Source organism: Drosophila gunungcola (assembly GCF_025200985.1).
Source record: "Drosophila gunungcola strain Sukarami chromosome 3L unlocalized genomic scaffold, Dgunungcola_SK_2 000009F, whole genome shotgun sequence".
NCBI lineage: Eukaryota > Metazoa > Arthropoda > Insecta > Diptera > Drosophilidae > Drosophila > Drosophila gunungcola.
In genome coordinates this window covers 25,998-97,628 of record NW_026453181.1, presented here as the reverse complement: position 1 = coordinate 97,628, position 71,631 = coordinate 25,998, and the positions used below count along the sequence as shown (strand labels likewise).

Sequence of the window (71,631 nt, the reverse complement as noted above, 5' to 3'; positions counted from 1 at the left end):
TAATAAAATTAAAAGCGTAATTCTGAACTATCAAATAATTAAATAATCAAAAAGAGTTTCTAAAAAAATTACAAAATAAAAAAGTTAAATTAAAAAAAAAATGTTTTAATATTTTTGTTGTTCTCTTGGGAGTTTTATGTTATTGTCGTCCAATTCGATGAAATTTAAACCGTAACTATATATTTAACCATTACTTTAAGTCGAAGAAATAAAAAAACAAAATAGAAAACAGCAAAGTTATAATTTTTTTAATTTATTTTTCCGATTGCTCCAATTGGAGCTATATGCTTTAGTCGTCCGATCCGGCTCGTTCCTACTTATATACTACCTGCAATAGAAAGACAACTTTTGGAAAGTTTCATGCAGATAGCTTAAAACTAATAGACTAGTTTGCATAGAAACTGACGGACAGACGGACATGGCTAGATCAACTTTCCTAGTGATGCTGATCAAGAATATATATACTTTATAGGGTCGGAAACGTCTCCTTCACTGCGTTGCAAACTTCTGACTGAAATTATAATAACCTCTGAAAGGGTAGAATAAGTGGAAACTAATTATATTTCGATGTTTTCTTAATATTATTTTCTTTGAGATTTATTAATGGTTAAATATTCGGAGCTACGATTTTAATATTATTAAAATCGGACGACTATCACTATGGACGACAGTACATGTGACGATGCGCAACGTGTGCATAGGAGACTACTATTATATAGTTGGTAAAATATTACACTGTTTAACACAGTTTAAATTTTGATCAAAAAACGCTTCGAATTACACCAAATTTGCTTGGATCTGATGATACGTTCATATATATATATATATATGAAAAGTTGTCCTCGTTGTTTTTCAGTTTCAAAAAATTTTAAAGAATTTTTAGAATTCTGGAATAATTTTCTTTCTGTTAAGCAGGCCGTTGCAAAAAAAGTTTGTTTTACGACTTGATATCATATACTTTGTATATTGAAGGTGCGATCGTCACGACTTTTTTACCTGGTTAAAGGATTTTTTTTTGACAACTTATTATTCAGAATTAGGGTTTAATTTTAATTTAATTGGATATTTACAAGAATAACACATTTTTTAAGCTGTTTAAGCGTCGCCCGTATTACCCGTATAACTGGTTTTGGTTTTTTTAAGGACACAAGTTCAGAACTATATATATCAAGAATATATATGAAAAATTACATGTGGTATTTGTTACACAAAGGCAGTGCTGTATTTCTATTCTAAAAGCAATGGGTACAACAACAACTATATTCAGTTACCCGGTATAAAAGTTAAGAACGTCCATATTATCTTTAATATACACATGTAGAAAAGTTAAATACAGAACGGTTTTATTTGCAGTGTTGGGGAGCAGAGTACTGCCATTAGCAGTTTCGGCATTGCGGATTTTGCGATGCAGTTCAGAGTGGTGTGGCTCACATGAGGGGCAACCAATAGAACATTTTCCGTTTCCGTTGCGTTGGCAGAAATGTTTCCCCCGAAAACTCGTTTCCTCCGCACGTGTGAAAACCCCAGCTCAGAGCCCCAGGCCCGGCTTCCGAATGCGGTGACCCCGAACCCGAACCCGTACCCGAACTCGGACCTCTGGGGTGTACCCCTCCAACGAGCTTAAATAAAAATACGATTTAATAGCCAAATTACGCAATCGCTTAGGGGAGGGCAGAGTGTGTATTTGGGTGTGTGTATTTCTGCTGCGTTGGGCAACATTTTGGTGCCCATCGACCTCAGAAGTTTGCAGCTTCTGGCTGATTGCATTGTTGCATCACCCACTCGATTGCTCTGAGGGCTGCTAAGGTGGTGCGAGGTGGTGCTAGGTGGTGCGAGGTGGTGCTAGGTGGTGCTAGGTGGTGCTAGGTGGTGTGGGATGGTGCCGCGATCCTGCACATGCAGCACAATTCGCAGCTCGGTCCGCCCCGCAGTCGGCTTAATTTTTTAATTGCATTAAATAAAAGCCAAATAATAATTGCATAATTGAATGAGCTGTGCATACGCCAGGACGTGTGTGGGCACATATTTCTGGTTTGTTTGATTTCACCCGTCCCAAATCATTGCAAACGGTGTTTTTTTAATGAGGCTGCATGCGTATGTTTAACTGTGAGCAGCTCAGAAAGGCAGCTATGATGTATCAATTATGTGATAAACTGAAGAGCGGAACGAAGATGTTACAGCTTAGTTATCGATGGAGAGTAGCACTTGAATGCTATCCTAATACCCCTTTTTACCCCCTTAATACATAACAAAATAAGAAAGGAAAATAGAGTGCAAAACATATTATATAGTCAGATAACACTTTACCTAATGCTGCTAAATTGATTGAGCCGCTTAACAACCAGCTCTTTTCTAACCGTATTTTTGAACGGTTTTGTCATCTTGCCTGGTTTAGTTTATGACTCCACTTCTCCTAACTTTTCCCATCCACTCTTCATTATCTGGTTCCCGACCCTGCAGCCACCCACTAAATTGCATTCGCTGCATGCTACCGTTATCGCTGCTCTGAATTTTTTCGAGCTGCTGCTGCGCCAGCCGAAAAACGTCGCTCGGAAAAACAGTTCGGAATGAAAAACAATCTGCAAAAACACTTATAAAAGTTGACAGGCGTGCAGCGGACAAGTTTTTCGACGAACTCAACTCGCTGGGGCCTCCACAGCTGCTGCTCCACCATCGAGCCATGGATCCATGGAGCCATGGAGTCACACGTTGGGCCAGCAAACATTTACAATTTATTGCGCATTTGCCTACAAAATATCACCCAATTCCGGGCCAAAAGGGAGCGCTTCTAATGGAGTTAGTGGCGAGGGCAGTCCGCAGATGTGGGGGCGGGTGGCTGGCAATGGATGGGCCGTGGGCGTGACATTACAGCATGTTTCATTGCACATTTGATGAATTTATTGCAGTTTAGAATTTTTTGCACACTCTGCAGCCGTTGCAGTATCCTCCCCAGCGTCCCCCATCTTCCATAAACGGGCAAGGAGCGTAAAAACTTTGACTGCGATGCGGACAGCGACCCGAGGCGGAACTGTACTTTTCGAGCAGATGAAGCTGTCAAAACGAATGTTTAGAAGCTTATTTATAGTTTGGCCCGTGATAAGCGTCCCATGAAATTAAGTTCGCTCTCATAGTTCGTTCCGTTGAATGGCAGACTCTGTCCGCTGGCAACTGCCAAACTGGCAACTGGCAACCAGCTCTGCTCAGTCATTAAATCAGGTTGCACAAATTAAGCAATTGCGAGGTGTCCTGCTCACCTTTCGCTCCTGCGCTTAATTACCCACTGATTACAGGTAGGGCCCAGCGAGGCCACTTGCTTTATAGCCCGGCTAAGTGGTATTTACGTTTTAATTTAACGCTTCTGTTTCAGCTCAGCCCTGGCGGGCTTCCTTCGTCCGAGCCGCCAGTCTGGCGAGCGTCCAATACGCTTTCGGTTTCAGTAAGTGCATCGCACAAAGGGTCGCATAAAAGCAGTGGCCAGAAGGAGCCAGGCCAAGGCGAACCGGAAGCCGGGTCGGTCTAAGAGTCTCAGGGACCTTAAGCCAAAATCGGAGTTGCAAGGGGTTGGGGCACATTAACGTCTGTAATTGCTGCGGCTGGCCCAGACTACCCCTAACGACAGGATAGGACAGGACGGGGTAGGACGAGGCAGGACGAGCAGGACAGGACAGGACACCCGGCGAGCGACTTGTGACGCCTGTTTCCGTCCTCGCGGATGCCCCTTCAAGTGGTTTTTGATGACAAAATGAAAGGTAATTTCAGCGAGATTTCGCCCCGATTTTCCTGCTCTAGAGCGTTAGTGTCCAAGACAAATGACAAGTTATGCCAGCGGCAGGACCCGCAACAGGGCTGCCCAGACGGGGCCCTTGAGTAGGCCTTTGTCTCGCCAGGCCGGGGATTTGCCATCAGAAGTGAGCAAAGCGCTGGCGAAAATGTTTTTCGGCCAACAGGAAATTGCGGCCGAATTAGGGATAAGTGGATGGCCTGGCAAGAAATCGTTACAAAGCCCTCAGACCCATTTCCCTTTGTGTGTTTTTAAGTAATTACTGCTGTTCGACTGTTTCCCATATCGGAGATTCACTGCGATTGCCGCTGCACCCCACTAGCTGATGCAATCCTGGCTTTAATCAGCGAGCCTGCGGCCAAGCGGAGTGCTCCCATTAAAAGCGAAACAAAACAGAGGCAAAACAGAGGGGATTGGAGCTGGAATTGGAGTTGGAGTTGGAGTTGGAGCACTCGCATCTATATCTCCGACTGTCTAACTGCTGGCTGGGCTGTGTGTGCGGGTCCATGGCGGTAAATCTTTATAAGCGCGAATAATTGGTTTCCTCATTTAATGCGAATGGCTGCCGCTGCTCGGGTGAAAGGGCAGATTCAGAGGCAGAGGAAGAGGCAGTGGCAGAGGCCCTGCAATCGCCATAGAAAATGCCTCACAATAAACATTTCTTTTGCCGTTTTTGCCCATTCCCAACTCAGCCGGCTGTCGGAACAAACAGCAGGAGTCATAATATTGCAACAGCATCGGATGGGTGCCACTGGACTGGGTGGCTCGGTGGCTCGGTGGCAGGAGACGAGCACGGACGAGGCGTCAGCTCTGAGAATCGTGCACTGGGGCTGGAAAAGAAATTGCTGGAAAAAATTAATTGCATTTTCATTATGTTGACTGGCAAAGTCAAAAGGGAGCGGGCGGGAGCGACTGGGGCAGACAGACAAATGACATGGATATAGGCGCTTATTTTTTATCCAGAAGGGGGGAACTGGGATATAGCATGGGCGAATACTAAACTGTCGTTAGCTTCAAGTTGGCTTGGGCCATTAAGCAAACGAAAGTGGACTTGGCTAAAAGAGATAGTAGTAGTTGAACTCCTTGCGTCTTGCATAATCAATCTACGCCAATGAAAGTTAAGAGCTCCGAACTCGGCGACTCCATATAGAAAACCCACAAAAGCATTTCAAAAAGTGCGGCATGAGTCGCGATTGCTTATCTAGAAAAGTAGCAACGGGCCCAAGTTGATTTCGCCAGCACAGGTTTCTATCGAGAGTCATGGCTAAATCAGTGATAAGCGGCCGACTATCACATGGTCTGCGAAGGGGTTATGTGGGCGGCAATGAGATCAGCATGAAAAAATAGGGTATTCATGGCTTCAATTCAATGGAAGGCAATGGTGGAATGATGAATCATCAGTGTGTGGTAGACTGATGGAACGAAAAGAGACGCAACCCACGGAAAGATAACACATTTACGATACGATACGATATAACTTACCTGGTAAAAACTCTCAACTGCTCTCGATTTCAGTTAGTTACCTTCAAATGGCACTCGAACTTATGCGATGTAAACGGGTCTTGTCGAAAGTAGAATAGAAGAATCTCACAGCGGATTGAACGAAACATGTGATAAGCCTGCTATTCTACTTGCCAAAGACACGCCGATCGAGGAAAATACCAGGGTATAACTCCCTTCGACACCTTAATCCACCAGGTCTATATAGAACCAAGCACTGCACATTCGATCACCTCCTGGTGATCACCGCAACCACGTTCAACCACGAGCACACTGCACACTGCACACTTCGGAGTTCAATAACGAAATAATGACATATATTCATAGATATTGCTTTTTATACGATACGTCTTATCTGGCGAGCGATTTTTATTTGCTCTACCCTTAGGTGCGAAAGTGTGAGTGTGAGTGTGAGTGCGGCAGATAACTGGATTTGGATTGGGACCTCTTATCGATTCCCCGGCGAGTGAGTGAGCAGTGGGAACCATCGCCCGATATGACGAGCTATAGCTATGACGAATGTGAATGTGTGCCGGACAAACACGTCTAATGCGCCCGGTGGATAGGGCAAACAGGTTGGGGCTCAATCCCTTGCCAGATCGGAAGGGGTAGGGCCAGCACCAGTATCAGAAGAAACAGATCCCTGGCAAGCGCCGATATCGCTCGCAAACCGGCTGATAAGCGAGGTCCGAAAACATGGCTCTGTGCTCGGAAGCGGGCAAACACGGAGACGAGCGATTGACAGCTCCGAGGCAATAGAAATTGTGTAAAAAGGTCGTCGATAAGAAAACGCCAAGCTCGGGCGACAAACGCTTGTTTGTAGATGTGTTGCCGATCGACCCAGTACCCAGTACATGCTTCCACTGAGGCACCTACCTACCACTACCAGGCATACCTTTCAGATAAGATAAAGACGGGCACCTTCGATACATGCCGATCGCATGAGCGCTGGCCGAGAACGAGATGGCAGCCGTCCGTCATATTCGGGCATCGAAAATTCGATTTCATGGGATAATCAAATATTGTAAATTTCCAATATGCCTTCGATAGTCGAGATCCTAATCGCTGGGAGTGGCATTACGACCGTTTTTTCCAAAGGTAAGATAACTGCCGTGGCATAACTCAGTTGTTTTTCGAGAGTTCGAGCTTACCTTCTTGCCCGCATAGCTATAGGTATTAACCCACATTTCTTGTCTTATCAATCGCCTGCCCGACTATTTCCGTCTTAGACTGTAACTATGTGGTTATATAAACCAACTTTGGCCACATGGCCATCACATACTAATTCCAGGTAAGCATGCGTCGAATTTCTTCTTTTACGATTTCGGTGCGCCCCGCTTTCGGGTGTACTAAAAGTATGCGCCATATCTTATCTCGATTCAAAGTGAAAAATATATATACACACATCGATAATGCCCCTTTCGCTCCCCGCCGAAGCTTCTCCGCTCCGATAAGCCGTGAGTAAACTTCTTGACTGGAACTAGAACCTGTCCGGGTCATAAGTCTCCCAAATAGAGGTTTCTGGTGCAGGAATAACCCTGCTTTGGAGACATTCTCACAGAGCTAAATTTAGAGGCTTCCTTCATGCCTTCCCTCATGCCTAGTACAGTCTGTATTTGACTTTGCTGGCGACATTGTTTTGGGGTATTTTCATTTTATGACATGCGCGACACAGTTTGGCAACTTTATAAGTGGTTCCCCATTGATAGCAAATCGATAGCTCGAGTATTGTGTTTGCCCTGTTACAGAAACGGGAGAGTCCAGCCACAAGTGCAGCTTACGAAAGATCTGTCTTCTTGGCTAACACATCCTGAATAGCCCCGATAATGTGAGAAAATAATGCAATTTTGCATGGCACCCCCCATTCGGCAGCATTCGCACGTAAAATTGATTAAAAACTACGTGTTCCGATTGCTGAATGCATTCAAACATTTCAGCTTAGTGGAAAGGGTATGCAGTAGGCTGAACAATGCAACCCCCTAAATGGTGAAAGGTGAAAATGTGGGCGGCAGAGACCTGTAAGGAAAACTCGTCCATAAAGAAATAATAATTTCCGCTCCAGGTGAGTTGATTTTCAATTTCCGGGCAAGTGGAGAGAAGCACAAAAATGTTTCGCCTCCCGCAACACAAATGCTATTCAAGAGATTAAAGGGCCAAAGGTCGTGGACCGCTAAAAAGTCACACACACAGCACGGACATTTTCACATTTCACATTTCACCTGCGGCAGCTTGCAATGAAAAATCGTTTAATGACACCATTCACACAGTCGGTTCAGTTCGGATCCGAAGGGTCCCTGGGGCTGGGACTGTGACTGTGACTGTGACTGGAGCTGGACTCCCATCCCGGCCCTTTTGACTAGACTGCCTTTGCGCAGTCATTTCGACAGTGTCAGTCTGTCAGCCGGCTAGAAAAAGGCCATAGGCAACAATTGCAGCGCGAAAATGGGAGCAACATTTGTGGCTGTGGGCTGCAAAGGGGGCGGAGGGGTGGAAACGGAAAGGGAAAGGGAAGGTGAAGGGGTAGGACATTCACCGGCAGGCAGCATCATTTGTCAGGCTCTGGCACGGCAATTAGATCTGCCGCGCTTCAGTTTCTATTGCAATCCAGTTGGGCACTCAGAAGAACAGAGTCTAAAGTCTAAAGACAGTGCCTTCTCAATCAATCAATTGAGATGCCTCCTGATCTATTAATGTGTCGTTGATAACTGCATTTGCGCCATATCCCAAGAAAGTCATCACTCAGAAAACTGGTCATATATTGAATTCCCAGAAGAAGGAGTCTTCTTCTCGCTGGAAAGGGTAACGGACGACACCTGTTGGCCAAAGTATACCTCTGAGGGGACTGTACTCGAGGTGCGCTGACTTGTTCATATACCATTCGAATTTATATTATATGCGATCGCCAGAAGGTTGTTTTAATTTAGAGCCGTCTATAGCCCCCGATAAGATATACAATGTTGTTGCCGCGTTCCACTTTTGAGGTAAGATTTCGATTTATGATTAGGCATTTGGACATAGGCAAACAAGCTGAGCACCCAGCGCAGAGATAGCGTCGATTTGAGCTTGGGGCTCTGGTAGAAGGCCGGGCCAAAGTTCGGAAGGGGTACACTTTCCTCCTCCTCCCCCTTGAGGCTGTGTCCTGCATATCACAGCCTCGCCCTTTCCAAACGATTGCTAATTGTCCATGCATCTCATGTGTCAATTTCGCATTTGGCCAGCAATTTTAATCAATACACAAAAACCGCACGAAAGTCAACCAATGTTCTCCCCCAAGGCTAATAGGCGTGGTCACGCCCACTACAGCCACTACGCCCACTACGCCCACTCACCTAAGTCCCAGCAGCCCAGCCACCGCCCATGCGATTGTCCGAGGAGGAGAGGCAGTCACTTTTGAATGCCGCAGCACGTAGAGCTCGTTAGACATTTTCTTAAGCTAATATTTTCACAGCGCACAGCGAACACGGACATCGACATCGACATCGACGGGATCGAGGACGGCAGAATGAGCAGTATGAGGAGAGCCAGCCAGGAGGAGATTATTCAAATGATTGGAAATTATCATGTGCTTGCATCCATTTTCGGGGCTGCCAGTTGCCAGTAGCCAGTTGCCAGGCTCTTGCTCGATGCTCGATGCTTCCTGGTCCAGGTTCGGTGTGCAAACAACAAATTGCATTTGTCATCTGCTGCATAAATAACGAGATAATACCGTAACATAATAACTGTCAATGGAAGGCCCTTCCACCAGCGATGCAATCGTGAATTGTGGCTTAGGGAATCGCTTTTGGCCAGAATTAAGGTAGTAGGATTCGGGTTACCGCTTGCTTAAGTTTGCAAATACTAAGGTATGAAAGCTATATTTGATAAACGCACATGCAAATAACACCAACTATGTTAACATTGTGTAGAGCAGCTCAACAAAATAGTAGTTTGTCAAAGGTCATTTCGTACAAAATTATTTGGTTATGGACTATTCAAATACACTTTTACAGCTGTTTCATACGTTTTGGCTCTACAAAGAACAGGAACAAATAGTTGTGCAATTTAATACACTTGCAAAGGTTGTTAGATATGAGCATTAAAGAAGTTTAAAACGCAGGAGACATATCCCACCCTATGAACCCTATGTATATACATATATTGTGGATCAGCAAACGAGTCGATCTAGCCAAGTTTGTCAGTCATTCCGTCCGACTGCCTTACTCAAGATAATCTGTCAGTTATAGTTATCTAGCTATCAAATTATTTGAATATTTCAAGGAATTTAGTAATGGTTTACTCTTTAAGAATCAAATAATTCATTGCAACAATAGAAACTAACGAAAAATTCATCGTAAAATCTTCAAAGAAGAACAATATTTAACTTGTTTCAATTGCTGCAATTTCTGAAGTTTGCTTTCGTTTCTTTGTTAGTTTCATTTTTGAACATTCAACTACGAAAAAAATAAAAAATAAAAGAATCTCATAATATCAATGAGTCATAGTTCATAATGTGTTATATTTTATATTATTTATTTTGTTATTTTAAGACTTTTAAATCCTTATCTATAAAGTAAACATAACGTAAACAACATTTTCTGCATTTTACTCATCATATAGCAAAAAGTTGATCCAGTGTAAGTAAAACCCATGTTTTGAAAACGGACAAAGTTGTCTACGCGTTTTAAAAAGTGATGGCCATTTTTACATAAAAAGCGATCACAAGATCACTCAAGAACCTGGTTTGTTTGATATAAATTATTTTCGATTAATTATTTAAATTAAGCCAACTATTAGCGACCATTTAAGTTCAGACAGCTGTCACAACACGATTTGGTTGACTTAACTAAAAATGTATGTTTATGAGCGAGAACGTTGAGCTTTGGCACAAACTGTTTCATAGCTCCAGGTATTATATACCTGCGTGTCACGTTCTCATCTCTGCGAAGGGCCAGGCAATAAGTTCGCCCTGCCCGGGGCCCTCGTCCTCCAGCAAGGTAATCTACTCGCACGTGAGCGGCTCTCAGTCTGTCAGTGGGCGACAAATGAGAATTTGTATCGTTGATTTGCATATTTAATCAAAATTAACATGACCGATAAAATCAATTACACTCACAGACACAGGCAGTGCTTACAAGGCTGCAACTGCATGTGCGCTGCGAGCTGCGAGTTGCGAGCTGAGAGCTGCAGACACAGCGCACGCACACAGGAGCGACAATTGCATTAGAACATTTCGTCCTGCGGCGCTCATCCCGCCCCATGTCGTGTTCGCTTTTCGGTTCGTTTGGCTCTCCAAATCCTTTTTGCCGGGGATATCTACGACCATGTCTCGCTGGCAAACTGTGTGTAAACTGCAGTGCAGCCCCCTTGCCAACCCCCTCCCCCCAACTGCCAGCTGCACCACTGCATTGTCACAGACACCTTGCCCCTCTAAGGACGCTTTCGAAAGGCTTATCCTGTCCAACATGCTTAAATTGTTTCTTCCTGTCACACTGATTTTACTCGATTTATTTCATTTCGACTTGGCTGCTGCTGCTGCTGCTGCTGCTGCTGCTCTGTCTGCTGCGGACTCTGAATTTATTTTTATGCCCTGCACTTACGGGCTTTAAAATCTGAATAAATATTCCAAGGGTCCTCGAGGTGAGCTGAGATGGCATTTAAATTTATTTAATTGCATTTCACATGCGACCACCCCTCCTGAACTATGATATTCTATTCCCCCAAAAAGAACTCTCCTAGACTGTTCAAAATCCTTTAACACGCATAAATATTCATTGGGCTACCATAAGCCCCCCACACTCCGCACCCGGTAATCCAGCCCAAAGCGAATTCCATGCATTTAATTAAGTTTTTCAGTGCCCTTATCCCGGTTCCTTCTCTAAGCAGGTCGCAGTTCAATTGAAATCCGAAAGGTAAAGTTGATTTTTCTGTTCAATAATTTCTCGGCAGACAAATTAACGCCAATTGCCAGGAAGCCCTTGGACTTTGGACCGGCTTGAATCGGATGCCTGTAGGTGGTAGGTCGGTTTGGGGGAGGTCTATGAGCTTTCATAAATTCGCATTGATTGCGTTCAATTAAAATTCAGTTATGCTCCGACGGCGCCTGGCAGTTACAAGGGAATATTTTAATTAATTTTCACGCGCTCAGCATAAAATTTTCGTTGCAAAACCAGAAGCAAATTCTGTGCGTATTGCGATGTTGCTGTCGTTTGAATCATTTGAACTTGCAAAATAAATTTCTGACATTTACTTATTTGGTATTTTTCAAATAAATGGGATGTCCTCAACATCCTTTTAATGTCAGATGTTTGTTAAATCGATTGCGAACCAAATAGTTTCATTTATCCCACAACCATTTATTTGGCTTTGTTATTTTTTCTGGTTTAGTTTGTATAACGTGAAGCTAAACAAAAAAGCTCGAAAAAAAATTAATACATATTTAAACAGTTTCAATTAGTTTTTTCCGACACATTTAAAGCCGGAAAATTGATTTATTCTCCTAAATGCAAAATTATTAAATTAACCTTGCTTAGAAACACAATAAATTGAACAAAAAAGGAAGCAAAATTCGACAAAACGAAGTTTGACGGACGGACAGACGGACATGGATAGATCGGCCCTCCTAGTGATGCTGATCAAGAAAATATATACTTTATGGGGTCGAAAATGTCTCCCTCACTGCAAACTCCTGACTAAAATTATAATACCTTCTGCAAGGGTATAAGAAGGAGAACTTTTTTTAAAACATTTTATTAGTTCTTCGAGGTATAGTAATGGTTAAATATTACAGAAGTACGGTTTAAATTTCATCAAAATCAGACGACTTTATCATATAGCTCTCAATGGAATATAAAAAATATAAACAAAAAAAATCGTTTCCTCTCCATTTTTTAATTTTTTGCCTATATCGTTCAAAATTACACTTTTTCATTTCATCGAAAATAAACAAAATTTAAAATGTTGAATTTTAAACAACTTAGAGGATTGTACGGCATATCGCCCGATATCGGCTATAGTGCTAAATATTTTGCAAAAATGTAATATCGATACGCCCGGTAAATTTTGAGAAATTAACTGCGCCAGTTTTTAAATGTTATTTGTGATATCGCGGTTTCTTCGAGAGTGTGTGCTTCAAATCATTGGCACTCTTAAAATTAAATTGTTAAGATGCCATTGCTAATACTTGCTTTCAATTTTCCATCATATCTTAAGTAAAACTAAAGCTATGAATATTTTAATCTATGTGTTCACTTATCACAACGCGTTTCATGTGGTGAACAGACTCTAAAAAAGTATAAAGAAAAATGGCTACATGTTAAAATTGTACATGCGTGTTTAGGCGGCTATTTTCTATTTTTAAAGATACCAAACAATGTTAGTTAAATTTTGTGATTATTGGAATTTTTTTAATATTTTGAAAGTAACGGTTCATAAGCAAGTAACAATATTCTCAAAAAGAGATCAATTTTAAGGTCGCAGTAGCCAATGCTTTTTACGCTTAAACATGGGCGGGCTGTTAAAAGGGTATTTTAAATGAATATGTTTTCATGTAAAACATGACCCAGCATTTGCGTACTCGAGACTTAACCCCGGTTAACATTACTGGAAATGGAGAAAGGTATTGGTTAAAGTACATTTTCTGTATATATTCTGTATGTGACCCAAATTGCTTTTGCTATATTTTCGGCGAATTTGTTCCAAAAAGGTTTAGGGCCACATTAAACGGAGTTGTGAAAGGGAAATACTTCGCCTATTTTAAACTAAAACAAGAAGGAAAGCAAACTTCGGCAAGCCGAAGTTCATATACCCTTGCAGCTTTTGCATTAATTAAATACTTTTGAAAACATTTAAATTATGATTTACTTGAGTATGTGCTAAAAAAAACATTGAAACTATGATGATTTGCAGCTCAATTATTAGATAGTTATTTTATATATTTTTATTATTTCTATGGGAGCTATATGCTATAGACGTCCGATTTTGATAAAATTTATACCATAATTCTGAAATAATTAAACATTGCTATATGTCGAAGAACTAAACAAAAAATTAAAAAACAGAAAAGTTATATAATTTTTTCATTTATTTTTCCGATTGTTCCTATGGGAGCTATATGCTATAGTCGTCCGATTTTGATGAAATTTAAACCATAATCTGAAATATTCAACCATTACTATATGTCGAAGAACTAAACAAAAAATTAAAAAACAGCAAAGTTATAATTTTTTTTCATTTATTTTTCCGATTGTTCCTATGGGAGCTATATGCTATAGTCGTCCGATCCGGCTCGTTCCGACTTATATACTACCTGCAATAGAAAGAAAACTTTTGGGAAAGTTTCATGCAGATAGCTTTAAAACTGAGAGACTAGTTTGCATATAAACGGACGGACAGACGGACAGACGGACGGACAAGCGGACGGACAGACGGACATGGCTAGATCGACTCTACTAGTGATGCTGATCAAGAATATATATACTTTATAGGGTCGGAAACGTCTCCTTCACTGCGTTGCAAACTTCTGACTGAAATTATAATACCCTCTGCAAGGGTATAAATTACGTATCCGGATGTACATTCTACGAGGACACCAATTCTGTATTCTAATGACCTACTTGCCCCAAGAGCTTCCTGCCTTTTTAGCCATGAGTCAACCCGGGTTGAAAAACACGAAACACATTATGTTGCAGCATGGCAAACTCCCAGTCTGTTCACACAAAATGCTATAGGTGATCTTATAAGACACATTGACCTGTCAAAAGAAAGAGCTGAAGTTTTGGCCTCACGATTAAGGGAAAGGAATTTACCATGTTCAGAAATAAAGGTTACACTTTACCGTACTAGAGAAAGAGAATAGCTTTAATTTTTCTCCACCGAAGAAAATCTAGTCTTCTGCAACATCATAAGTGCCCTTTTATTAAGCATTTTTATTGACAGTTGCAAACGTAGCTTTTGCTACATAACGGCAATAAATATGTATCAGTACCCATTGCGCATTCGACCAAACTAAAGGAATTTTATGAAACTCTTTCATTAATTTTGAAAAAAACTAAATACAATGATCATAATTAAGTAGTGTGCGTGGACTTAAAAATGGTAAACTTGCTTAAAGGACAACAAAGCGGCTACACAAAGTATACCTGCTTTCTTTGCTTATGGGATGAAAAAATGTAGTAAAACCAGCTTTGGTATTAAGAGACAATTAACTAAATAAGGGATAACACCTTTATTTGTGAGGTAAATGGAAGAATAATCGCATTTGACCCGAAACAACCATCTGGAATTGAAGGAATTGTGTTGCACACTTTCAGGCATCTAATATTATTCCCCACAAAAACTTTAAATTAATTGTTTTTTCAACACTTGAAACAGTGCTTTCTTTTCCCGCCACCGAGTTTCCCCATTTGTTTCCATTTATCTATCTGTGGCATTCATCGACATCATCATCAGCCCTCGCCAGCTCTCATGTAGATACTTTGTCTAGCATTTCAATTGGCAAACACACTTGAGCTTTGCGAGCTACACGAGTTTAGAGTCGGATGGTAGCAAAAAAGACACCGCACCCGCCGTAAAGCAAACAACAACCCCGATTCGCGTTCAGGTCTACGCCCTGGCAGAACCCGAAAGCCTTTCATCTACTTCAGTGCTCAAGTAGCAACAGCAGCACAGTGCGCAAACAAGGACACAGCCAGCAAGGAACCAAAGTGCGATTTTCGAAAATGGCAAAAGTGTGTTTTCCAAATCTGACTTTTCAAGGCCAACCCCTCAATGCAGCAATCGCGTTGGGAAGTGGGGAGGAATGTGGGCGGCGTAAATGCAACGCAAACTTTGACGCAAGTCTTCTTTTGGGGCAAATTGTCGCCGTGCGACTTCTGAATGTCAGATGTTGGTTTTTCAAATTATTTGCCCGGGTGTCCCCAAAATGATGATGCCTTAAGTCGCCGGTGATGACTTCGGCAGGGCATTTGCCACAAACTCTTTACATAAAACAAACACACGCAGATCTGTATATCCATGCAAACGAATATGGCCATGGATATGTGGACGTTTGGGCTGGCGGCAATTCGAGCCGTTGTTGGTGTTTATTCTAAACTTTGCCTGCCTCCGAGCATCTTGGCCCCGTCCGTCATCTGCCCGCTCCAAGGGGCAAATTTATAGTTTTGGTTGCTAGGTTCGGCCCGTCGGTTTCATATAGCACACAACTAATAGGTTTTCTTTGGGCGTAGACTTAGTCAAACTCTTCTGTTTGGTCTGGGCAAATTTACTTGGATTTCTTGTCGTGCTTCTGTTTAGAGACAAAGTCATATACTTGTAGGCTGGAATTTGGCTTGTAAATAGTTTAAATATACATCGCGGTTTGCTTGAATGGGAAACTTTACAGACTGTAGAAGGCAATGCACTTCTTAGATTTCTCAAAATTTAACTGTTGATTTTTTCGTATTTCACTTACAAGTGAAAAGTAAACAATTTACTACTGTGATAAGAAAGTCGTATTAAAACGTAAAAACCCACAGTGATTAATTAGGCACTCTGAAAAAGTTGTCCCCGCTGCTCGCTAATTAAATATTGCACCAAAAGTAAAGCATAGCGCCATGCCGCAGGCAACTTTTTCCTTCCAACGCTTTCCTGCTTTTTTATGTTCTGTTTGCAGCTAATCTATGCAAAGTTGCCAGCGCTCACAAAAACTATTATGGAATTTCATTGAAAGTTGCAGTCAAAAAGTCGCGCATAAAAAATCCTAACGAAGGACAACAAGCGAGCCGAAAGTTTTCCCGGTCATAACGAGTCAAAGTTGCAGTCCAGTTGATGAACTCACTGGACGAGGTCCGGCATGGTCACACATGCTCTCGACGAGGAGCGTAACCCTCACCTTTCCCACAAGCTCCACTTTGTGGAAACCTGTCAATTTAAGCCGCTTAGAGGGAACAGAAACCGTTTTTTGGGCAGTCTGCATTCGCTGGCAATGCGTATGCGTAATATTTATGCATATTATTTTCCATTTCTGTTAACTGCTCTCGTAATCAAAAATTTACATATTTGGGCCACCGAAATTAATTATAATGCCACCACAATCACAGATACATAAAAGGGGCTAGAGGAAATTCATGGACAACAAAAAGGGAGATTTATTTAGTATCAGGGCTGCAGCACAACAGTTTTTCACTTGGGTTCTAGCCAGACAGGAAGGGTTGTGTAGTTAAATAACTCTCATTTATATTAACCGAAATTAAATGTTTTATTTGTTATAAGAATTGGCGGTCTGTTTAATGATTTTCATTGGGTAAAGGTCTTCAAAGCTGATTTTTTTATACCACGCGTTTTTAAACCATGCGACCAATCCTGAAGGACCTATGCGGACCAATATTAAATAAGAACTCGATTGACTCGCGAGGCATAGTTTTTCCAAGGACACAAAAAGTGTTGCAACATTTTCCAGCTGTCAGTAACCCTGGCATTTATGGGCAGACTAAGAGAGAAAGTCATGAATACAAAATGTGCCGCAGCTTTTGGTTTTGCGGCTGAGTTGGCCGTTCTTCTGCCCATTTCACCCACTAACCCCACCTCCCCTTCGCAATGGTCTCACACATGGCAAAACTCATTTCATGGGTCACGAGCTGCAATCATCTCAGCGATTCGGGGCGGGGAGGGAAGTGGCCGGCGAAACTGGCCAAAAATTGATTATGGCAGCCACACTGCAGTGCCAGAAGGAGGACTGTGCTCGGACAAAAAAAAGGAAGCACAGCCGAGCAACTATCATCAAAATCCTATTAGTTGGATCTCTGGCCACGGCCGGCCCTTTTGGCTTTGTCCTTGTCCAGTTGCCTGCATTTTGTCAGCGTTTATTTGGCAAATTAATTCCCCAAAAGGTAAGCCAAACTTGCGATTTGAAACAATCAGCGATCCCCAGCCCACTCCACTCCACTCCGCCCCACTCCACTTCAGTCCACTTCACTCCACGCAACTCCAAAGTCCTTTTGTCCTTTTTGGTCCGGCTGCAGCTGTTGTTTGCCCCAACAGAGAAAAAACCAGAGCGACGGACCAGAACCCGAATCCAAACCCCAGGACAGCAGCCTGCCCAAAAGGGGTCGGATGGGCCATCGGAACGTGGCCCCTGAGAAAGGACAAGGGCTACGCCTCTGGGAAAAAAGGAAAGCCCGGACACACAATTTGTGACAATTCCTTTTTGCGGATTAATATTTGCTCTTCCCCACCGGGGAACTCTCTCACCGGTTGCGCCTTTATTTGTCTCGCTGCCCTTTTCCTGTCTGCCCCTCCACTTCATGCAAATTAACTTGCCAGAAATTTCGCAGGATTTTGCTGCACGGGAAGCCTGACTTCGAATTGGAATTAAAGCCAGACGTTCTGACGCGTTATGAGTTTTAAAAGACACCCAAAATCAACCCTTTTTATCTTCTTAGGAAGCTGCTCTGATTACCACCCCGCAAATATTTGCTTAGTGTGGTGGTCATTGTTTAAGGACTTAATTATAATATATTCGCCAATGGGCAACGCTTTTATGTAGCTTGCTGGCAAGGTATTAATATTAAGACAAATGGGCTACACATTTTCAGTCTATTTCTAAAATAGGTACAAACACTTTTTATAAAGACTGAAGTGAATAAACGAAACGGGCTACTTTACTGTAACCAATTACTTTATTTTATGAATTTAACCACTTTACACCATCACCACAAATTAAATTAAACTACAAAGGAATACAAAAATAACTCAATAATAACAAGAAATATGAATACATAATAAATAAAATTAATTATCAAATAAATTAGACATTAAAATAATATTGTACGTATCAAATTAAGAAATTTGTGTGTTCTATATGACTAGCGCTGTAAATTATAGATTATAAGTGATGAACTTGTAACGCTAGGATAGTATTAATCCAATAAATTATAAAAATATTTTAGAAAGTTTACATGAATAACAGATCTATGAAAGTTGTACCAGGTAAGAGTTTTGCGGATTTCTTAGCAAAAAAATAACAACTGTTTGGCTTTTCTCAAAATGTTTTAAAATAGTGGTTTGTACATGCCTACAATCTTCAAAATTGTGTTGTTTTTCTTGCGCTTCACTACTTAGTTGATTGCCTTTTCAAAATGGAGCACATAAAAAGTGCTGACTTTCTCAAGGAGCTTTTCTCCCCTCCTTTTTCCAGGCTTTCAAGTGGACCAGACGGGGGTGCAGTGACAACTATCCTGATATATGGATTTTAGCCTCACCGCGTCCGAGCCAGACTTGTTTCCTTGGACCTAAGACCCCAGTTGACGGACAGTAATTCCCTTGAACTTGTTGGCCTTCCGTTCCTCAGCCTTTCTGGAAGTTTCAACCTGAGCAACGGTCAAGCTAACGTTGGTCTCTCCAAGCAGTCAATAGAACCGTTTGTGCATGTTGTGTTGCAACGTAGTAGGCTGCCATTCCAGCAGTCAAGTGTCAACATCGGCACAGCTCCACACTTGCGTGATTGGTTTTCATTGAAGACTTTCCTCGTGTCTTCCACCGCAGCCATCGACCTGATCCGATGCTGCGATGCTGCTGATCGATGACGAAATGGAACTGGCGACTCCAACTGCGCCACAGCCATGCAACTGCCAGACTACTGTTCTCTTGGCTGCCCCACAATTGGCCAACTAACCGACGATGGTGTTGCGAAACTCTTGCAAGCCACTCAAATCAAGTTTTTCCGCCGACCGAATGCCGCGCAGAAGTATGAAAATCGCAAGTGGTTCCATTTAGTTTTCATTTGCGGCTCATTGACGTTGGTCGTATAGTATAGATCAGTACCGAATACTGGCCCCAAATTCGGACAAGTAGGATGGCGTCACTCTTGGAGCGGATTGTGCTGCTGGTGGCATTGGCCACTTGCGTAGTTCGAGGCGACGATGGATTTCTGACCGAGCCGCGTAAGTGCGCCTGCCCAGAGATCGAAAGATCTCACCCACCTTTGGACGGTGGGGTGACACTCATTGTTTCATTAAGACACCCCTAAAGAGTTTTAATATTCCTCGGTCTTGGCTGTGTGACTAACAATGTGACTAACTGGCTGCCCGGATTCCGCCCTAAAATATTGCACCACTAAACCGGATTTGTTTCTCTGAATTCTCTGTGTGCATTTTGTTTGCCTTACTCGCACTCGCGTCCACTCGCCCTCGCACTCGATCCGAATCCAATCCATTTCTGGATCGAAACCGATTTGAAATGACCTGATCTGAACTGAACAAAATTCTAACCGAACCGCAGCAGATTACATCAAAGAGTGTAGGATAGCCGACAGGGACTTTGTCAACTGTTCCACGCACAGCATCCAGCAGCTGTTCGACAAACTCAACGACGGTGGGTAGCGTCCTGCGATGGGAGGTTCCCTGCTGACAATCTGGTCCGATTCCCAGGCATTCCCGGGCTAACCAGCATCAAGAGCTTCGATCCCTTCCATCTCAACCGCATCCGGATCACCCAGGGCAACAGCAACGCCATCAACCTCAAGGTGGAGCTGGCCAACGTGAAGATCGTCGGCTTCGGGCACACGCACGTCTTGGAGAGCCAGTAAGTGGAAGTGCCCGTCCCCATGGGGCACCCATCTTTCTCATTCCCTTCCGAATTTTTCAGGGTGTTCAAGAAGGACTACAGCTGGAAGACCACGTTCACGCTGCCCCAGATGAAGCTGCAGTCCGACTACAGTCTGTTTGGCCGCATCCTGCTCATCCCGCTGAACGGCAAGGGGCAGGTGTTCCTGGATGCGGAGAACATGACGGTGACGATGCACACGAAGACGCGACTCTACTCCAAGGGCGGCTTCACGTTCTACAACGTGACCAGCCTGCACGTGGACTTCAAGATGGATGGCCTCAAGTCCTACTTCTCCAACCTGTTCAACGGCAACAAGCAACTGGGTAAGTAGCTGCTCCAGATCCATCCTCACTGACTCATCTAATCACCTAACCACTCACTCACCGACTTTCGAACGGTCTTCGGGAGCAGAGGACAGCACCAACAAGTTCTTCAACGACAACTGGCGCATGCTGGCGGACGCCCTGTATACGGTCATCACCCAGACCATCGAGGACATCCTGCTGGACGTGCTGAAGAAGATATTCCACTTCATTCCGGCCAACTTCTTTGTGAGCGACATCCCGACGCCGGAGCAGCTGTATGGCAGGGCCAAGCCGAAGCCCAAGTGAGGAGATGTCTTCTGGGAGAATCTGGTAGAATCTGGGATAGGGGTAATGCTGTAGTCAAGCCAATAAAGTCTGTGGGAAAACACCAAGCGAGATATTCTAGTGCAGCAGCAACCATGAGATGGCCGAGGGGGAAATCGCAAAAAGGTCGCCAAGGCATTACTGTCGCTCAACTGTTGCCTTGGTCCTCGCTTGGTCCTCGCTGGAAAAGAAAAGTGAAAAACTAATGGCGGCACCTTAATCAGACATTGTTCGGCCGTGTCCAGGAAAATATATCAGGATAGACGTCACTGCGCAGACAGTCTGCAAACGATGGCCAGGCCACTGGCCTCGATAAAGAGTACACAGTCCTTACGTTGCACAACTGCACTCGGCAAATAAAGCCATTGGCTGGGGATAACCGCACATATGGCAAAGTCAAAACCGGAACCTGAACCAGAACCAGAAATAAAGGCGGGCCGCGTGTTCAAATTAATTGCCGCAAAAACAGTCCCAGACCCCAAATTAATTTACATTTTTTATCCGAGCTATTTCTTTTCGGCCATTGCGCTTGTAGCCTGCCAATAATTTGCTGCAACCGATGTTGCTGCCGTTGTTGCAGCAACTGCTGATGCTGCAGCCGCAATTAAAACGTTTGGCGCAGCGGCAACCATTACAAATGCCAAACAATTAGTTTAAATTTAATGCGCATTGCGTTTTCGACATTTTAGTTGCAAAACTCTGCGGTCTCAGCCGCCCCCTCGCTGTCCTCGGAGCTTTATTTTTTACCAGCTGCGAGACGGCCAAAACCAAAGCGACAAATCCTGTGCGTGATTGCAATAAATTCGCTGCCCCTCGGACCGAAGGCAGCCCCGGAATGCAGTTTGCACACAAGGTAAACAAACAATGGCACGGCCCGAGCCCACAAAGTAAGGGGGTTCCCCGAGAGGACCACCAGTTGACACTGGGCGGGCAGCAGAGGAGGCCAGGAGACAAACACGAAGGCAAAAACTATGCCGGAGTACGGAGTGCGGAACCAGTAGCCGTCGCCGTCGCCGAAAGTATTTCAATATTCCCAGCCAGTGTTGTCCAATATTTGCTGTGACTGGGCATCAGCTTCAGCTCCAGCCCCCCCTTTCTACGCCTCTGCAGCTCTGTTCTGTTCAGCCTAAAAGTAGGCAGCGAGGGCTTAAAGAGACCGCCCAACTATCCATTTAAATATTGGATTATGTGTGAGACTATGGAATCAAATGTTCATCATTAATGAGAAATAGAAAAAGAACTTAAAGGTTTAACAGGCCTTATAACAAACTTCATCTGCGTTTCTTTCAATACTTCAGATTTATGTCTTGCACTCTTTTAGGTACTAACGAATTGATGGAAAACTGTAAGTATTTTTACAGGCTCTTCTACATTTGTAAGTAAACATATGAGTTACTTACATGCAAGGCTAAAAACTTTCTGAATTGGTAGACTGAAAGAAGAGTTGCCCTGCGAGGGACTTGCCAAAAAGGATTTAGTCTTATTTTTATGTCATGTACGTTTTTTGGAATTGGAAACAGGCTCTTATTAAATAATGTATTGATTCGTACACATTAAAATCAGATCCTTAAATAATCATAACAAAAAATAACAGGAAACTCTGTTCTCCAATTTAGAAATAATCACGCCTCCGGCAGATGGCGCCAGAAACTCTTCGGCGCGGCTCACAATAAGTCGAGTGCGTCATCTGTTGCGGAAAATAAACATTACGTTCACTGCCGTACTGTTTAAGTTTGACTTATGTTTCGTAATAACTTCTGGTAATTGTTTGATTTAAAAGTGTTCAATGTGTTGATAGACATTAACCGAGCAAATGTACACACAACCATCGCTTTACAAAATTCGGTATATATGGACTCTGCCCTATCTTATTTCGATAATAAACTAATGAATAACAAAGTAACGAGTTTATTCCAATTCGTCTAGTTTGATTGATAAAATTCAACATATCTTCCTGATATCGTACAAAACTCAGATGGGCTTACTTACAGTTTTATTTATAATCTATTGTTTTGACTGCCACACATACAAACCCAAACATACCCTTTGACTGAACTTTCCGATAATACAGATATTCCTGCACTTCTCTTGACTAACGGCCCCATTAGAAGCCATAAATTAAACATTTAATTATAATGTCCAGTGCTGTGGGCAAATTAATTAATACATAATTTCAAATTAAACGCTGTCAATTCACAAGGGTTAATTCTCCAGCACTGCTGCAGCATAACAACCAACTGCGACGTAAAAATGTGCCACACCGGAGTGCATGAACTTTAAAGCCCGAGTAATACGAATTTATGGCCAAATAATTGCAATCTCATTAGGACACTCGGCCGGCAAACCGAAACACGGACATGACACCAGCTCCAACCGGGCCAATTTGCCATGTTAAAATAAATATTCGCATTTTGTGAAATATTTAACAATAATTGAGCGTAAAATAATCGCCCAGCCAAACCGGCCAACCCGCCCTCCGCCCCCAGCCACGCCCGCAGCGGAGATAAAGCCATGGAAGGACCCAGGCATGGTCGGCTCCGATACTGCGCTCCCAGCCAGCAACATCCTGCATACTGCGTCCTGCAGTTAACAGCGTCCAGCAGGCAGCTCCCAAAGGCCGAGTGCGTTAATTGCAGTTGCCGTTGCACAGGACACGGATTGCGGCGACAGCGACAATTGTAATTAAATAGACACCACACAGGAAGCCCCTCACTCCGCCTCCCCTCACTCCGCCTCCCATCCCTGCAGCCAGAGTGTAGAACGGTCGACGATGGGGACAGGATAAGGCTTCCTGCCGATTTCTGAAAATATGTAATGAGAAGATGGGTATTTTGGATTATTGTTAGAGAAATAGGCCCGGTAATATTAATGGCATTTGAGGGAGATCACTGTTCAGACTCGGTCACAGAAAGATCATTAAAAAGATTAAACTTAAAGGCCAAAACAAAGTTTTTTCTCTACTTTTATTGGTCAGTTAGCCCACTGTGCCATCGAGTTGGTCATCTATTGAAAGTTATTAAGTTGCTGGCATTAATTTAGCATATACACGGTTTGCGGTACGCTGACAATTTTCGAGCCCGTTTAACGAGCTGCACCACGTTAATGCTAATCTCGTAAAAATAAACAACATTTCGGGCCAAATCGATGGCTGGGCCATTAGGCCAATTGCTGGTCATTGTCATTGGGATCAATTCAGAGTCAGCTAGAATCGGCGGGTGGGTAGGTGGAACCAGTCCCATCAATATTCCGAGTGTTCGGCTTATTTGCGAAAATCTGTTGACACACAGACCTCCCCAATGGCGAACGGAACAAGCAATCAGGGAGCGGCAGCAGCTTAGCAGACTTCCGCAGGGATAACTGGAGAAGTGAGTGAGAAGACGCCGGCGGCATTCGCATCGCTTTACAAGATTTTATTTACACCTTCTGCGAAAATGTTTACACTTCAACAGTCAGCGGCAATAAGAGGAGGCAAGCCTGCCCCGTTACGCCCACCGCTCCCCGGCGTCGAAATGAGCAATATGTAAACCTCCAGGATGCCAAAGGCAGATCCCCAAACAATTGAAAGTGGATTTCCACCTGGCGAAAAATTGCTCAAACAGAAAGCCAAAAAAAATAAAACTCATCAAAATGGGCAAATGCTAACGGCCCTTGCATAATGCGCAGATATCAGAGGGAGCCAACTAGAACTAGGAGAAGGGCCAGGAGGGGCGTTGTCATAGCGTAAATTTATGTAAAAATTGTAGCAATTGCAATAAGTTCGTCGTCTTCGTCGCCGTTGCCGTCACCGTTGCCGGCGGCACTTAGAAGCCCACAATTTGCGTGCAAGACTAAATAAATTCTTTCGATTCGAGGCAGTTCTTTATGCGCATTTTATCTGTGGACCAAGGAGACCTCACCTCTGGGAGATGGCTCTAGTTTGTAAGGCAAGGACATCACATTACTTTAAATGCATTAAGAACTTTGGCAAAAACTGATTACGAAATTTGCTCCGCCCTTGTTTGCCAAGCCCTTCATGATGTCTGAGCCCGAGTCGGGCCAAGCCAATGATTGGCAAGACGGAGATGGAGATGCGGATGCGGATGCGGATGCGGACTGTGAAAATGAACTCTCAGCTGGGAAATGCTCCGCAGTGCAAATATTGAGCTGAGTCGAAGGCATTTGGCAGCCTTAATCTCCGTCAGCTCACTTCCCCAAAGCGGTGTATTTCATAAGATTCACAGTCACAGTCGGAAAACGATGCCCACTGTCGTCGTCTGTTATTTTTGGCAATCTGTTTGTTTGCCGATTGTCTGTCAGTTATGCTACTTATGCCCCATCCTTTGTTCCCGGCACCAGTCCTTTGGCTGGGCCAGCTTGATTTAATAAGAATTCATTTCCCTCTCCCGCTGTCCCGCTGCTCATCGCAATTAACATAATTTTTATAAGTGGATTTTCATAGTTGAACAATCCCGGGCCCGCGGCATTTGCGAAAACTTTAAATTTCAATTCACTTAGGTCTCGTGCAGGGAGAAACTTTTCGCCAGGCCATTGAACCGGGGACAGTCGAAATTGGCGCGATAAGTCTTCAGATATGCAGCTCATAGACCCAGAGCGACTTCAAATCTACTAGCTTAACGCCCTTCCTTTGCCAACAGTGCTTGCCGCTTGAGGCCATCATTTGCATTCCGATTGTGTTCGGGGTGAAACTCGTTGTTTCGATTGCAGATCGCCGCTTTGCTCTGCGGATTCGCTAACCCACAGAACTGAGACCGACTTCATTCGATTTCGGGGTTAAGGTCTTGCGGAGACCCAATTAAAATGTAGGAGGCGTCGTTGCAGGAATGATTAATGGTTTAATCACTATGAACGTCTCAGACGAAAATCACAGTAGCGGGCAGGTCATCGAACCACTCAAGTCATAACTGGGAACTGTCTTTCATAATAACTCTGAATCTATGATTGCGCTTAACACCTATTCGCCACTCACGCTTGGCCCATCAATATTCCGCGCTCATTTCGATCGAGACTTCGGGTTAGCTCAACTCGACTCATTTTGGGCATAATGTATGCGCCGGTTATTCCAGAAGAACTCTATTTAAATGCAATTTGGAAACGGATTCCGGCCGGCAATGGCAATAGAATCGAGTTTTATTGGGGACCTGATGGGAATCAAAGATGGGCCGCACTACAGCTCGTCCCTCTGGCTGTGGAATCCCCAGCCCGAGAACCCAAATCAATCTGCGACAATGTGACAATAATAATTGATAACCCTGAAGCCGAGAAACCGCGACGTTGAAGCGCACCAAATAAATTCAATGAAAGTCACTCAAATGTCGATAATTGAAATGCGTATACAACACCATCGGCAGCGAGCCACAGAACAGAGCAGGACAGCCGAAAATTAACATTTTGCACAACAAATTTAATTTGGTCAACTCAACAGCATCGAAAATTGCATTAATTTCATTTGCAGTAAGAGCAGGTGAGGTTTTGTCGGCGGCGTGGGGAACGGGCCAACTTTGATCGCCTTTATTGACCCTAAACTGGGAAGAGCGGCCAATGAAACACACATATAAGCCTGGGAATCTGAGACCTAGTGCCAACCGTTTCAGTTTCTGCCAGCGTATCCATTACTCAAGTACCGCTCTGACGTGTACTGTGCGCGCAATTAAGTTCGCGCCCCGAAATTATGTGCTGAACGGTGAGCTCAAAGGCACCGCTCTCCTCTAAGTTATTGTACTTTTCTACGGAAGATTTATCGCCCTCGTAGCGAACCCGCTTAGATATATAGTGTGGGTACAATGTTTGCTTTTTTCTCTCGCATCCAGTGACTCATGGGCCCGAACGCGACTTTAGCTGCTGTCAACGACTCTCAGCTCGAGCGATGTGCAGTGCATCCTTAATTACAGAGGCGCTGGGAAGACGCTGGGAAGAGGATGTCAGCCTGCGAAGAGATTCCCCTTTCTAGGACCGTGCTTCGCGATAAATTTTAAATATTCGCCAGTTTTTATTATCGCCGGCAAACTTGTGGGAAAAGTTCTTTCTGCTTCAGCTGGATGCCTTATTACGTGGCCTGTTTGAGTAATTCGCGATGGTTAAACAAGGGCCACCCATGTGACAATGCACTGATGGAAATTCACGACCCAAAATAAGAACAGATCTCATGAGTTCCAACTGATTTGGACTTGAATTAAACGACTTTGGATAATAATTAATGTTATTTAAAATCTAAACGTAACCTTTCGGTTATTGAAATAATACAAATAAAACAAAAAAGGATTTCAGATTTATCTTACACTACATACTCCATACTCCAACAATCGCAATACAATATTTTTAAAGAAATCTTTAAAATACTATAAGCCATATTGTATTCTTCTGTAGAGTTACCAATTGAAAGTCTCTAAAATAAAAACTTTATCTTACACTATATACTCCAACCCTTTAAAACTCGTTCCGATTAGAAAATCGCAATTCATCATTTTTAAAGAAATCTTTAAAATACTATAAACTATATTGTATTCTTCTGTTGAGTTACCAAATGAAAATCTCTCAAACAAAAACTTTATCTTACACTATATACTCCAACCCTTTAAAACTCGTTCCGATTGGAAAATCGCAATTCATCATTTTTAAAGAAATCTTTAAAATACTATAAACTATATTGTATTCTTCTGTTGAGTTACCAAATGAAAATCTCTCAAACAAAAACTTTATCTTACACTGCATACTCCAACCCTTTACAATTCATTCAGTACACTTTTAGACCAGCAGTGCGAATTGTCATTGATCTTAGATCGCGAAACTATTAACTCCGAACATATTAGCATTCAACCATGACTCCACCAAGTGGTGCATCCTTTTCGTCCCGGCTTCGAACCGAAGGATGCCTACTCTCGTTTTTCCCTGTGTGGCTGGGGTAGGGTAGGTGGGTGGTACTCATGACTGTCACCCCTCTGATATCAGTCCAATCAGCCCGCCAGAGTATGCACTTGCAGGGAGCCCCTTCCCCACACACACTCCCTAAATCATTGTCGTCTGCTGCTCATCAGGCAGCCCCTGCGACGCCATTATCATCATCGTCGTCATCAATTGCGCTGCCGGTGGCTGCCTGCAGACAGCTTGTCACCGTCGGGCAAACATGCGAATTTCGCAGCCGAGCGGGCAAACACGTGACGAGGCGACGAGGAGGATTGGCGGACGAGGCGACAATGACGACGTCAGTCGTGCGACAAAGGCAGTTTGAATACCAAAACAAGGCTGACTTGGACGCACATCGCTGCTTTATTGGGCCTCCTGCGGGCACAGAGCCCCGGGGGAACACAGATCTCAGCCCAGACTGAACCGCTTGAGGTTGTCGAACCCCTTGGACTTGTCGATCCGGCCGAAGACGATGGACCGTACGATCACTCCGCCCTTGGGCTTCGAAATCTGCAGGCCGAACCGGAACTTGGCCTCCGGCAGGAAGCTGGGCAGCATCTCCTCGTCCACCTTGTAGTTGGTCAGGCTGTAGGTGCCGCGCCGGATGGGGCACTCCTTGATGAAGTTGCCGTGCTTGAGCAGGTCCTCGTAGATCCCGCGCAGCAGCGGGTCCGAGGTGCGCTGCTTCATCAGCTTGCAGAAGTTGAGGGTGCGGTTGATCAGGGTGGAGTAGTTCCCCTTGTCCGTTTCCAGTCCGATGTCGACCGCCAGCTGGACATCGTCGAGGTCCTCGAGCGTCTTCATGTCTATGCTCACCTTCGACTCGCCCAGTTCGTTCTGCAGGTCCACCCTCAGGTCCACGACCTTCTCGTTCGCCTCGAAATCGATGCTCGCGAGGATGACCTTGAAAGAGCGCTGGTGGGGGAAGTAATTAGTCAGACTCCGGCCAGCCAGCCCGTTTCACACCAACGCACCCAGGCTCCGGTCACGGGGATGAGCACCACCAGAACGAGGCTTAGGGCACAGCAGCTTCGGGCGAACGCATCACGCATCTTGCTCCAATTATCCACTGGGACTGGGCCCTTTTTCAATTAGTCACTATTTATATGAACGCAATTATGATTAGTCAGGCCCCAGTGGGCGCCAAAGTGCAGCGCACATTAGGCGCAGATGGCCGTTCGATCTGCCCAATGGCATGGGCAGTTAGGCCAGCTAAGTGCTTGGACTTTGAAAAGGCATTCAGGTGTTTCGAGCCTGCTTGATTTTCGATAAGATCGAACCCATAATTGCCGGCCATTTCCATATAAATAGTGCCCCGCCGGCCGAGAACAGACAGTGCGGTCAGTCCATTGCAGTCGGTCCATAATGTTGATACACACCCTGGTCCTGGTGCTGGTGCAGGTGGTCCTTGCCATTGTCCAAGGCTCCCTGGCCGAGGTTAGTCCGTGCAGAGTGGGCTGAATGAGACGTTAGACTGATCCCCCCATTGCTTTTCCTAGAAAATGATGCGGCCCAAGTTCAAGGACATCAAGATCTGGAGCGACGAGAAGTTCGTCAGCCACAAGGTGGTGTACGACAGCAGCGACCCGCACCTGAACTTCTCCATGGAGGTGCACCAGGAGCTGCACGACGTGGACATCCATTTGGAGGTGCGCATCGCCAACAAGCAGGACGCGCTCTACACCACCAACCTGAACACCACCCTGAACGTGTGCCGCATCCTGGGCTTCGCCAACAAGTCGCCAGTGGGGCGCTTCGTGCACGGCTTCATCCGCGAGTTTGGCAACATCGTCGACAGTTGCCCCATCGCCAAGGTGAGTGGAGTGCTAGCGCCGGGCTCCAGCTGATCTGCATTCGTATCCCATCTCGGTCCCGTTCTAGGGCCGGTACCACTGGCACCGCATTCATTTAAAACGTCCATTACAGGGCTCCTACTTCGTCAACAAGTTCTGGTGGCCCGAGGACCCCACCACCGCCATGCTGCCGGAGATGGAGTTCGAGATCGTCTGGCAGGCCATGCTACTGGACGCCAGCAAGAAGCGCACCCTGATCATGAACGACCACTTCGGAGGGGAGTTCGTCGTTCAGGATGTCAACAACCTCAAGCCCGGCATCTTCGCCATGCTGCCCAAGATCGTCTAGGAGCTCCGGTCCGCTCCACACAGCTTTGTTGCGTGTCCCAATGGTATTTCCTTAATGTTGTTCAGTGTCACTTTGGTGTTAACCAGAAAGCAAGCAAATAAAGTTGCCCCAAAAAGAGAAAAATTTAGAGCAGATACGGGGGTCACATCACGACTAGAAAAAGGTTGAGTTTTACATTAAGTTCACAGATCGGCTTTTGATATTGATCAATTATACATATTTGGGCTGCAATCGCTTTCTGCTCCGATTGACACAAGCATTAGCTGCAAATAACTATTTGTAAGCCTCTGTTCTACTTCAATGATTACTTGTCACCCGAATTACTACAGTACGTAAATAGTTTTTGGGTGCGATTCGGATTTTTAAGTAGACCAGAGTATGTGGCATGTATTTATTGGGTAAAAGTCTCTCAAATTTTTGGGGTCTATGCCGGGTACTGATTGCTGATAAAGCTCAAAATTGCTTCCTTTTCAAAAGGCTAAGACTTTAGCCGTTAAAATTTGCAGCCCTTTTGCTTAAATCCAGAATCAAGACAACCGTCCGATTTTGATAAAATAAAAAACCGTACTTCTGAAATAGTAAACGATAAACTTTAAAGTAAATTAAATAAATTGAAGACCAGCGAAGTTAAAATGTTGTTTTCATTTATTTTTCCGGTTTATTTAATGGATGCTATAAGATATAGTCGTCCGATCCGGCCTAGTTACGTTTGTAACTTTATAATAATTAACTTTTTTTTTAAAGAGTAATAGAAGAACTTTAATATTGCTTACAGTTATTATTATAGAGGATAGGAGGGAATTTCCTCTATGGCCTGCAGCCATCAATGTCAGTTCAAATACAATTTTTTATTTTATTCAATGCCGGAATCAGAACGTGCTGCTCTCGAATTTTGACACTCGACAATTTAGTGTTTTTGCAGCATTTCCAAATTGAATTAAAATGGGCCGGCTATTCGGTGGGGATTGGACAGAAACAAAGAGCCCACAACATCAAATTGTTATTCAATATACTGGCAATGAAATGTTTGTGACTTGTGTCGTGCTTATTGTGATCCAACAGTGACAGTTTGCGAATTTTTAAAACGCTTTTAGCATTTTTTATCCCATTGAAGATGCCACTTGGTATGATTTATGCGAGTTTGAGTTTGGCGAGCTTTGGATTTGGTTATTTGGTCATTTGTCGATTGGCATATTGATGCAGTGTCGGCGTAATTGAGGAAGCAATAAAACGACAATAACCAAGAGGAATGCTAAAATGATCCCGGCACCTTTGCTTCGTTCTCCGATTCGTTGATTTCCATTAAAACCTTAAATTTCAATTACCGGTTATAATGCGCCTGGAATGGAAATACAAATCTCTGGACAAATCTGCTCCTAACAACTTTTATCAATTACCTGACCAGAATCCACCAAAAAAAGAGGTGTAAAAAGGTAAATTTTATTGTGATAAGCCCACGACCATCCTCGACCATCCTGCACCCAATCCGCACAATGCATTTGTTTTCACTTTGTTGAACTTGTGAAACTTTTTCGCAGCCAAGGAAAAGTTCAGGGGTCAAGCCAGCGGCCATTTAAGCTCCATTAGACGGGCACACAAAGCGACAAAACGCCTGGCTGCTCAGGGAGCACCCCGGTGTAAGGAAATTCATTGTCCCAATCGCCCAGCAGCCCCCTTTCCTCTGCCCAAAGGACCCGAAGGATCCGAAGGGTTGGCCCTGATTTGATTGCAGTACAATAAATCTTGAAAAATTGCCATTCAATGCTTACGTTTTGAAAGCATTCATCAATAAGTTGGCAGCGACTCAGCCCAAACAATCGCTGGAGAATTTCTCCAGCGCGGCATTAAAGTTGCTGCACTGACAGGCAATGCTGCCCCCAAATTCGATTGAAAGGTAGGCTAAATCCGATTTTGCTCACTGTTTCTCCCAGTGCAAGGGCATGGACACTTGGAAGGACGCACATATGCCACACGGGCCAACTGGCACTCCAGCCAGCCAGTCAAATCTTCCCATTTGGCTAATAAATCCTTGAGCAGCTTATTGAGCAACGTCTGCGCATAAATATTGTGGCTGGCATCTGGTCAGGGAGAAGGACGATGCCAGAGTACCGAGGACTCGGCTGTATTCAGTTTTCACTGGAATTCGTTACTTACCCGCCCGCTGTCGGGAAAGCTGCGCATTCTCGGCTCGCTTCGAATGTGTTAAATAAATCGCTTTTCAGGACTGTTTTTCTCTTCTTTGGGGTAGCACCACTTCTATATTGCTTACATCGTTTTTGCGGTACTATTATTTTGTTTAATCAGTTTTTATCATTCTGGTTTCCACAATCCAACTTAATTACTTTATTCATAATTTTTTAAATCAACTCTATCATCTCGCTGTCTTTTGGCAAACAAACATATTTAAAAAAACAGCCTACTGAGCAAATTTAAAATTAAATTCAATGATGTTCCCAAACTGACAACATTAAGGAAAGAATTAAAAAAAATAAATATTTTTGATCCGAGCAATTATAAATAAGTAACCATAAAAAAACATGATCTCTCATGGATAAGAATTTTGAAAGAAAAGGCTTATACCATATTTTATTTTCAATTTAGCCTATTTACACTTTTAAAGAGACAGGGCTGTAAAAGTAATTATTATTATTTTTTAATGGGTAGTATGACTCTTTTAAGTTGATCAACACGATCATTCTTGCAGTACTACTGAAGCCAAAACTTCGAACTTGACAAATATGATTATTGCAAAGTAAGCATTTTGTCTTATTTACTTTACTCGTTTTACTCGTTTACATTTACTCGTTTTTGCTGCAATCTTTTAATTTATAATCTTTATTGGAATAAGCAGTCAAACATAGGGCATTCAAAAATAGCTCTCACATTCGACATTTTTCGCTAGTTGTCCCTCTTTTCTCGACCGGAATTCTTGAGCTGACATTGGATTTCGGTTGACTGTCGTGTTGGTATGCCTGCCCAGGATTTTTTGGCCTCTGCTTTGGTTGTTGTTGATTTCTTAAGTATACTTGCTGCACTAAAAGGATATGCAAATTGTTTGAATAGCAAAGGACATGCTAAACAATTTCAGAGCCTCGAGACTCTAGTTTAACAAACAAAAAAGGAAACTAAGCTAAGGAAAACATTTCTCGTTCCCGGCTGGATGTGTTTTCTTTTTTATGGCTTTGCTTTTTGTTGCTGGTTAGTGGAGTTTTCTTTTGGTCACTACGGTGCTGTTTGTTGTTGCGCATTAAGATGTTGCTGCAAGGACACAGGACATTCACATATATGGCAGCAGAGGAAATGCTCTTGCATTTCACACTCACTTGGTATAAATCACAGATCCCCATGTTATTGGACATCCAATTCCCATTTCTATGCCCACTCCATGAAACTGTTGCCTCTGCCGTCGGTTTATTGAATTAGTTGACTATGCCAAGGAGAGTATGGGGACGTTTTGGGGAAGAGCTTTGGGATTCGAGACAATAAATCTCCTGTTTCCAGGGCTCACCCTTTAAACTTTCTAGCGCATTTAAATCCTTTACATGGCCAATTCCCTGTTGCGGTAAAGGGGAGCTTTTCTAACTATGTGTTCAGTGTTTAGTAGAATAGAAAGCCCGGATCCCTTGATTTACTTACCTGAAACATCAGATTTAATTCCACATTTTAAGTAGAATCAAGCTCTAAACGTTTTCATTCCGAGGCTCAAATACTTCTTATGTGTATTTTCGATTACGGATTAATAGCTGCCTTCTTCAAAATGAAGTTTTTTGGAGCTGAGTTTAGCTTGGCAGCCACGCGAAAGGCTTTTACAAAGTTTTATGGGAGGGAGTAACATCCGAAGAGACTGTTCTGTACAATTCAGTGAGAAGGCATACAGTCCCCTTTTTCGCCTTCAGAATTGGCAGCAATGGCAGATTACAAAGGTTCCAACAACAGAAAGGGATGCCCCCGCTTAACGTACATTACCTTTTTTGCTGGCGGCATGTTATTTCGTTCGTTTCCCTCAATTGCTGCCCAGTTGGCGGACAAAGTTTCTGGAAATGCAATTTTGTAGCGAACAAATCAGATAAACCAGTTCTAAGGAAATTTTCTTTAGGCTGGCGATTTCGGGGTTCGAGTTCCATAAGCAATTAACGGGCACAAAGAGATAAATTTGGAAAAGAATATTGTCAACTGAATCCAGAATCAATTCAGCATGCCAGCAGCTATGCAAATCGAGACTCCCCCTCAATTCCACCCCTTACAACAGGGCAAACAGTATTTTTCCCCTCCTTGTTCCCTGCTACCTTTGGCCTCATGAAGGCTCTAGGAAGATGGCGACGTGACATCGCCAAACCGCATATTTCATATAGACACTCATACATCAACATTTTTATTCGCATCCAATAGATTTAAGTATCTGGTATCTGGGGCTTAGGTCGGCCCGTCCCATCGGCAGGCAGCCGCACATTTATGCACAGTTCAAAGATCAAAATGAATATTTTATGTGATTTGATTCCAGGCTGGCTGACTGCTGAGCTTGGCTACAAGTAAAGCATTTTTAAGCGCTCAATCCCTGGCATAATAAACTCCAGGATAGGGCCAATTGTCTGCTGCCTCAGAGATGCGTACATTCCGAACAACGCGCCTGACTGATTGAATATGTAGATGTGGGCATGCCGATGAAGACGTCCTTAATGCTCTGAAAAATTGCCCCACAGAGCGGGTAGTCCTTCGCAGCAGCCACCCATTCCCCAAAACTCCTTAAGCGCTGAGTATTGTTGGAGTCACAACAATCATCTGATTAGTTAATGCAGTGTATGTATTTCCAAAACAAGGCTGTCCGCAGACAATAACTCTAAGAGACCCCTTTCCCACTTATCCCTGAAGCTGGTTGATCAGGCGGCGCTGCCTCGCCAGCTGCTGCTTCATCCTGCGCCTCCTCCTCTCCTGGCGCTGCCTCCGCTCCTGCCGACGACGGCGTTCCCGGGCTCGTCTGCGCCTTTTGGCCTCCGCCGCCGAAGGGGACTTGGTGGAGGAGGAGGTTTTGGTGGTGGTGTCGGAGGAGGCGGCGGTGGTAGTGGTAGTGTCGGAGGAGGCGGCGGTGGTGGTGTCGGAGGAGGCGGCGGTGGTAGTAGTGGTGTCGGAGGAGGCGGCGGTGGTAGTGGTGGTGTCTGAGGAGGCGGCGGTGGTGGTGGCGGTCTCATCCTGAGCCTGGACAAGGCACAAGAGCACGCCGAAGACAAGAACGAATAGGAACCGCATTGTGATATGTCTGATCTCGAAAACTGGGTGGGCTTTTATACGCAATCTGGACCAGACATGAACTTACCTTGTAATCAACAAATACCCCGTAGCTGCTCGACAATACAAAATATTTGCTCAGCTTTTCGGTCTCGACAATATCTTCGGCATGATCTCAAATACTGTTGGGCCTGTAAGGTCAATCACATCATTAAGACCTTACCAATAAATTCGTCGGTATCCCAAGTATCAAAGTATTGGGATTTCGGAATTATGTGTTCGGAACAAATTAAGTTTGAATTATTATACGAAATGATTTAACACCAGATTGATATACACCACTTATCAAACTTGCCATATCACTATAGTATTTTACATATCAGGATAGAATTTTTATACCCTCGCAGAGGGTATTATAATTTCAGTCAGATGTTTGCAACGCAGTGAAGGAGACATTTCCGACCCTATAAAGTAAAGTCGATCTAGCCATGTCCGTCTGTCCGTCCGTCTGTCCGTCCGTTTCTACGCAAACTAGTCTCTCAGTTTTAAAGCTATCTGCATGAAACTTTCCCAAAAGTTGTCTTTCTATTGCAGGTAGTATATAAGTCGGAACGAGCCGGATCGGACGACTATAGCATATAGCTCCCATAGGAACAATCGGAAAAATAAATGAAAAAAAATTATAACTTTGCTGTTTTTTAATTTTTTGTTTAGTTCTTCGACATATAGTAATGGTTAAATAATTCAGAATTACGGTTTAATCGGACGACTATATCATATAGCACCCATAGGAACAATCGGTAAAAAAAATACAAAAAAATTATAGCTTTGCTGTTTTTTAATTTTTTTTTAGTTCTTCGACATATAGTAATGGTTAAGTATTTTAGAATTACGGTTTAAATTACAACAAAATCGGACGAGTATATCATATAGCTCCCATAGAAATAATAAAAATATATAAAATGACTATCTAATAATTGAGCTGCAAATCATCATAGCTTCAATGTTTTTAAACATATACGCATGTACATCATAATTTTAATGTTTTCAAAAATATTTAATTCTTGCAAAAGCTGCAAGGGTATGTGAACTTCCTTTCTTGTTTCGTATTAGATTATATTATTTCATGCAAGGCTGTTATTTTTTAATAGAAGGCTGAGATTATTTCATATGAATTTGTCATGGCTTTCATTTTAAATTATGTTTTTCAAACCTGGCCTAATTTTAAAATATTTTTTTCTTGCTTTTAGTTTTTAATTTAAACGCATATTTTATTTTAAGGTGAAAAATGAAAATCAGTAACCAATTTTAAAATAATAATAAATTAACTTGCTTAATAAAGCTTTCACCTAACCACCTTTTTCCTGAACTCTGCTTTAAAGTCGAGATCTTCTCGGCTTGAGAAAATAAGATCCAGGTCCGCTGCGCTTATATATTTGTTTATATTTAGCCACACTCTAAAATTACATTAAGGAGAAATAATCATATTAATATTTATTAAACGTTTGATAATAATTTATAAACCCCAATATACATTTCATATGCGGCGGAATCAGTTTCCTGGTCCAAATTTCTTAAGGTCTGGATCCTTCATAACACACTACTCCCTATTTTAAAAAGTTAAAATTGTTCGTACTTACCAAGATCTTTATTTTTTTAAGCACTAAAACATCTTACCCTAAAAAATGTTGACAAACGCGTTATAATACCAAAAAACTTGCAGCCACACTATTCTTTCGAAGATTTTTCAAAGTAATGACCTCTTTCCACAGAGTCCATCTGTTGGAAACGGCTGGATTTTTTGACAAAAGAAAAACTCCGATTTCCAAAGAGCACATTCACCTTCAACCTTCCGATTTCAGCTGACAACCATCTTTGTTTATGTTTTGATGTGCCACAGCTCTTCAGATCAGCTGAATTCGAAAATTTTAACAACGGCAAATTTTTGGAACGGAGAAGAATTGCTTATTCATTTTTCGTCACAAAATTTGATATCAGATATTTTATAGGTTGAGGTGCGATCGTCACGACTTTTTTACCTTGTTAAGAGTTGTTTTTTTTTTATATCAACAGTTTTTGTTTGAAATATAGTCAAAGTACCCCAATATTGTGACCATGGTTTTTACAAAGAAAAAAAAAGCTTATATATTTTAAATCGCGGTCAGATTTTATAAAAGTAGAACCGTAATTCTAAAACAACAAACCGTTATTTTGTATCGAAGTATATTCAAATTAATTACTAAATTCTCCCGATTGTTCCCATGGGTGCTGCATGATATAGTCGTCCGATCCGACTCGTTTTAACTTCTACTAGTAGTTTTAAAACTGATGGTTAGTTTGCGTAGAAACGAGTGGGCAAACAATCGGACATGGCTAGAAACGAGTGGGCAAACAATCGGACATGGCTAGATCGACTCTCCTAATGATGCTGTTAGGGTCGGGAATGTGTCATTCTGACTGAAATTAATTTACCATTTGAAAGGATATAAAAATAGCCGAGAAAGTTATCTGGGCCTATAGAACGATAAAATTTGAATAGCTTCGTTGTTTTTAAGATATTTGCTTATATCTTTCTCATTTTTTAGCAAAGTACCTGATTTTAAATAAGTTTGCTCAAATTAAGGTTACACTGGTAAAAAAAACAATCAATCAATTATTTTTAGAACCACACAAGGAAATAGTAAATATAAATATGCCACATAGTTATTTATTATCTAATTAGGCGCATAGTAAATTCAAACATTTTTGTATTTGATTCAAATATGCCAAAATAGTTAAAAATATTTAACTTAAATATGCCTCGTAGTAAATCATAGTAACTATTTTCATAATTGATTTGAACATTTCAAACTTCAATTCTACAGAATAAATATTTATTTCAAATTTAGTTCATATTCACAATAAACAAAAGCCCATAATTATTTTGAACATTTTTCTGTTCAATCTAAATAGTATTAATTATTTAATTTTAATATTGATTGTATTTCAAATAAATATGACGCATTGTTAATTTATTTTTTTATTTGGAAAAAAGCTTGAAAACATAAAAATACAACAAATAATACATTATTAAAATATTAAATTCATTTAAACTTCACATAGCTCTCTTCAGAACTCGATCGCTGTATCCTTTATTTTGCATTGTCAGCTTTTTCTATTAAACAAATTTTTAAACTGTCAATAAGAAATCAATAAATACTTTATTAAAATCACTTATCTAAAATGACTTTTGACCGAAACTCCGCCTTTTGTTCCGATTCTCGGAATAGCATCATGTATGTCCCCCGCTGATAAAACTGGAGCGACCAAAAAGAAACTCCGTTTCATGTACAATTATTGTAATTAAATAAAATAATAAATTATTGAAAAGATTATACTAACGACATTGGTCATCATTGGGTTCAACTTTATAACTAAAGCCTACAATGGCGTCAAGCAGCAATAACAACCAACAGCATGGAATATCCGCAGAACAAGATCAGCAGCCGAGAGGCCGCAAAATGTCAGCCCGGAATGCGAGTCGGATCGCAAACTACAATGAAGGACGCTTCAACCAGCAATTTGGTCAGGGAGACAAGACATGGAGGACAGAAGGGAAGAAGCCTTCTCCCGCTTACCATCCCAGCGGGCAAGTAACTTTCAGCGCTCGTCCCAGTGCAATAATAATAATAATAACAATAATGGCAACAGACGACAAGGTGGCAGAAAAGCTTAAACTGGTCCTGAATTCAAACCATCCACAACGGAAACAGATCCTAAGGATGTAGCCCTTTATGTGGGAAATGAACGTGGAAGCAAACCTGTCAAGAAAACAAAATTTTGAAAATGCCGGTTTTATACCGTTGGTGAATGATTTGATGTGTATTGGGGTTCAAAGGATGCCAAGAAACCTCCCTTTTCCAATTTTCTAGCACGCGATGACGGAACTTTTCGTTGCCTACCAATTGTATCAAGGGAAATACATCCTCAAGATACCGGAACTCCAGAGAATGATAAATCCACTAGTAGCGATTAGTGCTAGTCAGTATAATATTCCACAGCCAATATATGACTACATCTTTGGAATTGGTGCTAATATAACACCAACAGGCGACAGCATTGCGTGGAACTTCTCCAACTTCTCCATACCTAAGCCTGAAATGACAGAACATGATCAGAATGTAAGGTCCGGAAGTTTTGGACCAATCACTGCCGAAAACCATAACGCATACGAATGTTATGTTAGTCCGTTCATAACTTCTGAATATATACGGAAAATGGCAGTAACCACGAGCACTCAACCTGTCGTGTGGGGTCCGCTGCCCCCTGGTTGGCATCCACCAAATTGTGTACCGAATGCTAGCCTTTTGGGCTTTGATTATGTGTACAAACTACATCCCGATGCGGTTCGCAAGTTACTATAATGTGACTTCGAGAATAGTGATTCAGCCACGGGTCTAGTCTGTCGTACCGCTTTCGTTATGAACTCGGCTGTACTTGGGAAGCTTGGCAAACTTAAGATCGTCAAGGTTGAATTTAAAGCTCGTGAAAATGGTGCCGCGTTTTTATTTAAAGATTCGACTGATGGTAATATTGATTCAATATTATGAAATGAGCCAGCGACGCTATATTCTCCATTTGCCTTTTCAGCGGCAGCTTTTAACCGTGAAAACTACATGGCTTACAAGCGTAGGAGCAGTAAAGGTTCACCAAGAACATAAAATTAAAACGAAATAAAACGAAATACAAGAAAGGAAGCAAACTTCGGCAAGCCGAAGTTCATATACCTTTGCAGCTACTTCATATATGTCTAAAACATTGAAGCTATGATGATTTGTAGCTCAATTATTATATAGTTATTTTATATATTATATTATTTCTATGGGAGCTATATGATATAGTCGTCCGATTTTTATGAAATTTAAATCGTAATTCTGAAATATTAAACCATTACTATATCTCGAAGAACTAAAAAAAAAATTTAAAAACAGCAAAGTTATAATTTTTTTTCATTTATTTTTCCGATTGTTCCTATGGGAGCTATATGCTATAGTCGTCCGATTTTGATGAAATTTAAACCGTAATTCTGAAATATTTAACCATCACTATATCTCGAAGAACTAAAAAAAAAATTAAAAAACAGAAAAGTTATATAATTTTTTCATTTATTTTTCCGATTGTTCCTAATGGAGCTATATGCTATAGTCGGCCGATCCGGCTCGTTCCGACTTATATACCTGCAATAGAAAGACAACTTTTGGGAAAGTTTCTTGCAGATAGCTTTAAAACTGAGAGACTAGTTTGCGTAGAAACGGACGGACAGACGGACATGGCTAGATCGACTCGCCTAGTGATGCTGATCAAGAATATATATACTTTATAGGGTCAGAGATGTCTCCTTCACTGCGTTGCAATCTTCTGACTGCAATTATAATACCCTCTGCAAGGGTATAATTACTCAGGGTATAAAAAACATAAGTTAAATTGAAATCCATGACAAATTCACATGAAATAATCTCAGCCATCAATGAAAAAATAACATAACATACAGAAATAGGTAGTATGGCAAGTTTGATAAGTGGTGCATATCAATCTGGTGTTAAATCATTTCGTATAATAATTCAAACTTAATTTGTTCCGAACACATAATTCCGAAATCCCAATACTTTGATACTTGGGATACCGACGAATTTATTGGTAAGGTCTTAATGATGTGATTGACCTTACAACAGTATTTGAGATCATGCCGAAGATATTGTCGAGACCGAAAAGCTGAGCAAATATTTTGTATTGTCGAGCAGCTACGGGGTATTTGTTGATTACAAGGTAAGTTCATGTCTGGTCCAGATTGCGTATAAAAGCCCACCCAGTTTTCGAGATCAGACATATCACAATGCGGTTCCTATTCGTTCTTGTCTTCGGCGTGCTCTTGTGCCTTGTCCAGGCTCAGGATGAGACCGCCACCACCACCGCGGCCTCCTCCGACACCACCACTACCACCGCCGCCTCCTCAGACACCACCACTACCACCGCCGCCTCCTCCGACACCACCACTACCACCGCCGCCTCCTCCGACACCACCACTACCACCGCGTCCTCCTCCACCAAGTCCCCTTCGGCGGCGGAGGCCAAAAGGCGCAGACGAGCCCGCCGCCGTCGCCTGGCTCGGGAGCGCCAGCGCCGCGAGCGCAGGAGGCAGCGCAGGACTGAGAGGCTGCGCCTGCAACTGGAGAACCAGCGCCGTCTGATCAACCAGCTGCGCGGATAGGTGAAGCGGGTGCAGATGCCTTTGAAATTAAAGCAATATATAATATTTCCTTGGGTTCTTTAATGGAAAAACCAGCATGCAACAAGCAATAGGGCTACAAGTATAACAAAACATGAATTTCACCATCGTACATGCGTTTATTTTAAAGAGCAATAAAGCTATGTCGACCTTTTAATTTTTCCGATCGTTCCTTTGGCAGCTATGTGATATTGTTGTCCGATTTCAATACCCTTGGAAAGGGTATTATAATTTCTGTCAGAAGTTTGCAACGCAGTGATGGACACGTTTCCGACCCTATGAATTATATATATTCTTGATCAGCAACACTAGGAAAGTCACACAAAACGTACCCAAACGCACAAAACGTACTCAAAAGTTGTATTTTTATTGCAGGTAGTAGATAAGTCGGAACGATACGGATCGGACGACTAAATAAAATAGCTCCCATAGAAACAAACGGGAAAAAACATAAAAAAATTTATACTTTGCTGTTAGTTAGTTCTTCGGTATATATGCAGTTATTGTTTATTATTTAAGAATTACGGCTTATATTTGATTAAGCTGGACGACTATATCATATACATTAGCGGACAAAGAAATCCGGACACTTTTTTTCGTGTTATCTATTAAGTATTTAGTATTAAATAACCATATAATTTGGAATCGTAAGCTTTTGGTGCCAAAAAAAAATGAAAACATGTCGAAAATGACTAAAGCTGATAAGGGTGTTGGCTTTGCGATCGGAAAATTTAAGTCTCTGCGATATCATCGCTAAAGTATGCTTTTCAAATAATTTGAAACTTTCTTTAAAAATACAAAAAATTTAATTTTAATATTTTACTAATAATTATACCCTTGCAGAGGGTATTATAATTTCAGTCAGAAGTTTGCAACGCAGTGAAGGAGACGTTTCCGACCCTATAAAGTATATATATTCTTGATCAGCATCACTAGTAGAGTCGATCTAGTCATGTCCGTCTGTCCGTCCGTCTGTCCGTCTGTCCGTCCGTTTATATGCAAACTAGTCTCTCAGTTTTAAAGCTATCTGCATGAAACTTTTCCAAAAGTTGTCTTTCTATTGCAGGTAGTATATAAGTCAGAACGAGCCGGATCGGACGACTATAGCATATAGCTCCCATAGGAACAATCGGAAAAATAAATGAAAAAAAATTATAACTTTGCTGTTTTTAATTTTTTGTTTAGTTCTTCGAGATATAGTAATGGTTTAATATTTCAGAATTACGGTTTTAATTTCATCAAAATCGGACGACTATAGCATATAGCTCCCATAGGAACAATCGGAAAAATAAATGAAAAAAATTATAACTTTTCTGTTTTTTAATTTTTTGTTTAGTTCTTCGACATATAGCAATGTTTAATTATTTCAGAATTATGGTATAAATTTTATCAAAATCGGACGTCTATAGCATATAGCTCCCATAGAAATAATAAAAATATATAAAATAACTATCTAATAATTGAGCTGCAAATCATCATAGTTTCAATGTTTTTTTTAGCACATACTCAAGTAAATCATAATTTAAATGTTTTCAAAAGTATTTAATTAATGCAATAGCTGCAAGGGTATATGAACTTCGGCTTGCCGAAGTTTGCTTTCCTTCTTGTTTTAATTTAAGATTTAAAAAAAAAAAACCTTTTTAGAATCGAAAAAAAGTTGTTTTGGTTAGCAAATATATTCATTTAATTCGTTTAATAAAATTGTTCTGAAAACAAGAAACACATTTAAAAAAAATTTACAAATCAGACATTTTTTGCCTTCGATTATCACTACATAAGCCGGATTTTGAATTGTGACACCAAGGCGGCACACAATAAACAGCACTTATGGCCCACTGTAACAACAGCGGTCACACGCCAAATTTCGATGCAACAACAATACAGAAAACGCTCTTCGACTATTTACTAAAGAATATATTTGAGAACACCATTTTGAGAAACGCCTTAAAATATGTGTGTAACTTCGAAAATATTCACCGGAACAATACATACTTTCTGTGTGCATGTATGTACATATAATTTTATTTAAATTCTAACTGTATATGGCTCTCGTCATGTGCGTAGAAAATCTTGATCGGTGCGGAGCCTTATTTCGACTCGATTTTCGTTCAATGATATGCTGAACTGTAGGCGGACATAAATTCACAATTTTGTCAGTTTCACGTTGGAAGACCCCATTTTTGAAACGTTGTAGGACTAGCTTCTCAAGTAATGAACGAGGACCCATTGCTTATTATTATTATTCATATTATTAAATAAATCTGAAAAAATTGTATGAAATCAAATTTTAAAATAGCTCTTTGCGTCTAAAAGTTACAGCTCAATACATTTCTAAATTGGCTCTGCATTAAAAAAGCTGTGAGTCACTGAATGCACTAAAAGCTGAATTAAATACGTCCTACTAAGTAATAAAACATTGTCATTAAGTACAGACACAATCTTAGAAGTGCTACAGTGACTCAACTAAAAAAGTGGTAGGAGCTCCTAAACTTGTCAAAGGATCTATATAAGGTTCAATTAGAACGCCAAGGCAGCACTCCTTTAGGAGCCAGTTGGAGGCGGCGCAAAAAAATCGCACCTGGACGGTGGTCGGTGTTGAATTGGAGAGCAAAATCGCAGGGAGCTGCATCTAGGCCGGGAAACCATGGAAGGGCTGCATCCAGAAATTAAGAAACTTCAAAAACTGCTTCATAATCTTCACCAGTAGATTGACAGTGTCGGTTCTGGCATCAGCGTAACGGGTAACGGGTAACGGGTAACGAACTATTGTGTGCAGAGGAGTGGCGACAGATGCTACGGCTCTTAAAACTTCGGGAACATTCTGGAATATGAAGGCCATAGAAACCGCGGATAGAGTATTGTGTACATACAACAGTTCTGCGAGTGCATTTCAGAGAGACGAAGTCGACGTCAACCAAATTACGATTCTGGATATTTCCAACAGCATCTGGCCCTTGTCGGTGAAACAAGCAATCAAGCAGATTTTTCTTCAGTTGGATTCCACTTGGCTTAGGAAATTCTGATGGTTTTTCCGGTAAATTTTCCTTTTGATCCTGGATCATACAATGGAAAGGCTGTGAAACTGACGAGTAAGTGTTCGATCAATAACAACTTGCTCTTAGTGGCAACGAGTCGAAGGCAGTCGTTTGGCAACAGAACGAGAAGTTTGCAGTTTACTTTCACAAGTGCGTTAACAATCACATAAGATTGTTTAAAATATTTTGTTTTGAAAACTCTGACCAGCCAGTTATTACAGAATGCTTGGTATGTGCCGACAACCCAGTATACTAGTATACCGTTGATAAAGGTTGCATGTGTGCCTTAAAATACAGAACAGCCGAGAACAATGAATGTGGTTCTGGAAAACTTAAAACCTCCCAACTGCATACCAGTTAGTGAAAAAATTAAGGATATTATATTATGTACATGGACGACATATTAATTGTAAGCGAGAGTTTAGGAGAACACATTGAAATTTTAGAATATTGAAATTGGGAATGGAAAAAAATGCAAAATTTGGTGTTTTATTTCAAACGATGAAATAAAAGCTAACGATAAGTGAAGCGATAGAAAAGTTTTCTATTCCGGAAAATAAGCAGGGAGTGTAAAATGTTCTGGATCTTTTGTTTTGTTTTAAGGTCTTAAAATTGTGACAGAATGCAAATCCCTAGCCTTAAAGCTCTTTAGAGCTGCAAGAGATCAATAATAAATTGGAACACAGGTCAAACAATAAAACGCAGACCTTTGTAAAAAAAATGCATCCTAACAAAAGTTACCAACATTACCTAGACAGAGATGAGCAAACTATCTTAACGTTCATTGTAATCGTTATGTTATCGAAATATTAACGGAATGAATGTTTTCGATGTGCAACATATTTATGCAATTACAAATTTTTTTTTCCTTAATTTCTTCCCGAATACCTTCTTCCCTTTCTGCACCATATCTGCCAAAAAAAAATCATAACAGAAAATAATACCAAAAACTTAACATTTTTAAGAAAAATCTACCGAAAACTTGTGCAACTGAATATATTTAAAATACAACAAAATTTAGACCAATAATAAAAACCATAGGCAAATTAAACCAAAATTAAAATTTCAAAAACTATTTCATTAATTTAAATAAAAACGAGGACGGAAGATAACTTCGCCAAGCCGAAGATTAAATATCCTTGCAGACTTTGCCGAAATTGATAAAATTGCAAAAGTAGCGAGAAGAATAACAAAAGTGTAACGATTATTCCTATGGAAGCTATAAGAGCATGCATAAAAAAAACAATTTAGAAAGATTCATGTCAATAGCTTATATACTGTGCGAAATATCCAGAAAAACATAGAATTTTAACCGATTCACCCTATTCTTCCTATGGGAGCTATTGGATATAGACGTCCAATCGGCACGCGATGGTATGCATTTGGAAAGATGCATGTCAATAGCTTTTAATACCGATTGTTCCTCTGGGAGATATAGGATATAGAAATTTGATCCTTTTGGAAGACTGTGAAAGTTTCAGATCGCTAGCCTTTAAAATGAGCTCGCAAACGGTATTGAAACAGGCGGACATGGCTATATCGACTATACTTATGGGGACGGAAAAAAGTTATAATACCCTCTGCAAGGGTATACAAAACGTGATGTTGTTCGAGTGTGAAGCTAATAGCCTGATTCCACTGGCGCATTAAAACGCATTTAGCCTAATGCGCATTTATTTACACAGGGAATCCCATAAGGCTAAATGCCGCATTTAAAATAAATGCTATTTTAAAATGCGATTAAAAACCATTCGCCCCGAACATATTTAGAAAAAATACCGGAAAATACCGATGTTGAGCGATATTTTGTTCGTGCCACCACTACAACAGCTGTCTTCTATATGCAAGGTTGGCGCAATTTTTAATGTCTTTTGAATATAAAATCTGTTTTGTATAAAAATGACTGAAAACTTAAGCGCACGCTGCAAATTCTGCTCGCAGCACCGCAATGCATTACTGCTGGATCTCTGGCATAAAATAACTCCCACATATACGGGGATCCTAGCCCTTTTTAAAAACTGTGGTAATCTGCCATTGCAAACCCGTCATAACAACGTGATCAGCTTTTCTTCCTTGTCGTCCAAGTTGGCAAATGCCTCGGTCGCATTATAGATGTCCCGCTGAGCATTACATAGTTTAGTAAACTCTCTCATGTTCATTAATTTTGATTAATTTCTTTTGGATTTGCCAAAATGCCATTTAAAAAGTCCACAAATGCGGCAATGGAATCAGGCTATTACACTGTAAACTGATTTTATGTCTGAGAAAAATAAAATTTTATCAATCGTCAAGCGTTAGATATTCGAAAATCTTTGAGATGAGCAATTAAGCGATAGTTTTGTAAAATATAGAAAAGAGTTTAGTGATGCCACACCGGTCCATTTAATTGTGCGCCCATTTTAAAATGACAGTTTGGAGGCAAACAGTTTCTGCATTTTCCTGGTAAACAAGCAGCTTTACGCAAAAAACACTCAAATCACTTATCATGAAATGTGTATTTCAACTAGATCACCAACTTTTTTAAGGTTTTTTTTGAAAGGGCTATGTGATTGGATTTATTGACAAAATAACAAAAAATAATGGTTTTTACCGTTATTTTCCAAGAAGACGGTCTTGTCGCAAACTTTGACCTATTTTTTCGTAAACAGTACCCCAATATACATGGATCCTGAAAATTTGAAACTGATCGGGTGTTGGGGATTTTCCGAAGTTTATCCCAAGAAAGGATGCAACCTTCGGCAAACTTTGCAGCTATTGCTATAATAAATAATAATTATATGTGAAACAAGAAAGAAAGCAAACTTCGGCAAGTTCATATACCCTTTCAGGTATTTCAAAAACTAAATATTTTTAAAAACATTAAAATTATGATTTATTTGCGAGTATGTTTAAAAGCTTTGAAGCTATGAAGACTTGCGGCTCAAATATTGGATAGTTCCAATGACAGCTATACGATATTGATTTCCGATTTTAATAGAATTAAAAGCGCAATTTTTAACTGTCAAATTATTAACAAATCAAAAAGAATTTAAGAAAAAATAACAAAATAGGAAAGTTACATTTAAATAAAACTTTTTGTTTTGATGTTTTTATAGTTCTCAAGGAAGTTTTATGTTATAGTTGTCCGATTTTGATTAAATTTAAACCGCAATTCTGAATTATTTAACCATTACTGAATGCCGAAGAACTACAAAAAAATCAAAATCAAAAAAGCTAAGTTTAAATTTTTTTCAAGTATTTTTTTGTCGATTGTACCTATGGGAGCTATCTGCTATAGTCGCCCGACCCGGCTTGTTTCGACTTATGTACTACCTGCAATAGAAAGACAACTTTTGGAAGAGTTTCATGCAGATAGCTTTAGAACTGAGAGACTTGTTTGGTTAGAAACGGACGGACACACGGAAATGGCTAGATCGACTCTTCTAGTGATGCTGATCAAGAATATATATATTTCATAAGGTCGGAAGTGTCTCCTTCACTGCGTTGCAAACTTCTGACTGAAATTATAATACCCTCTGCAAGGATATAAAAAGTTTTTTGAATCGGAGCACACAAGCAAATTTAATGTCATTAAACGCGTATTTTGAATAAAATAATAGCTGTGTTAAAAAAGTGTAACATTTAACCATTCCAAACTCAGGAACTCCACTTAACGCTCTGAAAAATTGCCCTACAGAGCAGGTAGTCCTTCGCAACAGCCACCCATTCCCCAAAACTCCTCAAGCGCTGAGTATTGTTGGAGTCAAAACAATCATCTGATTAGTTAATGCAGTGTATGTATTTCCAAAACAAGGCTGTCCGCAGACAATAGCTCTAAGAGACCCCTTTCCCACTTATCCCTGAAGCTGGTTGATCAGGCGGCGCTGCCTCGCCAGCTGCTGCTTCATCCTGCGCCTCCTCCTCTCCTGGCGCTGCCTCCGCTCCTGCCGACGACGGCGTTCCCGGGCTCGTCTGCGCCTTTTGGCCTCCGCCGCCGAAGGGGACTTGGTGGAGGAGGAGGTTTTGGTGGTGGTGTCGGAGGAGGCGGCGGTGGTAGTGGTAGTGTCGGAGGAGGCGGCGGTGGTGGTGTCGGAGGAGGCGGCGGTGGTAGTAGTGGTGTCGGAGGAGGCGGCGGTGGTAGTGGTGGTGTCTGAGGAGGCGGCGGTGGTGGTGGCGGTCTCATCCTGAGCCTGGACAAGGCACAAGAGCACGCCGAAGACAAGAACGAATAGGAACCGCATTGTGATATGTCTGATCTCGAAAACTGGGTGGGTTTTTATACGCAATCTGGACCAGACATGAACTTACCTTGTAATCAACAAATACCCCGTAGCTGCTCGACAATACAAAATATTTGCTCAGCTTTTCGGTCTCGACAATATCTTCGGCATGATCTCAAATACTGTTGGGCCTGTAAGGTCAATCACATCATTAAGACCTTACCAATAAATTCGTCGGTATCCCAAGTATCAAAGTATTGGGATTTCGGAATTATGTGTTCGGAACAAATTAAGTTTGAATTATTATACGAAATGATTTAACACCAGATTGATATACACCACTTATCAAACTTGCCATATCACTATAGTATTTTACATATCAGGATGGAATTTTTTCATATTGGATTATATTATTTCATGCAAGGCTGATATTTTTTCATAGAAGGCTGTGATTATTTCATATGAGTTTATCATGGCTTTCATTTTAAATTATGTTTTTAAAACCCGGCCTAATTTTTTAGTTTTTAGTTTAAACGCATATTTTATTTTTAGAATGTTCTAATATAAAAAATGAAAATTAGTGACCAATATTAATAAATTAACTTGCTTAGGAAAGCTTTCATATGCGGACGAATCAATTTCCTGGTCCTCTACAAATTGCTTAAGGTCTGGATCCTTCATGACACACTACACCCTATTTAAAAAAGTTAAATTTGTTCGTACTTACCAAGATCTTTATTTTTGTAAGCACTAAAACATCTTACCTTAAAAAATGTTGACAAACGCGTTATAATACCAAAAAACTTGCAGCCACACTATTCTTTCGAAGATTTTTCAAAGTAATGACCTCTTTCCACAGAGTCCATCCGTTGAAAACGTTCGGAACTCCACAGAGCACATCAACCTTCAACCTTTCGATTTCAGCTGATCTGAAAACAAAACATTAATAAAGTCAACAGGTCAACAAAAAAGTTTTGATTCGGACCGCTTCAACCACGTATTTTGCCTAAACAGGCATTTATTATTTCAGCGTGATTATTGTGTTAAAAAAGTGTAATAATATACCAATCCAAGCTCAGTTACTCCACATAAAAAAAATTTTAGTATGTCACTTTCACCGACCTTTCTCCACAACCAATCAATTTTCCTAAAGTCTTGGTATGCAATTCTCATTCATTAAGCGATACCTTTCAATTGGTATATTACTCGTCACGAGCGGACCATCACAGCTGATTTTTAATTCTGCAGCTATATAATAGTATCTTTTTATGCACACGCTCTTGGTGCTCATCGTCACTACATGTACTGTCGTCCACAGTGATACGAAATGATTTAATAACCATTTGTATTAATCTTCTGCTGACAATAGCCCTAGGAAGTTGATCCCAATTTAACTTGTTTCTGAACAAAACAAAAAGGCACGGTATTATTTAAAAAGAATTTAATTTAAAAGTTATAAATGAAACGATTTTTTAGGATTTCTGCATTTTCAACAACATTGGCCAAAACTTATTATAAAAGTAAAGCATTTTATGAGCAATACAATTATATTTAGCATTAAACAATTTCCTAGTGAGACTTTATTTAAAACAAGAAAGGAAGCAAACTTCGGCAAGCCGAAGTTTATATACCCTTGCAGCTATTGCAAGAATTTAATATTTTTGAAAACATTAAAATTATGATTTACTTGCGTATATGTCTAAAAACATTGAAGCAATGATGATTTGCAGCTCATTATTAGGTAGTTATTTTATATAATTTTATTATTTCTATTGGAGCTATATGATATAGTTGTCCTATTTTGATGAAATTTTAACCGTAATTCTGAAATATTTATCCATTACTATATCTCGAAGAACTAAAAAAAAAATTAAAAAACAGAAAAGCTATAATTTTTTTTCATTTATTTTTATGATTGTTCCTATGGGAGCTATATGCTATAGTCGTCCGATTTTGATGAAATTTAAACCGTAATTCTGAAATATTTAACCATTACTATATCTCGAAGAACTTAAAAAAAAATTAAAAAACAGAAAAGCTATAATTTTTTTTCATTTATTTTTATGATTGTTCCTATGGGAGCTATATGCTATAGTCGTCCGATTTTGATGAAATTTAAACCGTAATTCTGAAATATTTATCCATTACTATATCTCGAAGAACTTATAGAAAAATTTAAAAACACCAAAGTTATAATTTTTTTTTATTTACTTTTATGATTGTTCCTATGGGAGCTATATGCTATAGTCGTCCGATTTTGATGAAATTTAAACCGTAATTCTGAAATATTTAACCATTACTATATCTCGAAGAACTAAAAAAAAAATTAAAAAACAGAAAAGTTATAATTTTTTTTCATTTATTTTTCCGATTGTTCCTATGGGAGCTACAAGCTATAGTCGTCCGATTTTGATAAAATTTAAATCATAATTCTGAAGTATGAAACCATTGCTAAATGTCGAAGAACTTAAAAAAAATTAAAAAACAGCAAAGTTATAATTTTTTTTCATTTATTTTTCCGATTGTTCCTATGGGAGCTATTGGCTATAGTCGTCCGATCCGGCTCGCTCCGACTTATATACTACCTACAATAGAAAGACAACTTTTGGGAAAGTTTCATGCAGATAGCTTAAAAACTGAGAGACTAGATTGCATATAAACGGACGGACAGACGGACAGACGGACATGGCTAGATCGACTCTACTAGTGATGCTGATCAAGAATATATATACTTTATAGGGTTGGAAACGTCTCCTTCACTGCGTTGCAAACTTCTGACTGAAATTATAATACCCTCTGCAAGGGTATAAAAACCCAAATGGGAACAGTTTGTGATGAGTTGAAGGAAAGACTAGATGAAGAGGCAGGAATTAAATTTGTTACACAGAGAAAAAAAGCAAAATAATACCAGTTCGGTATAGTCTCCTCAATTTTTCCATATCAATTTTTTTTATACCAAAACGATTTTTTTCATATCTATAAGATATGAAAGCATATTATATATAAACTATGATATGAATAATAATAATTAAATTTTATATGAAAACAACACACATAGTTATGTTTTTCAGGACTAAGTTAGTTCGAAAAGTGTTCGAAAAAAATAGACTGGCCGCATATTTTCATTTTTAGTACATTTTTGGTAGATACTATGGTACATTGCTGAGGTCACAATGGCATTTAAGGAAAAGTGTAAAAAATTCGTAATTTGGAAATAGTGCAAGTGAAGCGATAAGTAACTTTAATTCAGCCTGCAATACACATTATTCACGATCAATTAACAAATCAGAATGGAAGACTTGGCTTTGCAAACGTGCCCTTCCAAATTTAAACTTTAATTTTATTCCTTTTCTGATTTTTTGTTATTAATGCCAGCAGAACCAACTAATTTTGTATCAAATTCTATATTTAAAACTTAATATATTGTATTAATTTATGATTTTATTTAATAAATTATATATATTAAAACAAGAAAGGAAGCAAACTTCGGCAAGCCGAAGTTCATATACCCTTGCAGCTATTGCAAAAATTAAATATTCTTGAAAACATTAAAATTATGATTGACTTGCGTATATGTTTACATTGAAGCTATTTGAAGCTTATTTGATAGTTCCAATGGCAGCTATATAATATCGTTTTCCGATTTTAATAAAATTAAAAGCGTAGTTCTGAACTGTTAAATTATTATTATTATTAAGAATTTCTAAAAAAAATTATAGTCGTCCAATTTTGATGAAATTTCAACCGTAATTCTGAAATATTAAACCATTACTGTATCTCGAAGAACTAATAAAAAAATGGACGGACAGACGGACGGACAGACGGATATTTCTAGATCGACTCTCCTAGTGATGCTGATCAAGAATATATATACTTTATAGGGTCCTTTACTGCGTTGCAAACTTCTGACTGAAATTATAATACCCTCTGCAAGGGTATAAAAATACTTTTCCAAACACTTAAACAGAGAAATTCAGAAAAATGTATTTAAAAGTCGTTTAACTTATATCTTTTATATTTAATTTTGTTTTTTTAATAATACCGTGTTTTTTTGTTTTCTTCAGAAACAAGTTAAATTGGGATCAACTTTACTTTTTCAATAAGTTGTGGCCAATGTTGTCGCTTTTATGGTTGCCTCAATTCTGCAATCACAGCTCCTAAGCTTTTAGTGTCCTTGTGCCGAGCCCGTCGCGATTTTGATCTCATTATGTTTCTACCCTCCATGAATTTTCAAAAATCGCATAAAGTAAAACAACTCCTACGATCTGATGTGATATGCTTAGGTTTGCTGTAAGCCTTATGCCTTGTCAACTCTTTCGTTTTCGTTGTATGCAGCCTAAATAATCTTACAACAGATCCACAACAGCGAATATATATTTTTCTTCGATCTGCTATTGGGCCGGTGGAAGCCCATAACGATCTATGTAAATTATTTCAAAGGGCTTAATGCCCTTTAGTATACTGTGTTAATGTCCATATCTATTGCTTATTTTCAAAAAATAGGTTATGCACCTTAATCAATTTTGAATATGATCAGAGACTTTTTCCTTCATTTTACAAACATTTTATTCTTTCCAAAAGTCAGCAACGCAGTTAGCAACCCAGTAAAGGAGGCATTTCCGACCCTATAAAATACATATATTCTTGATCAGCATCACTAGGAGAGTCGATCTATATATATATTCTTGATCAGCATCACTAGGAGAGTCGATCTAGTCATGTCCTTCCGTCCGTCCGTTTCTACGCAAACAAGTCTCTCATTTTTAAAGCTATCTGCATCAAACTTTCCCTAAATTTATCTTTATATTGCAGGTAGTATATAAGTCGAAACGAGACGGATCGGACGACTATAGTATTTAGCTCCCATAGGAACAATCGGCGAAAAAAAGGAAAAAAAATATAACTGCAATTTTTTTTAAATTCTTCGAGATATAAAAATTGTTAATTTTTTCTGACCCATGGTTTTAATTTAATTGAAATCGAAAGACTATAGCATATAGCTCCCAAGAAAACAATCATAATATTAAAAAACCAAAAAAAAATATTCAAAATTTGAAATCATCCCAATATTTGATTTTTCTTTACAATTCTTTTTGACATAATTTAATAATTCAGAAATACGCTTTAATTTAATTTAATGTAATTTAATAATAATTTAATTCAAAACGGAGAGCGATATCATTTAGCTGCCATAAGAACGATTAAATAATCTAGCTGAAAATCATTAAAGCTTCAAAGTTTTTAACATACAAATATTATTTGTTCTTGCAATAGCGGCAAAGTTTTCCGAAGTTTGCTTACTTTCTTGGGATAAACTTCGGAAAAGCCCCAACACCCGATCAGTTTCATATTTTCAGGATCCATGTATATTGGGGTCCTGTTTACGAAAAAATAGGTCAAAGTTTGCGACAAGACCGTCTTCTTGGAAAATAACGGTAAAAACCATTATTTTTTGTTATTTTGTCAATAAATCCAATAACATAAGCCCTTCAAAGAAAAAAACCTTAAAAAAAGGTTGAAGATCTAGTTGAAATACACATTTCATGATAAGTGATTTGAGTGTTTTTTGCGTAAAGCTGCTTGTTTACCAGGAAAATGCAGAAACTGTTTGCCTCCAAACTGTCATTTTAAAATGGGCGCACAATTAATTGGACCGGTGTGGCATCACTAACTCTTTTCTATATTTTACAAAACTATCGCTTAATTGCTCATCTCAAAGATTTTCGAATATCTAACGCTTGACGATTGATAAAATTTTATTTTTCTTAGACATAAAATCAGTTTACAGTGTAAGCTTCACACTCGAACAACATCACGTTTTGTATACCCTTGCAGAGGGTATTATAACTTTTTTCCGTCCCCATAAAGTATAGTCGATATAGCCATGTCCGCCTGTTTCAATACCGTTTGCGAGCTCATTTTAAAGGCTAGCGATCTGAAACTTTCACAGTCTTCCTAAAAGGATCAAATTTCTATATCCTATAGCTCCCACAGGAACAATCGGTGTTAAAAGCTATTGACATGCATCTTTCCAAATGCATACCTTGATCAGGGTAAAAGCGCGTGCCGATTGGACGTCTATATCCTATAGCTCCCATAGGAAGAATAGGGTGAAATCGGTTAAAATTCTATGTTTTTCTGGATATTTCGCACAGTATATAAGCTATTGACATGAATCTTTCTAAATTGTTTTTTTTTATGCATGCTCTTATAGCTTCCATAGGAATAATCGTTACACTTTTGTTATTCTTCTCGCTACTTTTGCTATTTTATCAATTTCGGCAAAGTCTGCAAGGATATTTAATCTTCGGCTTGGCGAATCTATCTTCCGTCCTCGTTTTTATTTAAATTAATGAAATAGTTTTTGAAATTTTAATTTTGGTTTAATTTGCCTATGGTTTTTATTATTGGTTTAAATTTTGTTGTTTTTTAAATATATTCAGTTGCACAAGTTTTCGGTAGATTTTTCTTAAAAATGTTATGGTTTTTTTTTTGGCAGATATGGTGCAGAAAGGGAAGAAGGTATTCGGGAAGAAATTAACGATGAACGCGATTTTTGTTTTAAAAAATTTGTAGTTGCATATATATGTTGCACATCGAAACATTCATTCCGTTAATATTTCGATAACATAACGATTACAATGAACGTAAAGATAGTTTGCTCATCTCTGTCTAGGTAATGTTGACAGATTGGCCCGTCACTTTGGTCGATATCTCGAACCTTACCGAAATAAGTCACTTAACAAAAAATGTGTATTTCAAATAGACCTTAAACTAATGTTTGGATGCATTTTTATTACAAAGGTCTGCGTTTTATTGTTTGACCTGTGTTCCAATTTATTATTGATCTCTTGCAGCTCTAAAGAGCTTTAAGGCTAGGGATTTGCATTCTGTCACAATTTTAAGACTTTAAAACAAAACAAAAGATCCAGAACATTTTACACTCCCTGCTTATTTTCCGGAATAGAAAACTTTTCTATCGCTTCACTTATCGTTAGCTTTTATTTCATCGTTTGAAATAAAACACCAAATTTTGCATTTTTTCCATTCCCAATTTCAATATTCTAAAATTTCAATGTGTTCTCCTAAACTCTCGCTTACAATTAATATGTCGTCCATGTACATAATATAATATCCTTAATTTTTTCACTAACTGGTATGCAGTTGGGAGGTTTTAAGTTTTCCAGAACCACATTCATTGTTCTCGGCTGTTCAATAAGCTTTTCCTCAATCAAAAACTAGCCTTCTCCTGAGATTTTTACTTTATATTTTAAGGCACACATGCAACCTTTATCAACGGTATACTAGTATACTGGGTTGTCGGCACATACCAAGCATTCTGTAAATAACTGGCTGGTCAGAGTTTTCAAAACAAAACATTTTAAACAATCTTATGTGATTGTTAACGCACTTGTGAAAGTAAACTGCAAACTTCTCGTTCTGTTGCCAAACGACTGCCTTCGACTCGTTGCCACTAAGAGCAAGTTGTTATTGATCGAACACTTACTCGTCAGTTTCACAGCCTTTCCATTGTATGATCCAGGATCAAAAGGAAAATTTACCGGAAAAACCATCAGAATTTCCTAAGCCAAGTGGAATCCAACTGAAGAAAAATCTGCTTGATTGCTTGTTTCACCGACAAGGGCCAGATGCTGTTGGAAATATCCAGAATCGTAATTTGGTTGACGTCGACTTCGTCTCTCTGAAATGCACTCGCAGAACTGTTGTATGTACACAATACTCTATCCGCGGTTTCTATGGCCTTCATATTCCAGAATGTTCCCGAAGTTTTAAGAGCCGTAGCATCTGTCGCCACTCCTCTGCACACAATAGTTCGTTACCCGTTACCCGTTACCCGTTACGCTGATGCCAGAACCGACACTGTCAATCTACTGGTGAAGATTATGAAGCAGTTTTTGAAGTTTCTTAATTTCTGGATGCAGCCCTTCCATGGTTTCCCGGCCTAGATGCAGCTCCCTGCGATTTTGCTCTCCAATTCAACACCGACCACCGTCCAGGTGCGATTTTTTTGCGCCGCCTCCAACTGGCTCCTAAAGGAGTGCTGCCTTGGCGTTCTAATTGAACCTTATATAGATCCTTTGACAAGTTTAGGAGCTCCTACCACTTTTTTAGTTGAGTCACTGTAGCACTTCTAAGATTGTGTCTGTACTTAATGACAATGTTTTATTACTTAGTAGGACGTATTTAATTCAGCTTTTAGTGCATTCAGTGACTCACAGCTTTTTTAATGCAGAGCCAATTTAGAAATGTATTGAGCTGTAACTTTTAGACGCAAAGAGCTATTTTAAAATTTGATTTCATACAATTTTTTCAGATTTATTTAATAATATGAATAATAATAATAAGCAATGGGTCCTCGTTCATTACTTGAGAAGCTAGTCCTACAACGTTTCAAAAATGGGGTCTTCCAACGTGAAACTGACAAAATTGTGAATTTATGTCCGCCTACAGTTCAGCATATCATTGAACGAAAATCGAGTCGAAATAAGGCTCCGCACCGATCAAGATTTTCTACGCACATGACGAGAGCCATATACAGTTAGAATTTAAATAAAATTATATGTACATACATGCACACAGAAAGTATGTATTGTTCCGGTGAATATTTTCGAAGTTACACACATATTTAATAAGGCGTTTCTCAAAATGGTGTTCTCAAATATATTCTTTAGTAAATAGTCGAAGAGCGTTTTCTGTATTGTTGTTGCATCGAAATTTGGCGTGTGACCGCTGTTGTTACAGTGGGCCATAAGTGCTGTTTATTGTGTGCCGCCTTGGTGTCACAATTCAAAATCCGGCTTATGTAGTGATAATCGAAGGCAAAAAATGTCTGATTTGTAAATTTTTTTTAAATGTGTTTCTTGTTTTCAGAACAATTTTATTAAACGAATTAAATGAATATATTTGCTAACCAAAACAACTTTTTTTCGATTCTAAAAAGGTTTTTTTTTTAAATCTTAAATTAAAATTATTAGTAAAATATTAAAATTAAATTTTTTGTATTTTTAAAGAAAGTTTCAAATTATTTGAAAAGCATACTTTAGCGATGATATCGCAGAGACTTAAATTTTCCGATCGCAAAGCCAACACCCTTATCAGCTTATCCGGATTTCTATGTCCGCTACTGTATATGATATAGTCGTCCAGCTTAATCAAATATAAGCCGTAATTCTTAAATAATAAACAATAACTGCATATATACCGAAGAACTAACTAACAGCAAAGTATAAATTTTTTTTATGTTTTTTCCCGTTTGTTTCTATTTTATTTAGTCGTCCGATCCGTATCGTTCCGACTTATGTACTACCTGCAATAAAAATACAACTTTTGAGTACGTTTTGTGCGTTTGGGTACGTTTTGTGTGACTTTCCTAGTGTTGCTGATCAAGAATATATATAATTCATAGGGTCGGAAACGTGTCCATCACTGCGTTGCAAACTTCTGACAGAAATTATAATACCCTTTGCAAGGGTATTGAAATCGGACAACAATATCACATAGCTGCCAAAGGAACGATCGGAAAAATTAAAAGGTCGACATATGTAGCTTTATTGGTCTTTAACATAAACGCATGTACGATGGTGAAAAGGTATGCTTTCCATATTGAATGGCTCTTGACTTAAATTCATGTTTTGTTATACTTGTAGCCCTATTGCTTGTTGCATGCTGGTTTTTCCATTAAAGAACCCAAGGAAATATTATATATTGCTTTAATTTCAAAGGCATCTGCACCCGCTTCACCTATCCGCGCAGCTGGTTGATCAGACGGCGCTGGTTCTCCAGTTGCAGGCGCAGCCTCTCAGTCCTGCGCTGCCTCCTGCGCTCGCGGCGCTGGCGCTCCCGAGCCAGGCGACGGCGGCGGGCTCGTCTGCGCCTTTTGGCCTCCGCCGCCGAAGGGGACTTGGTGGAGGAGGACGCGGTGGTAGTGGTGGTGTCGGAGGAGGCGGCGGTGGTAGTGGTGGTGTCGGAGGAGGCGGCGGTGGTAGTGGTGGTGTCTGAGGAGGCGGCGGTGGTAGTGGTGGTCTCATCCTGAGCCTGGACAAGGCACAAGAGCACGCCGAAGACAAGAACGAATAGGAACCGCATTGTGATATGTCTGATCTCGAAAACTGGGTGGGCTTTTATACGCAATCTGGACCAGACATGAACTTACCTTGTAATCAACAAATACCCCGTAGCTGCTCGACAATACAAAATATTTGCTCAGCTTTTCGGTCTCGACAATATCTTCGGCATGATCTCAAATACTGTTGGGCCTGTAAGGTCAATCACATCATTAAGACCTTACCAATAAATTCGTCGGTATCCCAAGTATCAAAGTATTGGGATTTCGGAATTATGTGTTCGGAACAAATTAAGTTTGAATTATTATACGAAATGATTTAACACCAGATTGATATACACCACTTATCAAACTTGCCATATCACTATAGTATTTTACATATCAGGATGGAATTTTTTCATATTGGATTATATTATTTCATGCAAGGCTGATATTTTTTCATAGAAGGCTGTGATTATTTCATATGAATTTATCATGGCTTTCATTTTAAATTATGTTTTTAAACCCCGGCCTAATTTTTTAGTTTTTAGTTTAAACGCATATTTTATTTTTAGAATGTTCTAATATAAAAAATGAAAATTAGTAACCAATTATAAAATATTAATAAATTAACTTGCTTAGGAAAGCTTTCATATGCGGCGGAATCAATTTCCTGGTCCTCTACAAATTGCTTAAGGTCTGGATCCTTCATGACACACTACTCCCTATTTAAAAAAGTTAAATTTGTTCGTACTTACCAAGATCTTTATTTTTGTAAGCACTAAAACATCTTACCTTAAAAAATGTTGACAAACGCGTTATAATACCAAAAAACTTGCAGCCACCGACCTTTCTCCACAACCAATCAATTTTCCTAAAGTCTTGGTATGCAATTCTCATTCATTAAGCGATACCTTTCAATTGGTATATTACTCGTCACGAGCGGACCATCACAGCTGATTTTTAATTCTGCAGCTATATAATAGTATCTTTTTATGCACACGCTCTTGGTGCTCATCGTCACTACATGTACTGTCGTCCACAGTGATACGAAATGATTTATTAACCATTTGTATTAATCTTCTGCTGACAATAGCCCTAGGAAGTTGATCCCAATTTAACTTGTTTCTGAACAAAACAAAAAGGCACGGTATTATTTAAAAAGAATTTAATTTAAAAGTTATAAATGAACGATTTTTAAATACTTTTTTAGGATTTCTGCATTTCCAACAACATTGGCCAAAACTTATTATAAAGTAAAGCATTTGATGAGCAATACAATTATATTTAGCATTAAACAATTTCCTAGTGAGACTTTATTTAAAAGAGCCCAAATGGGAAGAAGATGCAGGAATTAAAACTGTTACAGTGAGAAAAAAACTAAATAATACCAGTTAGGTATAGTCTCCTCAATTTTTACATATTAATTTATTTAGACTTGGCGTTGCAAACGTGACTTTGCAAATTTGGTCTCTTATTTAATTCCTTTTCTGATTTTTATACCCTTGTAGAGGGTATTTTAATTTCAGCCAAAAGTTTGCAACGCAGTTAAGAAGTCATTTCCGACCTTATAAAGTACTTGTATATATTATATATTCCCATTTCCTTCTGTCCGTCTGTCCCCCGTTTCTACGCAAACTAGTTTCTCAGTTTTAGAGCTATCTGCATGAAACTTTACCAAAACTTGTCTTTTTATTGCAGGTAGTATATAAGTCGGAACGAGACGGATCGGACGACTGTAGCATATAGCTACCATAGAAACAATCGGAAAAATACACTTCAAAAAATTATAACTTTGCTGTTTTTTATTTTTTTGTTTAATTCTTCGACATATAGTAATAGTTAAACATTTCAGAATTACGATTTAAATTAAATTTAAACGACTATAGCTCATATAGCTCCCATAGAAACAATAAAAATATAAAAAAAATATATTTTTTTAAAGTATCTTTTCTATTTTGTAATTTTTCTTTTTTAATTCTTTTTGTCTTATTATTAATTTGACAGTTTAGAATTAGATTTTAATTTTGTTAAAATCGGAAAACGACATCATATAGCTGCCACAGGAACTATCGAATAATTGAGCTGTAAATCATCATGGCTTCAGAGTTTTTAAACATATACGCAAGTAAATCATAATTTTAATAGTTTTTGCAATAGCTGCAAGGGTGTATGAACTTCGGCTTGCCGAGGTTTGCTTCCTTTTTTGTTAATGATACAATTTCATGCAAAATTGAATAAAAAGAAAGAAATCTAATGAAAAAAATTGAGTACTTAGCTGATCAAATTTCTTGTGGTCATTGAAATTGATTAAAATGTAAATTAAAAAATGAAGTTTAGCTGGATTTCTAGCTTATTTATAAAATATCGACAAAAACTTAAAAAAATCATGTTTTTTTTGTAGTGGGATACTTTGCTTTAGAATTACTTTCGGGTGCCCTTTGGAAATAAAGAGACACCTTTAAAAATAAGTTTTTTGATCAATAAACTACCAAAATCACCCGCCGATTTTGCGCGTGGTTTTAGGTATTAACTTAATTTGAAGAAAAGGCAGTTTTAGAAGTCCAATGCGATAGCAAAAATACACACACAAACAATATAATAGTGCATACACTGAAGGGCCGTTATGACGTCATCATAATACCATTGTTTTTTAAACTTTTGATAACGCAGATGCAAAGTTGGTTAGTTGGTTAAAAAGATTAATCCTTTTAGAAAATAGTCAGCTTTATTTCAGCTTCCTAGCTGTAGAGGGAAAGAAATGACAGATTTCTGGCCCTCTGTGCAGTGTTGGGACAGATACTAGTACTTTTGATCTAGGTAAGGTACAAGGTATTTGTAAGTACTTAGGTAAGGCAAAAGGTACACAATTTATTATGAACCTAGGTTAGGTAAAAGGTACAAAAAGGTAAAAAACATATTTTTCATATCATTTCTTTTTTTTAATTTAATCGTTTTGTTCTTCTCGAAGTTGCAAGGGTATTGTGATATTGTGTATATGTTGTAGCATAAAACATGTAACAAGAAACATCTTTTATCTTGCAAGTGCGGTGGAATCAACTTTAATTTGCAGTTTTTATTTACATATTGGGGAAAAGAATACGAAATTCAATTTAGTGGTATCAAGCTAATTTGAAAACAAAATTGAATAAAAATATTTCAGTACCTAAATACATATTAACAAAAATTTTTAAGATAAATAAATAACTTTACCTATAGATAAGGTAAAAGGTAGCCTCATATTTGCTTACCTAGGTATGGTATAAGGTAACAAAAAAGTGTACTAGTTACATACCTACATAAACATACACCAATGTTTACACAGCTTTTCAAGTAATTTTGTTTTCTTTACTTGGCCAAATATTTTCTGTGCTGTTATTTTATGAACTTTCTTTTTCTACACCCGGCCCCAACCTATTCCTATAACTGAAAAATAAGCTTTACTTTGTCATAAGGAAGATAGGTTTTTGAAAAACTAACATTTTTTATTTAGGATTTGGTAAATTTTGGCTCCTTTTTTTTAAAACATTTGCAATTGATCTTGTTTTCAATAACAAACCAAATAAGGACTTTTAAATTTCAGTGTAACATTTGCCAAGCAGTCTACCCTATGAAGTAAAATAAGTTTAAATAGAATGTTAAAAATATACAATGTCCGTCCGTTCAAGCCGAAGTTTATATACCCTTGCAGCTATTGCAAGAATTTAATATTTTTGAAAACATTAAAATTATGATTTACTTGCGTATATGTTTAAAAACATTGAAGCTATGATGATTTGCAGCTCAAATATTAGATAGTTATTTTATACATTTTTATTATTTCTATGGGAGCTATATAATATAGTCGTCCGAATTTGATTGATTTAAACTGTAATTCTAAAATATTTAACCATTACTATATGTCGAAGAACGAAAAAAAAAATTAAAAAACAGCAATGTTATAATTTTTTTTGTATTTTTTTCCGATTGTTCCTATGGGAGCTATATGATATAGTCGTCCGATTTTGATGAAATTTGAGCCGTAATTCTGAAATATTTAACCATTACTATATGTCGAAGAACGAAAAAAAAATTAAAAAACCGCAAAGTTATAATACTTTTTATTTATTTTTTCGAGTGTTCCTATGGGAGCTATATGCTATAGTCGTCCGACCCGGCTTGTTCCGACTTACTGACTTACCCGCGATAGAAGGACAACTTTTGGGAAAGTTTTATGCAGAAAGCTCTAAAACTGATAGACTAGTTTGCGTAGAAACGGACTCTCCTAGTGATGCTGATCAAGAATATACATATATATAAATTATATTTGCGTTGCAAATTTCTGACTGAAATTATAAGGGTATTACAACGAAATAATTGGATTCGTTTGTATTTTTAAAAATATCGTGCTGCAATAGTTTAAAAGTATTGAATAAAACCTTTGAGAATCTGTTTATGTTCCGTAAGTCACGGGATTCATACTACTTACTAACATGTCTCGATACACACGTGGTCTTAGTTATGTATTTGTCATTTCTTACGTCTTAATCTGCGTAAATATCACCAATTATAAGCTAACAATTACTGTTTACACGCTTCTGCGTAATTACCCCTTACTCAGCTTTGCTATAAAAACCGGCGGATGTGATCAAATCTGTCAAACACAATAAGCATGCGCTTCACGTACGTTCTGCTCCTGGCCCTTCTCAGCTGTCTCCTGCTGGCCCAGCAGGGGCTCGGCGATGATACTACCACGGCCACTGAGAGCACCTACCGCATCGGACTCCACCACCGAGTCATCGTCGTCCACGACATCGACGTCCGCCGCGACCGACACCGACACCGACACCAGCACAACGACCACGACCACGACCACCACCACAACCTCCTCCTCATCGACGTCCTCCAGCGCGGCCGCCCGGCGACGCAGGGCCGCTGCCCGTCGTCGGCGCTTGGCCCGCCAACGTCGCAGGCGCCAACAACGTCAAAGGCGCCGTCGGCAGCAACAGCGCAGGAGGCAGCAGCAAAGTCGGCGACGGAACAATCAGGGATAGGGTGTTAAGTCGATATTTTATACTTTTTGTCAGCTGCACAGCGTTTTAGTGTAATACATCATTATTTGCTAATAAAGAACCTTTTTAAAAATATATGTATGTATGTGGGGTGTGTCTGCTTTAAGGAGCCAGCATGCCATACGTTTACCCTAGACAACAACCTTTAAGCTGAACGAGAACTACGAAAGATGTGCGATCCAAAAGTAAAGACGAAAGATGAGAAGACTACAAATGAAAATTAAAGACGAACGACGAGGATGAGCAAAAAGCGAGAGTTGACTTCATGCAGACGACGAGAAGACGGGGAGTTGAGTTCGAGCCTTTGACGAGAGTGGTTCCAAGACGATAACCAAGGACGTGAAGGCGAGAGATCTTGTTCAATTTAAATTTAGCTGAAGTGTATTTCCATTTCTAATACTTAATAATTAATCAAAAAACAATAATAAACTAAAATCCCACATGTATACCCAATTTCATTACAAGTCTTTTTGGGGGTCAGTTCCCGTTGTCATGCCTCAAAAAACATTCTTTCTCAAAGAAAATGTTTCAAAGATTTCAATGCTGAAGATAAAGACTGAATACTTTTTGGCAAAACCATAAGTTTTGAATCAAATGAGATCACCGAATAACTTAATTGGCATACACGGGAATTGAATTACGACCCAAAATAATCGAATTCGAGATCATATCAAAAATTTGCAAAACATATGCTAAAAAAATGAAAAAAAAATGCATAATTAGCAAAATATATGCCAAACATGCAAGATATATGAAAAATATGCAAATATATTTTATTGACAAATTTAATTCCACTTGTAAAGTATAAGAAAGGGACCAATAAAAAAAGTTTTTGATTATGTTTTAAACAAAATCAACACAGATAATCTTGGCACACGGCATAAACTTAATAGCGGAGAAAGGAAGCACATCATTTCCTGTCGCCAACTCGTTCATATCATGTGTACAAAAAATGTTCGTAAAAGCTTCGCTTAGAGTAAAACGCTATAGCGCTGTATACAAGCACATATTAAATAGGGAGCTACCCATCCTAACCATATGGGGAACATGGTTAAAGGCAGGATAATTTTGTGCAGACAAAATGGACGGAATTACAGAGGTGAAACAACCTTTGTGAATAAATAACATTTGAAATATTTTTATACCCTTGCAGAGGGTATTATAATTTCAGTCAGAAGTTTGCAACGCAGTGAAGGAGACGTTTCCGACCCTATAAAGTATATATATTCTTGATCAGCATCAAGCATCGATCTAGCCATGTCCGTCTGTCCGTCCGTCTGTCCGTCTGTCCGTCCGTTTATATGCAAACTTGTCTCTCAGTTTTAAAGCTATCAGCATGAAACTTTCCCAAAAGTTGTCTTTCTATTGCAGGTAGTATATAAGTCGGAACGAGCCGGATCGGACGACTATAGCATATAGCTCCCATAGGAACAATCGGAAAAATAAATGAAAAAAAATTATAACTTTGCTGTTTTTTAATTTTTTGTTTAGTTCTTCGACATATAGTAATGGTAAAATATTTCCGATTTACGGTTTAAATTTCATCAAAATCGGACAACTATAGCATATAGCTCCCATAGGAACAATCGGAAAAATAAATGAAAAAAATTATAACTTTGCTGTTTTTTAATTTTTTGTTTAGTTCTTCGAGATATAGTAATCGTTTAATATTTCAGAATTACGTTTTTAATTTCATCAAAATCGGACGACTATAGTATATAGCTCCCATAGGAACAATCGGAAAAAAAATTGAAAAAAAATTATAACTTTTCTGTTTTTTAATTTTTGTTTAGTTCTTCGACATATAGCAATGTTTAATTATTTCAGAATTATGGTATAAATTTTATCAAAATCGGACGTCTATAGCATATAGCTCCCATAGAAATAATAAAAATATATAAAATAACTATCTAATAATTGAGCTGCAAATCATCATAGTTTCAATGTTTTTTTTTAGCACATACTCAAGTAAATCATAATTTAAATGTTTTCAAAAGTATTTAATTAATGCAATAGCTGCAAGGGTATATGAACTTCGGCTTGCCGAAGTTTGCTTTCCTTCTTGTTTTTAATTATTTTTATAATTGTTCCTATGGGAGCTATATGCTATAGTCGTCCGATTTTGATGAAATTTAATTCGTAATTCTGAAATAATTAACCATTACTTCATTTATTTTTCCGATTGTTCCTATGGTAGCTATATGCTATAGTCGTCCGATCCGGCTCGTTCCGACTTATATACTACCTGCAATAGAAAGACAACTTTTGGGAAAGTTTCATGCAGATAGCTTTAAAACTGAGAGACTAGTTTGCGTAGAAACGGACGGACAGACGGATCGACTCTCCTAGTGATGCTGATCAAGAATATATACACTTTATAGGGTCGGAGATGTCTCCTTCACTGCGTTGCAATCTTCTGTCTGAAATTATAATACCCTCTGCAAGGGTATAAAAAATTATAACTTTGCTGTTTTTTATTTTTTTTTTTTTAGTTCTTCGACGTATAGTAAGGGTTAAATAATTCAGAATTACGGTTTAAATTTCATAAAAATCGGACGACTATATCATACAGCTCCCATAGAAATAATAAAAATATATAAAATATCTATCTAATAATTGAGCTGCAAATCACCATTGCTTCAATGTTTTTAAACATATACGCAAGTAAATCATAATTGTAATGTTTTCAAAAATATTTAATTATTGCAATAGCTGCAATATGTTTCCATGAAAATGTAAACCAAAAGAATTTTTAAATGTCCCACCGTACAAAGCATAACGAATTAAATAAACCATAAAGGAAAAGAAAAGAGAGCGACATCATCATCTCTCACGACTCTCGAATTTGTGAGAGACATAAATATTGAGGGAAGTAAAACTACTCCATTTGATTTCGCCGAAAGCTCATCATCTCTATTGCACTGAATTTTATACGTCACATTTGAATTTTGGATTTCGTTCTTTGAGCTAATTTTACCTTTTCCTTATTGTAAAATGCTGAATTCTTTAGGCGTTCCTATAATCTTGGTTTAAATGTTACGGACAATCATTGCGTGGGTTCTGGAAATTTTGGTTTTTCTTTAATGTTATTGTGTCTTTTTGTTAATTCTTTGGTCAAGCGATTTGGGAAGTCATAGTTTTTTTTTTTAAATCAGTCTTATCTCTTCTTTGCAAACTTCTTACAGAAATTATATTACCCTTTGCAAGGGTATTAAAATCGGAAAACGATATCACAAGCTGATATGGTTAAGCTGGGCTTGTGCAAACGCATTTATACCCGAGCTGTGGCGAAGTGTTTATGAATCGAACAACCTATGTATGTATTACACTTGACATTCACCAATGTTTGCACAGCTTTTCAAGTAAATTTGTTTTCTTTACTTGGCCAAATATTTTCTGTGCTAGCATTTTATGAACTTTTATTCCTATACCCAGCCCCAACCCAAAGCTATAACTGAAAAATAGGCATTACCTTAAGAGCAGCTTTGTCATAAAGAACCTTAGGTTTTTGAAAACCTAACAAATTTGTTGACGTGGTAAATGTTTTTCTCTCCGCTTCTAAATTTTTTATTTAGGATCTGGTAAATGTTGGTGCCCTTTGTTTTAAAACATGTGCAGTTGATCTTGTTTTAATAACAAACCAAACGAGTATTTTAATACGCTTGCGTGGGATTTTTAAATTTCAGTTTAACGTTTGTCACGCAGTAAGCTAAGTTTAATGGAAAATTAACGGCAATTGAATGCTTAGTATATTAAAAATATGCTTTTTAAACAACAAATGTTTAATGGTCAAGCGTTGGCGATTCTCTCTAATAATCGGATTGTAAGCGGATAAGATTCTTTCAACGTCACACGATGTAATTATAGCAAATTTATATTTTTTATAACATTTTCGTTTTTGACTTGTTTCATCCAAGACAAATCTTCAGCTCTGAGATTATTTATTTTTGAAATTATATTGAAATCTCCGTTCCAACGTCGCCAGTTTTGCCAAAAACAATATTTTCAGCTTAAACAAATGCATTGACTTTGCAAAGGCAGTCATTTCGTTTCCAATGAAGCTATAATCTCCAACTTTCGCAAAATTTGATTATATATATATATACTAATAAAATCCTTATATAGTTGTTGATTTTTAGCCAGTTCTTTCCATATGGATTCGGCATCTTCGGTATTAAACGTTTCAAGTACCTAAAATGAAAATTAACAAGAAGGAAAGCAAACTTCGGCAAGCCGAAGTTCATATACCCTTGCAGCTATTGCAATAATTAAATACTTTTGAAAACATTTAAATTATGATTTATTTGAGTATGTGCTAAAAAAAAACATTGAAACTATGATAATTTGCAGCTCAATTATTAGATAGTTATTTTTATATATTTTTATTATTTCTATGGGAGCTATATGCTATAGACGTCCGATTTTGATAAAATTTATACCATAATTCTGAAATAATTAAACATTGCTATATGTCGAAGAACTAAACAAAAAATTAAAAAACAGAAAAGTTATAATTTTTTTTCATTTATTTTTCCGATTGTTCCTATGAGAGCTATATGCTATAGTCGTCCGATTTTGATGAAATTAAAACCGTAATTCTGAAATATTAAACCATTACTATATCTCGAAGAACTAAACAAAAAATTAAAAAACAGCAAAGTTATAATTTTTTTTCATTTATTTTTCCGATTGTTCCTATGGGAGCTATATGCTATAGTCGTCCGATTTTGATGAAATTTAAACCGTAAATCGGAAATATTTTACCATTACTATATGTCGAAGAACTAAACAAAAAATTAAAAAACAGCAAAGTTATAATTTTTTTTCATTTATTTTTCCGATTGTTCCTATGGAAGCTATATGCTATAGTCGTCCGATCCGGCTCGTTCCGACTTATATACTACCTGCAATAGAAAGACAACTTTTGGGAAAGTTTCATGCAGATAGCTTTAAAACTGATAGACTAGTTTGCATATAAACGGACGGACAGACGGACAGACGGACGGACAGACGGACAGACGGACGGACAGACGGACAGACGGACATGGCTAGATCGACTCTACTAGTGATGCTGATCAAGAATATATATACTTTATAGGGTCGGAAACGTCTCCTTCACTGCGTTGCAAACTTCTGACTGAAATTATAATACCCTCTGCAAGGGTATAAAAACACTAATTGGAAGTCTTTAGTTAAATTTAATTTACTTTGCTGCTTAGAGCAGTGGTTGCTGCTTAAAGCCGCAAAGTGGCTTCGCTTTCTGGTAATTTAAATGTTTGGCCTGGCCTAGACCCCGAAACACTCGGAACACTCCTTACCCCACGACTTTTCTGACTGTTTAGTGTATTATTTTAAAATCTGCTTGGACAGCCCAGGGATTATCGCATTGTGTCATGTTGATTTTGGCAGCGCCTGGCCTTGCCACTACAGATCCATGTTCGGCTCCTGCTACTGTCTGTTTTTTCAATCCCCACGGTTCAGTTACAGCCTCAGTGTTAGTTAAGTTAAAATAAGTCTTTGGCTCTATCAGCCCAAACGTAGTTATTTTAACAGATTAAATATGACACCAAAGGAAAATTTTGATTCACTATCCTGGAAGCATTTTATAGCCAAGTTATAGCCAATTCACATTACAGTATTTTTTGGGGGAACGATGAGAAGACGGTAAAAAAGTTTATCTCCAATTCACACTGTCACCGTCTATCATCTACCATCAACGTCTTTTTCTTCCAAGTGCTCAAAACAAAGTGATAATCAACCAAAACTTAGTAAAAAAAAATGGAAAATTAATTGCATGAGGCTATTATTTTGTCCAAAATAGTAACATCCTATAAATTTTTAAGTTTTTACTACATTGTGGTTGAATTTTCTCATTGCTCCCCCAAAAAATACTGTAAATAATAATTTAAAATGACAGTTATTTAGTGATCAAAATATACTAAATACCCTGGGTGAAACAGCACAAGATAGGATCAACAGAGGTTGACGGTGGAATATTTTGGGAAAATCCGAGACGGCAAGTTTATATGCACCGTCATTGACGGTCGACAATAAACGGTAGACGGAGGCTTATGTGAACTGGCTATAAACGAAACTGTTTTTTGATCTGAACACCGTGCAACTATATGATAGGACCACCTTTTCTAGTTGCACCAAGGATCTGAGTACCTGGGCCTTAGGACAGTTGTCGGCACACCAGAGCACGCAAATAAGCGTCAACCGAGAACTCTTCACATTGACAGAACAAAAAAAATAAAACTTTTTTCGTTTCTCCATTAACAGGACAAATGAATCGGTATTTTAGCAACAATTTCATAGGACACTTTTGATTGAGCGCTCACGAAAAATTTTTTTAAAATACTGCTTCAGAATAAGTGACTTATAGTATTTGATAACCTAAATTTCATAAAACAATTATATTCAGCTAGTCCTGATCAAATTCCAATAGGAGCTTTAGTTGCGTTCTAAAAAACAAAAGTTCTTTCAAAGCCAAAATATTTCATATATCACTTTAACAAATTTATTTACCTTCAAAATATAAAGAATCCTTTATTTTGGCACTGCATAAAAAAGGTAGTAGCCTAGCCTATTAGCCTAGTCAAATGGATTGAAACTTACTTGTCCAACCGCACCCAAAGTGTCTTATTTAACAGTTGTCTCTCCAAAAATGTCCTTATTAAGAATTTAACTGCATTACTTGAGTCTACTAATCTGATGTATGCAGATGATGTAAAAATCTGTAGGTACATTGAAAAAACTGATTCTCAATTTCGATTGCAAAAGTAACTTAAACTACACTTATGTTATGTCCCTTTAACCGCTCTGGGCCAATTGCTTCTTACGTATTTCACAAACATCAGATTAAGACGTTCAATTTAACCTTAGTCTAAATTTTGCAGATCATATTAGCATTATGGTGGGAAAGGCCAAAGGACTTTTAGTTAATCTAAGAGTTATCGACCCTTACTAAACTTCTTTTTTAAACTTATTAATAACCATGTTGACACTAGTTCCTTATTAAGTAATATTAATTTCGTCTTCTATTCCTGCCAATATGCAAGTCTAACTTCGACTACCACGAACCTTTTCGAATTCTTTTTTTCGGACTATAACGACTGCTACCAAGTTCTACCATCTGACTCATCTGTTCCTTTTAATATTTTTAAAGTTATGGTCTCGATGTGAGACGGAGCATATCGTAAAAAAGAACTGTTACCCGGTCGGGGTCAAGATTAGAATTAAGGTTTTTATTGTTGACAGAAAATTATAAAATAAAACAAAAAAAAAGTAACAAAAAAAAAACAAACAACAAGTTGTACAAGTTTCTGCCAAAATAAAAAATCAAGTTGTAATAAGCCATCCAAATATAAAAATTAGAAAAATGAGTATTTATTTTTTTAGCGATTTCAGCTATGGCTGATATTACAGTCCGCTGCACTTCTTGTATAGCTTCTTCAAAAAAGGCCTCCATCATAGAGTAAAAATATATTGACGCAGTGGCGCAATTTGGCTTCGGCCGATTTTGGTAGCCGATAAAAGATGCATCGACGAAGGTACATTCGTAATCGATCGTTTCTCCAGCTTTTAGAACATAGGATTGTAATAGGGCATTGTTTTTGGTTTCTCACTCTCCCTTTCGATCGAGACTTGGAAAATCGTTCGGGTGCTGTGATTTTTTCCTGTTGCACATTTTCTATGATTTGTTACTTACGCACAAATGCGTGTTTGTTTTTTCAGAATTTTTGGATTTCTCCTTTTTTTACGCGCTTTGGTCTTGGCGCTTGGGGGACAATCGCTATGAGATTTTGGCTGATGAAGCGGAGAGTATGGACCACGACCTGTCGGATGCCGACTCTGACAATGATGACCCTGCTGCCCCCCATGTTGGACAAGCCGCAATATCAAACAAGCTGCCAGCTATATGCGTACCGAGTGTAAGCGATCCGCTTTCCTTGGAACAGGCCCTTAATCAGAGCATTGGTTCCTCTAATTATAATATACGTACCTCTAAATTTGGTGTTTCCAGAATCTATACAACAATCTCTGACGCTTTCCGTGCAGCTGTTAAAACTCTTACATCGCTGAACTGTTAATTCTGGCATCATCAACTTAAGGAAGATAAGCCCTACAGAGTAGTGCTCAAAGGCATCCATGCTAATGTACCCAAATCACAGATAGAACAATCATTTAGTGACCACGGCTTTGAGGTGCTAAATACATACTGCCCCAAAAAGACAAACTGGAAGAGCATTCAGGTCAATGAGGAAGATAATGAAAATACAAT

General features: G+C 39.1%; 7 protein-coding genes across 8 annotated transcripts; 3 read left to right on the top strand and 4 right to left on the bottom strand.

Moving 5' to 3' along the window:
- Positions 1–18,245: 18,245 nt before the first annotated feature.
- Positions 18,246–20,537, top strand: LOC128259730 (circadian clock-controlled protein daywake). Of its 2 annotated transcripts, none has more exons than XM_052992280.1 (5): positions 18,246–19,176; positions 19,517–19,606; positions 19,663–19,816; positions 19,880–20,163; positions 20,252–20,537. In XM_052992280.1, the coding sequence occupies exons 1-5, from the start codon at positions 19,089–19,091 to the stop codon at positions 20,449–20,451; spliced, it is 816 nt and encodes a 271-aa protein (XP_052848240.1). In that variant the 5' UTR covers positions 18,246–19,088; the 3' UTR covers positions 20,452–20,537. The 2 variants fall into 2 exon arrangements, with proteins under 2 accessions (XP_052848240.1, XP_052848239.1); XM_052992279.1 differs by having other exon boundaries at positions 18,424–19,176; positions 19,514–19,606.
- Positions 20,538–27,732: 7,195 nt separating this feature from the next.
- On the bottom strand, positions 27,733–28,429 carry LOC128259735 (uncharacterized). Its single transcript, XM_052992285.1, has 2 exons — positions 28,344–28,429; positions 27,733–28,284 (listed from the first exon to the last, which is right to left on the bottom strand). The coding sequence occupies exons 1-2, from the start codon at positions 28,419–28,421 to the stop codon at positions 27,778–27,780; spliced, it is 585 nt and encodes a 194-aa protein (XP_052848245.1). The 5' UTR covers positions 28,422–28,429; the 3' UTR covers positions 27,733–27,777.
- A 262-nt stretch (positions 28,430–28,691) lies between these two features.
- LOC128259733 (uncharacterized) lies at positions 28,692–29,634 on the top strand. The gene is made up of 3 exons (XM_052992282.1): positions 28,692–28,806; positions 28,869–29,183; positions 29,296–29,634. The coding sequence occupies exons 1-3, from the start codon at positions 28,735–28,737 to the stop codon at positions 29,509–29,511; spliced, it is 603 nt and encodes a 200-aa protein (XP_052848242.1). The 5' UTR covers positions 28,692–28,734; the 3' UTR covers positions 29,512–29,634.
- Positions 29,635–34,294: 4,660 nt separating this feature from the next.
- On the bottom strand, positions 34,295–34,769 carry LOC128259743 (protein new-glue 3-like). Its single transcript, XM_052992294.1, has one exon. It carries the CDS (start codon positions 34,753–34,755, stop codon positions 34,369–34,371), a length of 387 nt encoding a protein of 128 aa, XP_052848254.1. The 5' UTR covers positions 34,756–34,769; the 3' UTR covers positions 34,295–34,368.
- A 5,824-nt stretch (positions 34,770–40,593) lies between these two features.
- LOC128259745 (protein new-glue 1-like) lies at positions 40,594–41,095 on the top strand. The gene has a single exon (XM_052992296.1). It carries the CDS (start codon positions 40,607–40,609, stop codon positions 40,979–40,981), a length of 375 nt encoding a protein of 124 aa, XP_052848256.1. The 5' UTR covers positions 40,594–40,606; the 3' UTR covers positions 40,982–41,095.
- Positions 41,096–47,792: 6,697 nt separating this feature from the next.
- On the bottom strand, positions 47,793–48,261 carry LOC128259744 (protein new-glue 3-like). The gene has a single exon (XM_052992295.1). The coding sequence runs from the start codon at positions 48,252–48,254 to the stop codon at positions 47,868–47,870; it is 387 nt and encodes a 128-aa protein (XP_052848255.1). The 5' UTR covers positions 48,255–48,261; the 3' UTR covers positions 47,793–47,867.
- Positions 48,262–57,789: 9,528 nt separating this feature from the next.
- On the bottom strand, positions 57,790–58,353 carry LOC128259747 (protein new-glue 1-like). The gene has a single exon (XM_052992299.1). The coding sequence runs from the start codon at positions 58,338–58,340 to the stop codon at positions 57,996–57,998; it is 345 nt and encodes a 114-aa protein (XP_052848259.1). The 5' UTR covers positions 58,341–58,353; the 3' UTR covers positions 57,790–57,995.
- Between the last annotated feature and the right edge of the window lie 13,278 nt (positions 58,354–71,631).

Coding starts and splice junctions, on each gene's coding strand:
- LOC128259747 (XM_052992299.1), bottom strand. CDS start 58,340: ATGCGGTTCCTATTCGTTCTTGTCTTCGGCGTGCTCTTGTGCCTTGTC.
- LOC128259745 (XM_052992296.1), top strand. CDS start 40,607: ATGCGGTTCCTATTCGTTCTTGTCTTCGGCGTGCTCTTGTGCCTTGTC.
- LOC128259730 (XM_052992279.1), top strand. CDS start 19,089: ATGGCGTCACTCTTGGAGCGGATTGTGCTGCTGGTGGCATTGGCCACT. Junction 19,177..19,513: donor TGGATTTCTGACCGAGCCGC/GTAAGTGCGCCT, acceptor ACCGAACCGCAG/CAGATTACATCAAAGAGTGT. Junction 19,817..19,879: donor ACGCACGTCTTGGAGAGCCA/GTAAGTGGAAGT, acceptor CGAATTTTTCAG/GGTGTTCAAGAAGGACTACA.
- LOC128259744 (XM_052992295.1), bottom strand. CDS start 48,254: ATGCGGTTCCTATTCGTTCTTGTCTTCGGCGTGCTCTTGTGCCTTGTC.
- LOC128259733 (XM_052992282.1), top strand. CDS start 28,735: ATGTTGATACACACCCTGGTCCTGGTGCTGGTGCAGGTGGTCCTTGCC. Junction 28,807..28,868: donor TCCAAGGCTCCCTGGCCGAG/GTTAGTCCGTGC, acceptor TGCTTTTCCTAG/AAAATGATGCGGCCCAAGTT. Junction 29,184..29,295: donor ACAGTTGCCCCATCGCCAAG/GTGAGTGGAGTG, acceptor CGTCCATTACAG/GGCTCCTACTTCGTCAACAA.
- LOC128259735 (XM_052992285.1), bottom strand. CDS start 28,421: ATGCGTGATGCGTTCGCCCGAAGCTGCTGTGCCCTAAGCCTCGTTCTG. Junction 28,285..28,343: donor TCCCCGTGACCGGAGCCTGG/GTGCGTTGGTGT, acceptor TTCCCCCACCAG/CGCTCTTTCAAGGTCATCCT.
- LOC128259743 (XM_052992294.1), bottom strand. CDS start 34,755: ATGCGGTTCCTATTCGTTCTTGTCTTCGGCGTGCTCTTGTGCCTTGTC.